Below are 72,089 nucleotides of genomic sequence, written 5' to 3' on the forward strand. Positions count from 1 at the left end.
TAACACACTTCTAAATAATGCATAGATCAAAGATATAATCAAAGGGGAAGTAGAAGGCAGCTTAAACTGAAGGTAAATGAAAGCAAAACATATCAAAGGCAGTAATAAATAGAGGCAATTTATAGTACTGAAAGCTTAAATTATAATACAAGAAAGGTACCAAACCCTATGCATAATATTCAACATTAACCTTAAGAAACTTGAAAAAGAAATTAAACCAAAAATAAGAAGTCGAAATAAACTAAAGAGAGCAGAAATCAATATATGGACAAGAGGAAAACAATGGAGAAAATGAATAAAATCAAAGAGAGTTATTTGAGAAGATCATTACAATTTATAGTATCCTAGTCAAATGAATCAGGAAAAATTAGACAAATGGCTCAAATTATCCATGGCAAGAATAAGAGAAATGGCATCACTATAGATTCTACAAATAGTAAAAAGTTAAAAGCAGACCATCGTGAACAATTTTATGTCAATAAATATGAAAATGTGAATTAAATGAGCAAATTTCTTAATAGAAACAACCATTAAAGCACTTTCAATAAGAAATAGATATTTTGAATAGTTAATATCCATTCAGTAATGTAATTTGTAGTTTAACATGCTCAATAAAACACCCAGTATTTGACAGTTTTACAAGCAAATTCAATCAGTCATTAAAAGGAAAATAATACCAATTCTAATTAAATTCTTCTGGAAACTTGAAGAGGAGGAAATACTTCTAGCCATATTCTGGTGCCAAAAGCAGGAAGTCATACTATAGGAAAAGAAAACTACAGACCAATATCCAAAGTGAACATAGATGTAAAAATTCTAGGCCAGGTACAGTTGCTCACGCCTGTAATCTTAGCACTTTGGGAGGACGAGACAAGCAGAGCACAAGGTCAGGAGTTCAAGACCAGCCTGGCCGACATAGTGAAACCCCGTGTCTACTAAAAATACAAAAAAAATTGCCCAGGTGTGGTGGTGGGTGCCTGTAGTCTCTGCTACATGGGAGGCTGAGGCAGGAGAATTGCTTGAACTCAGAAGGCAGAGGTTGCAGTGAGCCGAGATCACACAACTGCACTCTAGCTTAGGTGACACAGCAAGACTCTGTCTCAAAAAAAAAAAAAATTCTAAACTAAAGCCTAGAAAATCAAATTCAACAATTATACAAAGGATAATACATTGTGATCAAGTGGAGAAAACTTGGTATAATATTCAAAAAGTAATCAATAATTCCACATATTAACAAATTATTATAAAAACAAAACAAATGACAATCTCAAAAAAGAAGAAAAAGCCTGTTACAAAATGTAATGTAAGCTCCTATTAAAACTCTCAGGAAATTAGAGAAAGAATAGGAATCCCTCATTCTGGTAAAGTGCAGTCATGAACAATGATTGTGAATGACTGAATGCTCTTATCGTAAGATCAGAAACAGAAAAGCATCTCTGATTTCACTGTTTCTTTTCAAGATTGAACTCAAGGTTTTTAATCAGTACAATAAGACAAAGAAATAAAATTTATCCAAATTTTAAGGGAAGGAAGAAATTACCTTTCTGACCACATGTTTACATATGTGTGTGTGTGTGTGTGTGTGTGTATATATATATATATCTCAACATGGCACACATATTGTGATCAATGCTGAAACAATTCTCTAGACAGCATGTGTGTGTGTGCACGCGTATATATATACACACACACATATATATATATATAGAGAGAGAGAGAGAGAGAGAAAGAGAGAGAGAGAAAATGCAATGACCTCTACTAAAAGCTAAATAATAAGGAAGTTTAGCAACGTTGAAAAACATTTAAAAAGACAATTTGAAAATGAAATATAAAAATGATACTATTAGATAGCATAAAATATTAAATAGGGGTATACCCTACATGCTATTGAAAACCTTAAATCATTGCTGTTAGAATTTAAAGGAACATTGGGTAACAGCCTCAACATTGTTAAGATTGTTCTCTCTAAATTGATTTTTATATATTTTATGATGTATAAAAGACAAACCAACTAAAATCCCAGCAGAGTAAGGACTGAAGTGTTAACTATTGGTACAACATGATGAATCTCAAGATAATTAAACGGAGTGCAAGGAGTCAGGGAAAAAATACATAGTGTATGATTCCATTTACATAAGATTCTAGAATACACAAGCTTACTGATAGTGACAGAAAGAAAATCAGTAATAAACTTGAAATAGGAGTGTGTGAATGAGAACTTATGAGAGAGTTACAGAGAGATTGGGGAAACTTTCAGAGGTTATGGAAACATACTCTCTTATTTGAGATGATGATTTCATGGGTGTACACATATGTCAAAACTTTTTCATGTGTACTTGTAAAATATGTTCAGTATAGTCTACATTAAATACAGGATGAGTTGTTTTAAAAAAATCATTTCAAGTAAATATTCCTCTTTACCACTTTTCTCAAACAATATCTTCCCAAAGATAAACATGATTAATTGTTTGAGTCATATTCTTTCATATATTTTAATGAATTTACACATGTATTTTTGTATATGTATATGTTTTACATAGATTACATAGTATTTCATATTACTTCACAACTTTAAGAAGAATTAACTGCTGAAAATAGAAGAAAATTTCCATAGCCGGAAATATTTAGGCGGTATTGTAAAATTTATCAAGTCAGGCAAACTATCTATAAACAAACCCACACTGAGATTATTCTTCCTGAATTTCAGAAGAACAAACATATGCAAAAGAGCTAAAACTTTGGGAGGGGTTTTGGGTGAACAGGAAAAAGGGCTACTTACTAAGGAATGAAAATCAGATGGCTGTCAAGTCGCATTAGTAGTACTGGATGCTCGAAGACAATGAAGCAACAATTTTGAAGCCACGTGGATAAGTATTTTGAATATAAAAATTATGAATCTATCCAAACAAGTTTCAAGTGTGTCTTCTTGCTTAGCACCTACCAAGTATATGGTAACTTTAAAAAGAACATTCTTGGTAGCTGGTTAAAAGAGAAATCAGTTTGCAGGCAAGGGCAGATGCATCATGAAGCCACTGAAGCTTCATCAAAGACCTTCAATGTATGTCAGTCTCATGCCCTGCAAATCTGGATCCATGCCCGATTGCAGCAGGTTAAGCAGTAGGAATCAAATTTGGAAAAAAATAAATTGAGACACCTTTTTCAAGAAGGGGAAAAAAGAGGGACAGGTTGGTGGCAGCAGAGGGCCACAGAGGCAAGACTTGTTTGGAAGAGAACTGAAGTAAATACGTTGATAGGAAATGTGGTACGAGGGAGTAAGAAGGTGAACATGTATGGAACGTGGGAATAATTATGGGCCAAAGCATCAGAGAGAAAAAACGGAGCTGGTTAAAAACGAAAACTGTGGAATCTGTCTTGAACAAACATATGATATTTTTTCCCCTCCCCTTAGTACTATCACTCTGGAGAAAACATGGGAAAGACTGCCGATGTTCATTTCCTTGAGGGAGTAGAACTGAGGCCGGTCATGCCCTATGGCTTCATTTTACCATAAGGAATGAGAGAAATGGCATCTGCTACTATAGAGGCATTTCTCTAAAGGCAGATTCCCCGGTGCATAATTTATTTGTAACATCTTCAGGAATGAACAACTGTGTTGCAGAATCAACATGGCACACATATTGTGATCAGCACCAAAACAAACAATTCTCTAGGCGGCCTATTTTAATGTCCATTGATTTTACAGATAAATAGACTGACATGCTTCTTCACATACCTGTCTTTGTGTTCCTCATCATTACAATCACAGCAAGAGCGGTCGCCTGAGAGGCAAAAGATTCCCGTTCTTCCTGAGGGAATGCGTTCTCTTCCCGGGTCCACAAGGGGGTGTCGTTTCTAGGGCAGGAACTTCCCATCGACTTGCCCTACCTACCTTCCTGCACGTCTCTGTCCGGGAGACTTAACAGATTTTGTTTTAATTTTCATGTGCACAGCGTAAAAAAATCAACGATCAATCACTCCAGCAGAAGTTTAAAGAGACCCTTTTCATTGGCCACGGGGTCTGGAGGAGGTGGGAATTCCTCCCAGGTTAAAAGTCCCTGTCCCCCACATCCGGGTGGGTTTCCCCATCAGGGGTCCCCTTCCACTCAGCGTGGAAGCTGCTTTCCCTCTCCGGAATTCCGTATTTGGGTCCCCTTCCACAATCTTCGTGAAAGTTTTCTCTTTCTCATCTTTTTCTCTCTGGTTTTCTTTCTCTGCCTAAATAAATCACTTTCTGCAAAAGTCTTTAGGGTCGGATATTTACTTGCGTGCGAGCCACTGCACCAGGCGTGGCCCCCTCTGCCATTCTTGGGAGAGCAAGAGCCTGGAGCCCACCGGAGAGCAAGCTAGACCTCCCCTGCACCCGGAAACCTGGCAACACTCCCACTGTTTCTCTGGGCCTCAGCCTTCCCCTTCACATACTCTACATATTGGACTAAGGCCACCTTTGTTTCTAATATGTAATTGTCTTATTTTCTAATTTGTTTATTGTCTAAACAGAGTGAAGAAAGGAAGATATAACTGTAAACTGAAGTAATCAGAGCATCTTCAGGAAGATAAATGATTTAAGCTGAATTTTAAAGAATGAGTAAAATATTCTTAATAAAATCTAATACAATTTATAGTGTTTTGTAAGCTAAAATGGTTTTCACTAAACATAATACTTTATTCTTCCTGTCATAGCTGTATACTATATTGTAATTGTTATTTTCATTATAAAGAAAGAAAAGAAATAGGAAAAAAAAGACACTGAGGTTCAGATAGAATATAGAGGCCTAGTTTATTAATGTTCTATGTTCCAGTCATTGTAACCGATGCTGGAGATTTCAATATAAATGAGGTGTGGCTCTTATTCTAAAGAAGCTCACTAATTAACACAACAAGATGAAGAGATTAGAAAATGAAGACAGTATAATACAGTACCTAAAAGCCCATCAGAAGTTGTAGATATCTTTCTTCTGTTACCCAGATATTTCAACACAGATAAATCAAGATAAGAAAAAGATTCCTAATGTATTCTTTGCATCACTATATTATAATGCTTTATTATTTAAGTAGGACAAATATGTATAACACCAAAAGGTGATAATTTAAAACAAAGTGAAGGGATATACTTGCATCCCTAGCCAAATTATATTATACATATATAATTAGCTGGGAATCAATAATGTATCTGAAGTTACTAAGCACAATTTATGAAGAGTCAATAAAAGCCAGCCACACATAATATTATGAAAAAAACTGAAAGATAATCATTCAGCTCATTATGAGGAATAATATCACAATAGAAATAGAACTGTGACCTCTTTCTTAAATAATTAAATGAAACTTCCTGTAACACAGAAGTCATTTTGTAATTTAAATGACCGTCTTCTAACTCAAATTCTCATTTGTATTACTTCTTTGTAGTCTACTGCATTTTAAGCATATATAATGTGTTGACTTTCATTAATTATGAATAGTAACAATATATGTGCCTGTTTGTTTATACTTTGTATAAGAATGTTAGAAATTGAGTTACTCCTCTATACAAATAATATACATATAATAATTTTAAAATAAATTTTAAATGATGCAAACACAATATATTGAACTATTTTTAAAGGCATACATGTAAACCCTGGATCACATCACTTTAATGGAAAGGTGTTCAGAAGCATAACAGATATGCTGGCAAAGTTTCCTCGATAAAATTCAACTTATTTATTCCCAGACCCAATAGAGTTTATTCAGTGCTAATTTATATATACTCATCATTCCCAGCTATGCAGTTTTGCAGTATGTGGCTTTGAGCAGTGATGCCAGTATCATTAGTAGAAAAGTCTTATAACCAACTCAATCAAAAAAATGTGCATGATACAAAACTTTAATATTTTATGATCTAACAAAATTTATTTTATAAATTTTATTCTAGAGTATTCTAAACTTTTCAGTCAATTAAAGAGTTCTCTGTCTTTACTGAGGGTTTCCTATGAAAATACAAAGTATAAGTCATGGTCAAGGGATACATGGCCTAAGATCCTTATCTGTCCACATTGTTACCATTTGTATCATATATTCTACCACCTGATGCTGGTGGTCAGTTCATGAAATATTCTTATTTTTTAACCCCCAAAGCCTTTCCAATGTGTCTAAATTACCACTGTTCTCAGGTGTGTGGAAATATTTGTTGCTTCCCAAAGTGTTGATAAATGAAAAACACAGTTTAGATCCTTAAATCAGGATTCTTCTTTAGTCAATCCAAAAGGAAGTAAGTGTTTCAATGCCTGTTACATCCTCACCTTTCAGTCCCTTCCCACCTGAGAAAGCAAAGCAAAAGGAATCCATTAGGGGAAGTGATGGGAGTAAAATTTGGCAGAATGATTTAAAGTGACATTATTCCTAGAAACCCAATGAATTATTGTTGTGGTCAAATTAAACATACCCAGTCTGAGCTAAGACCCCATAATTGGATGTCTTAAATATTTTGAATGATGTCCACTTCCCACTTTTATCTGGAGTCCCAGCAGAAGGTCTAAGCACTGAAGTATCACATGTATGCTCACAAGGCACTCAGGGGATATGAAGACATGGACTGCATTCTTGGCACCTTGTGAATCTAGACCCCAAAGGTCTGGAAAAGCCTTATCTGGAGCCTAAATCTATTAGAACTAAGGCATTTCTGCTGCTCCTTAACTATCCTAGAGCAGAGAAATTCATTGCACTTTCCAAGATTCTCAGCACTGCTCCTCAAGGTAGCCAATGAATAAATAAAGCATCACTCATAAGGCAGCCAGTAATAGAGTTCACTTCATGTCAGACAGGAAATCAAAACTGCAATGATAAACCATCTAAAAAGTAATAAAAATGAGAACCAATTTTGAATTGGGTATCCAGGATCTGGGCTGGAGTCTTGAGCAAGGGAGACTCCTCAAAGACTCCATTTGCAAATTGGAACATCTCTCAAGGCTATAGCTATAGCTGTTTGAAAATCACCTGCCAAAATAGAACTCTAGAGCCTAGGATCTCCCTCAAATGAAAAGAACAGACAAGTGGAAAGAAAAGCAGAACAGCAGCCAGGAAGGGACATGATCAAGAATCAAATGTCCTACTGGGACCCCTCGCTAAGAGTAGCATGGCTGGCAGTGGTTAAGAAAATACTATGAAGGGAATGCAAGAGTCTGGGAAGGGAGAGATAATCACAGATTTCTCCAGTACCGGGACTTTCATTCACACTGAAAAATCCATCCAAATAGGCTTCTAAAGGGCCTTTTCCCTGCTGAAGTGAAGAGAAATGCTCTATAATCTCCAGCACTGCCCTGACTTTTGCATGTCTTACACCCCAGAGGCATGGCTGCAATTTGAGTTAGAGGACCTACTTATTATAAGCTGGTTACTCTTTTGCCTGTGAGTTTCAGTCTGCATCAAATGACACTGGTGCTCACCATGTCTTAGTAAATCCATTACCCAAAATTAATGTGTGTTCTCTGAGTGTGCATTCCAGTCATTTGGGAAATCTTTATAACATATATGACTGTCATACTGATGACATGAGTCAGGAGGTTCTCAGCCATGTATATTATTTTTGAGAATTCTGATGGGATGCCTCTACTCTCACCTCTAGGCAAAGCCCCATGAGAATAACCATGTAATGACTGGAAACGGTCACAAGCCTGCAACCGACTCCTTGTCCCGCTAGTTATCACTAGTTAGAAGCTATGTATCTTCTGGAATATTACTTAACTCTTCAACTTCGAGCTCCTCCAATTATATCCACACTTGGCACTAGTTCATCATGTTAGTTGATCAGATCAGCATGTTAACTAACTGCACTGGTTTTAGTGTGGAAAATAGTAGGTCTTCGGAAGCCAGATAAATACAAGAGGACCCTGGTTACTTGGAAGAAATTTGAACACAAAAAGGAGAGAGGAGATAGCATCAAAGCAGAATTTGCTACTCTGCAATTTAGCCTAGAACTAGCCTTTAGAAAAACTGATAGCTTAGACCACTTAATGGCTCGATCAGGCTCTGAACCTATTTCCTAAATATAATACACTTTGAGCTTGTCTAAATAAATGAATTTTGTGACGAGTCCACAGGAAAAGATGACTCAGAAAATTGGTTAAGATTGCCCTTCTCTTTGCTATGTTTCCTGTTTTCCTTAGAATTCATGTATTTTTGGCAGAGAGTCTTGTCTCGTTATAAATCGTCTTGGGCAGTTGTTGCATGATACCGTATTAAGTTGCTAAAAAGAGAATCCTGAGTTAGTGAATGACTAACCAGTGTTTTCATCCTGAATAATGATAGACCTAGAAGACAATTGTAACTGGATTTACCATTTCTTTCCTGACAACAGCGTAGGGCTAAGGGGTTGGCACTTCTTTAAATAGACAGATGCATAAACCATAAATGCTTTAGTCTTGCTTATTTTCTTTCCAGTGCTAATCTCTAGACAATGATACCATCTTTGGTCAGCTAATTGTTTTTATAGAAAACCTTAGCAGTAGAATTTTATAGCATTTCTTTTTTATCTTTTTCTTTTCCAAAATGTAAAGATTTTAGGCATGAACAATAATGGGTATATCTATCTTGCTGTTTTGAAACTTTGCTCTATTTAAGATGAGTAGCTTTCTCAAAAGAGAACCATACTGTGTCTCAGTTTGAAATATAATATTATCATTGACAAGAAAGAGACTTCAAAATGAGTTCATATCACATAGCAAAATGAATTTAAAGACAATAGAAAATCTCTTTGCTTCTCTCACGTAAAATAAGTGCTTCTATCTATTGATCTGAGAACTAAAGTGCCTGTTGCCATTCTACCAAAGGACCAAGAAAATACATTTCCAGTAAGTCTGAAAGCTTACTAAAAATGTGTGATTACTACAGTGTAAAATTAGTTCACCGTGTATTACTACTTGGTCTATGTGAATCTTACCTGCCTATAAATTTATATTTGCTAATTCAACTAAATATATACATTAAACATATTTTTTCCACAATACTCTTGCCTGTTTCTATTAACTGCTTAAATTGTTTTAAGAATATTTCATCAAGTTCTGCATGCTTCAGGAAGACAAATGGAATTTTACTACATAGACTTAAATCAAATTAGTGACTTTCAGATTGGTGTGGGCTGAGTGGAATTTGAAATAGGAAGTTAAAAATTTATAATTATTTACCTTTCTTTTCAACATATATTTTATTAGTTTCCAAAAGTGGCAGCATGGTACTTCAAATACCTCTTTGAACCACAATAAAATATTCTGTAATAACACTCTTCACTAAGGTTGATGACCTCACTTGTGGCAACATTTTATGTCTTATTGATACTAATTGAAAATAATGTTTTATTAATAATAATATGGTTTGTTTAGTGCTTATTCCTGATACTTAATCACTTTTTTCTACTATTTATATAAAATTTCCAAGTTGGAAAATAAAAAAAGACTTAAATCTCTTAATGGGGTTAATTTTGAATGTTGGAGAGCTTGTTTTCTTTGAATAAAAGTCAATTCAAATCAACTAAATTATTTTTTTCATAAAAGTTGAAACACAAAACATGGCAAAACAAACTAATAAACACAATCTCTCCACATGTGGATTCATAAGTAGTAAGAATTTGACCTGGTTTCAAATGTCAGGTCTGACAGTAACTAAAGTGTGTTAACTTAGAAAAGTAATTTAATCCTCTTTCGAGCTTCCATTTCCTCATCTGTAAAATAGATGCAATAATTTTTTATCTACATTTAGGATCAGTGTATTAATTGTGAAATCAAATGTGTGACAGAGACTCTAGTTTTGTCAAACTCATTCCCTTTTCCTCTGAGTGGGAGACAGACCCACATAAATATGATCTTTGACAAGCAATAAAGGAAATACAATGGCAAAAAATAGTCTTTTCAACAAATGATACTAGAACAATCAAACGTCCACATGCAAAAATGAATGTGGACACAGACATTATACACCCTTCACAAAAATTAACTTGAAAGAGGGCAAACACCCAAATGTGAAATGCATTGCTGTAAAATTACTGGAAGATACATAGGATGAAACCTAGATGAATTTGGTATGGTAATAACTTTTTAAAACACCAAACCCATGATCCATAAAAGAAATTATTGATAAGCTGGACTTTAGTAAAATTTAAAACTTCTCTGCAAAAGACAATGTTAAAAAATTACAAGAAAAATCACAGACTAAAAAAAATAGCTGCCAAAGACACATCTGAAAAAGGACTGCTATCCAAAACACATAAAATACCCTTAAAACTCAACAATAACAAAATGAACAACTCAATTAAAAATGGGCAAAGGACATCTCATCAAACAAGATATGCTGATGGTAAATAAGGATAAGAAAAGACTTAAACCTCATTATCCCTAGAAGACTGCAAATTAAACAACAATAAGATATACTCTATACTTATTAAAATAGCTAAAATTCAAAATGCTGACAACATCTTTTCTCTGCACATGTGGGCTTCTTTTCCCAGCCACCTCTGCAGTATGGAGTCAGCAGTATGTAAGCGCAGGTGATTATGCCTCTCCCAGTATAGGACTTTAACATTCCCTTGAATGATTCATTAATATCACTCTTTATCCACCTACTGAATGAAAAACGACTTTCAGTATCTAGATGATGGAAATCTCTCAGATGCAATTTGCCTGGGTTCCTGAATAACCTTATGGGAAACCATATGCTGAATAGGAACATCCACATTAGAGTTTGTGTAAAGAAGCATAAACTTTTATCTGAAAACCAATGAACTTTGGAGGTTTGTTTAGCACTGCTAATAACTGCTAGCATTGCTAACTCTTACTTATATAGAATATAAGCTCCCAATTAGACTGTGTTCTCCATGAAAGCAATGATTTCTTCCATCCATTGTTTTCACCATCCTATAAATGAGCACAGTGCCTAGTACATAGTATTTAAAATATGAATAAAAACATAAACAATTGAACAAATATAAAGTGTCCTGGATATATGCATTATGAATTACATCTACTTTAGTTATGTTATTTTATTATGTAGACAATGTTCATAATTGAAGAATTTATTTTCCTTCAGTGTTCACCATTTTTCTTATTTAAGCCCTTCTTCTTCTTCTTCTTTTTTTAAGGTGGGGTTTCACCATGATGGCCAGGCTGGTCTTGAACTCCTGACCTCAGGTGATCCACCCATCTCAGCCTTCCAAAGTGCTAGGATTACAGGGGTGAGCCACAGCACCCAGCCTCTTCTTGAAGATAATTACAGCTTCTGTCTTGCAGATCTTCTGGTCTCTGGCTTCCACACATGGAGAATTCAATTCTGGCTTTTTGTGGAGCATGGCTATTTTGTAAAGGCGTGATTATATTCTAAGATATTAATTTTCATGAGTTAAATTTTCAAATGAATTATCATTCAATTAGCATTTATAAAGTTCTTAGAACCACCACTGGCACATAAGAAGTGTGATATGATTTGGCTCTGTGTCCCCATCCAAATCTCATGTCAATTGCAATCCCCACGTGTCAGGGGAGGTGCCTGGTGGGAGGTCATTGGATCATGGGAGCAGGCTTCCCCTTTGCTGTTCTCATGATAGTGAGTGAGTTTTCATGACATCTGGTTGTTTGAAAGTGTGTATAACTTCCACCTTCATTCCCTTTCTGTCATGCTCCACCATGGTAAGCCATGCTTGCTTCCCATTTGCCTTCATCCATGATAGTAAGTTTCCTGAGGCTTACCATTCATGCTTTCTGTAAAGCTTGCAGAACTGTAAGTCAACTAAACCTTTTTTCTTCATAAATTACCAACTCTCAGGTAGTTCTTTATAGCAGTGTGAAAAGTGAAAACAGACGATTACAGAACATTCGTACCATGAGAGTGAGGCACTGCTATGACGCTACTTGAAAATGTAGAAGTAACTTTGGAACTGTGTAAGAGGCAGAGGATGGAACGGTTGGGTGACTTAGAAGAAAAAAGGAACATATGGGAAAGTTTAGAACTTCCTAGAGACTTGTTGAATGGTTTTGACCAAAATGGCTATAGTGACATGGTCAATGAGATGCTGACCGAGGCGGTCTCAGATGGAGATGAGGAACTTATTGGGAACTGAAGTAAAGGTCACTCTTACTATGCTTTAGCAGAGACTGGTGGTATTTTGACCCTGCCCTTGAGATCTGTGGAGCTTTGAACTTGAAAGAGATGATTTAGGGTACATAGCAGAAAAAACTTCTAAGCAGCAAAGCATTCAAGAGGTGATCTGGATGATACTGAAAGTGTTCAGTTTTATGCATTCACAAAGAGATGGTTCGAAACTGGAACTTCTATTTAAAAGGGAAGCAGATCATAAAAATTTGGAAAATGTGTAGCATGACCATGTGGCAGAAAAGAGAAACCCATTTTTCTGGGGAGAAATTCAAGCTCACTGTAGAAATTTGCATAAGCAAAGAGGGGCCAAATGTTAATCTCCAAGACAATGGGGAAAATGTCTCCAGGGCATATAAGAGACTTTAACCCACCCTGCATCACAAACTCAAAGGCCTGGGAAGAAAAAATGATTTTATGGCCATGCCCAGGGCCTTGCGGCTCTGTGTAACCTTGGAACAGAGCACCCTGAGTCCTAGCCACTCTACCTATAACCCTGGCTAAAATGGGCTAAGGTACAGCTTGGCCATGGCTTCAGAGGGTGCAAGGACCAAGCCTTGGCAGCTTCTATGTGATGCTGGGACTGTGGATGTGTGGAAGGCAGGAACTGAGATTTGGGAACCTTTGCATAGATTTCAGAGGATGTATGAAAACACGTAGATGTACAGACAGAATTCTGCTGTGCGGATGGAGCCCTCATGGAGAATCTGTACTAGGGAAGGGCAGAGAGGAAATGTGGAGTTGGAGCTCCCACCCAGAATCCTCACTAGGGCACTGCCTAGGGGAGCTGTGAGAAAATGGCCACAGTTGTCCAGACCCCAGAATGGTAGATTCACTGACAGATTATACTCTGTGTCTGGAAAAGCCACAGGCACTCGACACCAGCCTATAAAAGCAGCTGTGGGGGCAGTACCCTGCAGAACCACAGGAGTGGAAGTGTGTATGTCCTTGGGAGCTCAGGCCTTGCATCAGCGTGCCCTGAAAGTGAGACATGGGGTCAAAGAAGATTATCTTAGAGCTCTAAGATTTAATGATGGCCCAGTTGGGCTTTGGACTTGCATGGGGCCTATAGCCCCTTTGTCTTGGCCAATTTCTTTTATTGGGAATGAGAGCATTTACTCAATGCCTGTACCCCATTGTACCTTAGAAATACCTAACTTGTTTTTGATTTTACTGGCTCAGAGGCAGAAGGGACTTGACTTTTCTCAGGTGAGACTTTGGACTTGGACTTTTGGGTTAATGGTAGAATGAGTTAAGACTTTTGGGGACTGTTGAGAAGGCATGATTGTGTTTTGCAATGTGAGAAGGACATGAGATTTGGGAGGGGCTGGGGTGGAAGAGATAGTTTTTCTCTGCCTTGCCATCTAACTCTCATCTCAAATTATAATTCCAAGTATATTGGGAGGGGCCTGATGGGAGGTGACTGAATCATAGGGGTGGACTTCCTCCTTGCTGTTCTCTTGATAGTAAGTGAATTCTCACAAGATCTTGTTGAAAGCATATGGCACTTCCCCCTTAACTTTCTCTCTCTCTTGTTCTACTATGGTAAGACATGCTTGCTTCTGCTTCACCTTCTGCCATAGTTGTAAGTTTCCTGAGGCCTCACAGACTTCCTGTTAAATCTGTAGAACTACGATCAATTGAACTTCTTTTCTTCATAAATTACCCAGTCTCAGGTAGGTCTTTATAGCAGTGTCAAAATAGACTAATACAAAGTGCTATCTAGAAGTCTACCAAACAAACAATGTCATCCATGTATTTATGTTTTGCCTTCTCCTTCAAGTCTGAAACAAATCATATTTTCATATATTTTTCCTTTCTATATGAAACAGTTTTAACTTACACTTGATGTTATTTGTATATGCCGTTAAAGTTCTGTTTAATTTTTGGCACTAAGGTACTTCAGTTTCTGTTTAAGCCTTATCATGGACATAAAAATTGCTCTCTTTCAAATTGCAATACCACATCACTCATGCGGTTTATATTTAAGGATATAGCAGAGCCTTCACAAACTGGCTTGTAAGAGGTGATTTTTAGCATTTCTTATCAACTCAGTGTTCGGTGACATCATGTTTGTAGCTTACACCTAACCACCGTAGAAGTATTATACCATTCAAAATGGCAGATTCCACTAATCACGGCTTTCTCCGATTCTCCCTCTTGTGACGGTGCTCTCTTTTGTGCACTGTCTGTCTCACTCTCTCTCTCTCTTTTGTTTTTCTGGAGATCCAATTGTTAAATATTTACAAACACATCCCTGTTGGCCACAGTTTTCAAATCATTAAAAAGGGTTACTCTGTGAGAAAATTAAGATAAGACAGATAACAGGATACTATTTGTTATATAATAATGTAATACCAAAGAAAATACAGTAGTTTCAGGGTCTTGTCTTCCTCCAGAAATTTACATGCTACCTAACCAGTTTGAGTAACAAAGTACTTATTAAATAAATGATGTAATTTGAACAATGGATACTTTAGCTAGACTAATAATTGCTAACTTTTACTGAGCATTTACTGGATACCAGACACTATTTCAATTAATTGACCAAATTCTTGGGAAAAGTGGCATTAATTAAATATTAATGTCTTCATTCTACATACATAAAAATCGAGTAACAAATTTTTAGTTTGTTATGGACCAAATTTTTAATTAAAATTACTGAATAAATACTTCATTTATAATTCAATATACTTCAAGTGGAACTCAGATATCTGACTTTCCTTGAAAAACTGGAATATCTGGCTATATACAGCCCACTTTCTAGTATGGCAAATCCACCTGAAGCTTAGATGATTTACAGGACACATTCCTGTTTTGATGTATCAGCTCTTTAGTTTACCGCTTTCCTCCACTCCTGACTATAGTTTTATACCTGGTTAATTTATCTCACTTTTGTAAATTTTCTGGCCTCATAAATAGTTGAGATTGTGATTGCTGAAGCAATACTTAAACCCCATTCAAAGTATGTGCTCTCAACCAATATAATGTAGAAAAAGAAGGTATTTTACCTTTAATGTCTTTTTTTATAAAATATAAAGTTACTACTACAAATGATTGTAATTTGATACATATGATATTACATATGATATATATATGTATACATATGATATAGATATATGATAATATATATTTTACATATATATATATTTGGCTTTGTATATGTGTGTTAATCTGTAATTGTTCACACATAATTTTATAACTAACACATATGGACTAAAAAGTCCATAATTTTATAACTAACACAAATTGTGTCCAATAATGCTCTGAAATAGACTCAGAAGGCATTGATTTGATCAAATGTATTTCCATCCGGGCACCTGCCTCCTAATGAAGCAAGTAGCTTCTATTAAAATTCAGATTCCCAATTTATTCTCTCAGTCCAGGCTTCTTATGTCTGATGTAGCTATTCCATTTGCTGAATGAACTTACCTGCTCCAGCATAGATCAAATCAAATCCATATGTCTATCATGCGCATGAATATTAAATACTATGATAATGATATTGATGTTACTTGTTATGAAACAAATATTATACAGACAGCCAGCTCCATTTTCATTTCCAGCAAATATAGAAGGGAAGTTAAAATGATGTCATCAATATGAAGATTCTTAGCCAGGTTTTCCACAGGGTGGGGATGGAGGTCCTGAAAAAGAAAAGAACTCCTACACAATAGATACAGTGTCTTTGAGCTAAAATGCCTAGTGTAGCTTCTGACTTACACAGTTTTGTCTGCCCACCACCCAAAAGAAAATATTGTGGGCTGGGTATTTTGGAGGAGAAAAACCTCAGCATTTCTTCTACCCATGATGAATTTTCGAGGATACTCCTCAACTTTATCTTCTCATGGGAGGAACAAAAGGATCAGAAAAGAAATAAAGAAGAGGGTTGATGTGTACTTTCAATTCACCCAGAAAGATTGACTGTGTAGTCAGGCACAAAGAAAGTTTCTATGTATTTAAGCTTAAACTTAAAGAGAAGAAATTAAAAGGGTTTTTCTTACTGTAAGACATTTGTGTCGTATTGTAATATAGCAACTAGACTTTATCAGTGCCAAACATCACTAAACTGTAGTGACATCAGTATCAAGATTGGCCAATTTTGTGTCTTGGGGACATAAAACTTCCACTTTAATAACACTGGCCAAGCAGAACTAAGAGGTAAAGATGGAAGTTTGTTTTCATGCAGAAAAAGCACAAATTGCTCAAGTTTGCTGTGACTACAGAGACAAAATGGAATCATTCTCAGACATTGAGTAAATCATGGACATTAAAGTTATGTCCTGAGGCTAGGTTAAGAGAAAGGGTTTTAACAGAAGCATTAAAAAATATGTGAATTTCAATACCTTTTATTTTTAATTCCCTATTGTTCTCTATGTGTTTGAAAGCTGTACTTGGATTCAGAGCGTGTTATTTATAGACATGAGTCATCAGGGCCCTGAAACCGTTAACACTTATCCAACAGTGAGGAAGGCACCAGGGAGAATCTGATTTCCAAAGAATAATGACTCATTCTAAAATTCTTTTATAAATATATTAGCAAATAACAGGTTATAATAAGTGACATCTTCTTTATTCCTTCTCACCCACACACACACGCATTTACACATCAACTAGATAAAATAATAGCAATATAATTTTTATCCATTCCTTGTCTTAATATTTACCAGAACATCTAGATGTCACAAATGGCCAACATGAATGTCTATTTGCTTAAGAGGCTCCATCAAAGTTGAGTACTAGAAATACAAAGAAGTTCACAACATTTAGCAATGTAGCCTCCAGCAGAAGAGAAGCAGAGTGATTGAAGGGCATACTCTGTTTTGCTTATGAAGTAATATGATACATTTTACTCCTACCTAATTCTCTTTTCTCTCAATTACATGCCCTTACTTACACCCACCCATCTGAAATCTCTATTAGAAACTATTCTCAAGTTACTAAGTTACTAAAATCTTAATTTTTCCTTATTCTGTAAAATGCCATTTCATAATATTTAAGATAACTAAGTTAATCCTGATGTGACATGCTGATTAGTTATTTAAAGCCACAGAAAAAAATAAAAGCATAAACAGTAAAGCAATATTAATTATTAACAAAAAATGAGTCCTAATAAACTTTAAGTTTGTATCAGATTATTTTTTTAATAGCAGGATTACGAGTAGGGTATCAATAATTAAAAACCTATTTGTGTAAGAGTTAGGTATCCAGAAAACAAAGTAACAAAATACATTCACTATTGGGTGATTATTTACTATTATGTCAGTCTGCATGTGAAGGGCTGATATGACAATTGTCTTCCTCTTGGCATTTCTCTACTATTAATGATGGACTCATATGGTGTAGGTGGCCTGCTATTTCCTCATTCCCAACACTAACAGGATATAGGAAATAACAGAATGCAGAACAACAGAAAGAAAAACTAAGATCCTAGGAAAATGTTTCCGTGAGGGTAAAGAATAAAATAAAATTGAAAATATCACTCAATTTTTTTTCAGTTACAGGAGATAAATGCTTGCATGTAACTGTAGAATGAAAGAAAACAAAATAATGCAATAAGTGTCACTTTTTGCATTTGTTACCAGGAAGCATAATGGAAAAATGGGATTTTAATTACTATCAACTCACTGTATACTCACTACATATACCCTCTCAACCTCATTCACAGACATTCATTCACTGTATTCATCCTTTTTTGTTTTTCTATACAGCTAGTGCTCGACTTACGACCATGATGGGTTCCGACAGACTGGTCGTAACATGATTTGGTCGTAAGTTGAGTAGGCTATATGTACAGTACTGTGAAATGATGTTATAAAAATCTTTAAGTCATATTTTATCATAATTTTCTTTCATTATTGTTATATATCATAATTTTCTTTGTTCATTTTACGCCATTTGTATCATCTCTACACCATTTTGTTTCTTATTTTTACATTCGTCAGGTTTAAGTAAAACACTGCATTACCAGTACAACTGGTTTAATGTTTGCAAAACATACAAAATTACAAAATACAGGTGCATACAAAAATACAAAATACAGGTGTAAAAAATACCATAGGAAACATTTTCCCAATTGCAAAACATATCAAAATACTGTACTTTTTTCTTTTTCATGGCATTTTAATATCTATATCAACAACCAAAAAATGATTAAAGTGGTCAGGATACAAATAAAATAAGTGAACATTTCATTAATAAGAACATCAGTAAATACATATACATGTATTTACTGAAATGCATTGAAATGTATTGAAATACGTGTAAATTCGATACATATTGAACATATTAATGACAATAAAATAATAAATATTAACAGAGCATAAATTATATACCAGACATTGTTCTATAATACTTATACACATTAACTCACTCAATCCTTACAAAAATCCTATGTAATAAATACTGTTTTTGCTCCTGTTTTACAGATGAGGTAAGAGAGCAATTCACCTAGCTAGTAGATACTGAGAGCAGGACTTCAGTACAGTCTGACCCCAGGACCAGCTTTCTTAATCTCTCTGCTATGCTGCTTCATGATCTCAAAGGGGTTTATAAGCTGATTGCATTTTTACATACACAATGAAATTAAAACTTGTTTTCTCTTTTTATATATCTATATAGCTATATTAAAAGCAGTCCATTAAATTTACTAAATTAAGGACAAATCTCTTTTTCTTGAACCTGATAGCTTTTAATTTGGCAAATATCTTTAACAATCCAACGTAAGATTTAATTTGTTTTCAAGTGAATGAACAAAAGAGAAACAATCTGGAAATTAAGCATGATGACATGGAAAAAGATTGATAGACATATTTTGTTTTTACAAATGTCTTAAGTATTGTATAACTTTTGGTCATTTGGGACACATAGATTTTGTTAAAAAATGAACAACACAATTAAATTACTAAAACATAACCAAGTTATCAGCACCACCCTTAAATGTTTGTATCAGTTACAGGAAAATGTAGACACATCCACTTTTCAGAACAGAAAATTGGCATGCCCTCTAGCACCTTCCCAGGTAGTGCTTGGAATTGTCATACCTGGAGCCAGAAAGCTCTGTTGCATTATCTGTGAATCAAGTTACAGCCACAAGATGAGTGGAATTAATTAGTATGATAGGATTAAGGAGGATAATTAAAGGGCATACAAAATCAATACAATATGCACAGTGTTATATGGAAAAGGTCAGTATGGAAAAACTAAGAACCAGTGGAACAGAAACATCAACAAACAGGAGGCTGGGCAAAAGAATCAACAGAGAAAACAACCTAGAAAGAAAGGTGAAGGTATCAGAAGAAATTGTAAACATTGTATATCTGATTACAAAAATTCATTTCAGAGAGTAAGCATAAAATATTGCTTAATCTCATTGATAGATGCAGCCTTGAACTGTGAGGTCAGGAAGATTTTCATTGTGATTCCGATCATTATTTTGCAGCTCTCATTTGAATATAGAGCTGAGTGAGTCACATATCCTATGCTGCACAAACTTTCATCAGTTCCTTAGTCCACGTTTAAGGTGAACATATCAGTATCTAAAGAGACCATGTAGAACAATATGGCAAAAAGTTCTTGTTGTGGGTTATTAATAAGCCCCCTTTTAACTCTAGCTAATGGCATAAACACAGCATTAATGATAAGAAAACTATAATGTGATATGATGTATCACTAATATGATGGAAAATTATATTGTAAAATTTTTATATATCATTAATAGGATCTAATATAATGAGATTTTCATGCAAGATTAAGCAGTGTCCATAATGCCTCTGGATAAGAGCAGTGTGGCATTTTATGCTTATAAATAACATTGTAGATACATCACACATGATTCCTGCATGGGAACGTTTATAGCCTAAAAAGGAATATTCATTACCTCATATTACCATTATTAGAAAATATTGAAGGTGCAGGATATTTAGGGGTTTTGTATTTTTCTATTAGGAGTGTCATTAAGCTGAGCTTCAAATTAGAAATCCTCTATAGGTTTGGAGTAGAAACATGCACTATTATTTCATATTTACCTGTGTGTAATGTATGTATACATTTACATGTGTTTTATAATTGATGCTTTTTAAAATTTTGAATATTAAGACTCAATTAGTGAATGCATTTTAATATGATTATAAGCTAAATTTACTTTAGAGGTAAAATTAAAATTTATAATTAACAAAATAGTCTTAAAAATGAATAGATATTTTACATTAAGAAACATTAAATACATGAATTTATTTCATATATTTAAATTATCATTAAATAAATTTGTTTTGTGATGAATTGACACATTCTCTTTAAATGTAGCTTGATAATGTTTCTTCTTTCAAAAATTATCTTTTACTTTTTTCTTTCAAGTCTAGTAATGGCTCTCAGTTTTTCCTTCAGTGAAACCACAGGATTTTCCAAGTTACACCTTTATTTTATGTGCAATCTTTCATTGTCTTCTTCAAAGACAGCAATTTATGTAATCAAATAAAAATCCTTTAGTTAGTTCCTAGGATAGGTTACATGCCTGCTCTCCTGCACTGTACATTTATTTCGAGCTCTGGATACCACAAAACCTCACAGGAACATACTCCAACCCTTTAATTTACAAAATAAGTAGTTTATGCAAATCTAGGTTTTATGGATTCTGAGAGGCCATTGACAACTTTTTGCAATCATCTTGATTAGGTTATCAGCCCCACTGGACTTTCTTAGGAACACCAATAAACTTCTTTTGGACCTCTTGAGTTCCCTCTGATTCCTGAATTTTGTCAGGATTGCTTGATATGCCCAGTTAAAACCTGCTGTAATCACACGGATTTTATGGTACCTGTGAAGTGTCGTACTACTTACTGCAATTAATATGGCTGTTGAATTAACTGAAGAATCAATAGGATAACTTGTGTGGGCTGCTCTGAATTAAAATTTTGTCTCTACGGGGGCTATTCTCTACCAGTGGTGCCTGATTATTTAGTAATGAAGAAGTCACTGTGTTTCACAACAGTTTCATACCCTCAAGGGCAAATATAACTGTGGAATGGTAGAGTTGGGAATAAAAGTGAAATGTACTAACATGGGACTCTCTTTGGTAAGGGCATGCAGAGGCTACCAGCATTATAGACACAGAAGTCCGTTTTATCAACCTCTACTCCAGTTTTACCCCAGTCACACAATCAGACAGCTGTAGACCATTGGAATTTTTTATTCTTAAGAAGAAAGACATAGAGATTATGATTACATATCTGATTTTATCTATCATTGAGAAATATGGCTACCTACCCTACTCCAAGACCAACTCTTTTATGCAAGATTCATATAGTAAACCTGTAAAACTTTGTATTTATATGTACTTTAACCCTAACCTAGAGAGACTAGACAGTGGGTGCCTAATCCCACAAGGAGTAACATGCTACATGGCTATGGTTATATAGGAAAAAATAATTACACATAGACATCAGAGATTAATTTGATAGCCACTCCATCTATTAAAATTTAAATTTGTGAATGCCACTGAAACCCAAAAGGTATTCCAAGTTGGTCATAAAATTGTTTTACCATCAAACATTTTATTTTGTCATTTTGTTAGCACCAAGTAATAATGACAATATGAGTAGTAATTAAATAATAATGATGATATATATTAACATTTATTGAGGAATTAATATAAGGCAGATACCATGCTAAGCATTTTACCTGGATTACCTCTTTTTAACCTATTTTAACTCCTTTTCTGGCATGATAAGACCAAGTCTTAAAGAAACTTGCGGATCAAGACCAACGTGATATTTGAAGCCAGATAACCTTACTCTAAAATTTTGTACTTTTAACCATTATACCATACTCTTTCCCAGTTATTTTTTATATCCATTACATAATTGATTCACTTATATACATTAAAATTTTTAAACTGTATTTTTTTGTTATTTTCTTTTACTTTTTAAAAAAAAAAAAGAATTGGAACTTTTCAGTTGCTTGGCATGGCACAACATCTTAGCCCTGCTATACAAAAGGACCGTTTACAGGCACAAAATGTGTAGCCTTTGCATTATTTCTTCCAGGACAAGGGCGTAATTGACAAAATTCCTGTAAATCTTTTGCTTACTGTAATTCATGAGCATTTCTCTTCTTTGATGTCCACAATTCCCTTATATCAAAAATATCAGGCCCCAGAACCTTGCATATTTCCATCTCCAATGTCACAAACATTCACTGGAAAATTTCCTTTAAGATCCATTGTTTTTAAAATGTTTTTGAGTTCACATTAACTGCCAAGGCAAAGGGGAAATTATTCTATTTCTATATTTGAACATTTTTTAAAATCACTTAAAGAAAGGTATATTTTGTTTCTCCAAATCTTTGGTCACCTTATAAATTGACTCTTGGGGAGTTTAATACACAAAATCCTCATTTATATTAACTTTCTCAGACTGGAAATATCCACAATTTTTATGAGAAAAGAGATAAGATTTGAGGAAAAAAGAGATTATATAATTCCCTATAGGAATTTTCCAGATGGCAAGACATATCACATGCAAATTCTTTTTTAATATATACTCCTTCATGCTGTTTCTCAAGAAAATAAAGTAATGCTTTTGACAACTGTAAAAAAAAATAGTTTTACCCTTTATGTCTGTCTACGTTTGGCCATACTGTGTAGTGGCAGAAGCCAGGAAGCTGAGGTCCTTGGAAAAATTGGCCTACTTCATATCTTGCCTGGGCCATGAACCAGAGTCTGACCCTAACCTCCTCCATTCCACATACCGTTTACTTTTCCTGAACTATTTTCATGTTTCTTACATTTCTTACTTTCAAATTCCTAGTAACTAATACTTTCTCACCACTTTCCTTTCCCATAAATTGCTCTTTCATGTGACTTTAAGTTAATTTTCCTTTTTTTATTTTCTTATTGTTAAAATTTTTTTTGAGGAAATGTTGCTTCTCTGTATCAAAAGAATATTTGAACATCTGCAAGTTAAGTTGTGAATGGGTATTCCATATAAGCAGACACCCATATTTGCTTTCTGATAAGTCAAGTCACACATACTCAAAAACACTTACTGAAAATATTAATTGCTTTGAAATGAAATGAAAAATGCAGTTTGGGGTACTAGAAAGGTAGTTCTAATTCGTACCGGTCCATTTAAAGATCATGAAGAAATGAAATTTGAACTTGATTTTACAATTGGTTAAAAGGAATGACTCAGCTTTTATTTTTTTGAAAACCTTGAGCTGACACCCTCACCTAATTATCTGTGATTGTTTCATAGATTTAATGCAATATCATCATTAAAAGAATGTTAAAACATTTTAAATTCAGAACTTTATCTAATTGTGACATTTTAAAAATTCCTCTTTTCAGGTAAAGAAAATAGTTTCTTATTAAGTCATGTGGTTTTTATATGCGCAAATTAAAGGTTATTTTCTGGTCATTTCCTCTGTTTATTGCAAAAATTACAACAATATACACAAATTGAGAAGAGTATGATGAAACTCCATGTAGTCATATTTCAATGTTTACAATGTTCAATTCACGGTCAATTTTCTACATCTATAGCTCCCTAGGAAAGATTATTATGAAGGAAAGAACAGTCGTTGGAACATGATTATCTGTATATATTTCAGCAAATAATTCTACAAAATTAGGGGCCCTTTTTATAAAAATAACATTTAATGATTATCTCATCTAAGATTAATTAACACTAATTACTTTAGTGTCACCAGTTATCTAATTAATGTTCAAATGTTCTCAATTGTATCATAATTTTTATTAGAGTTTGTTTGATCAGAATTCATATAAGATCCATACACAGCAACAGAAGGATCTTAATCTTATTTAATTGCTAATTTCTCATTTCATCTATTTTTTATTTCAAGATTTTTTCTGTTCTTGTTTTAAAATAACAGATTATTGAGTTGATTTCTATACTTTTGATTTTATTTATTTCAGATGCATTTAAAAATACTAGGCAAATAAAATATATTTTTTGGAAAGACCTTAGTACAACACCTGTCACATGGTAAGTAATCCATAATTCTTAACTACTATGTATCCATGATGACCATTCAAAGTATATCCAGCTACAGTAATTCTAAACCAAAGGCAGATCCACAGCTGACCATCCCTCTCTGGATAGTGGCATTCATGGTAGTCATTGTAGAATAATTCACATTTTGAATTGTGTCCCTCCAACAGATATATTGAAGTCCTAACCTCTGGTATCTGTGAATGTGATCTTATTTGGGAAAACTGTCTTTGCAAATGTAATCAAGTTACATGAAGGTCATACCTGTTCAGGATGAGCTTTAGTCCAAGATGACTGGTGGCCTCATAAAAAGAGAAAACAGAGGAATAGACTGAGACACACAAGGAGAATGCCATATGATGTAAGAGGTAGAAATTAGAGTGATGTGTTTACCTGTCAAAGAGTGCCAAGCACTGCCAGCAACACTAGAACCTAAGAGAGAGCTACAAAATAGACTTTCCCTTAGAGCCTTCAGAGAACATGTCCTGCCAGCACCTGACTATTGACTTCTAACCTCCAGAACTGTGAGCGAATAAATGTTGTTTAAGCTACCCTGCTTGTAGTAGTTTCTTTCAGTAGCCTTAGGAAACTAATTCACGCTCCATCAGCAACCCATCTTGAGTTAGGAAAGAGCGAAGTCTCCTACTGAGAAAATAAAGGAAAGATTAATGTTAGAAGGAAGCTCATATGATGTCTTAAAAAGAAATAGGAGAGATTGATGATGACGGTAAGAAATAGACAACGAAAAGAAGATTGGTGCCAAGAGAAGGTTTTGTATGAATGCTCTGTTTAAAATCAGAGAATACAAAATATAGACTTTGGGCAAATGGAAGAAACCTTAAGACTTCTCCTCATTGCTACCACTGCAATAGGGCATTGACTCAATCCCTGAAATCCAATGAGATTCTGAAATTTCTGCCCACAAGTAAAGTTGAAAACTGCATAGATATATTTTCTATGGTGCAAGAAGGAGAAAATACTACAGATTTTGGTACGGTGTTAAGATACTCCTTTATTTTTCTAGTCTGATGAATGAATTAATAATTGTACTGGCCTAAAACCAAACGAAATCTCTATTTGTTTCTCATGGAGAAGACTGAAGGTGAACAGACCGGGGCTGATATGAGCATCTGTAATCATCAGAGAGCAGGCTACTCTTATCCTTTCTTCACCTTTCTAACTTGCGGTTATAACTTCATATCATCTTATGGACTAAAAAGGTTGAAGCATCAGCCATTACATTACAGGTCCAAGTGTAAAGGAGGAATTAAATGGACAGGTCAAAAAGTACTTTCTGCCTGAGAAACCAATTGTAAGTACTCTTCACACAGCCTTGCATTTTAAAATACATCTCATTGGCCAAAATTAGTCACTTGGTTACATTTAGTTAAAAGCTCATAAAATTTGGACAAAAATCATCCAGGATTTTTTGACTGGTATAGTATCATACAAAATAAATTTATTTCTGAAGGTGAATGTTTGTAACTAAATCGAATTACTCCCCATTAGGCTTATAATCCAGCCATCAAGAGAATGTTTAAGGCTTGCCTGTGACCAACTGGGTGAATTTGACTCAGCCATTACTTTGTTCCAAGTGTTACTTGAAATATCTATACTCTCCTCAGATGCCATTTTGCATTAGCTGAAATCAGTTTGTTTAGCCGTTTTTAAAATACCCATTTTTCTTCTCTCCACTTTCCCTCATCCCTGCCACTTTGGATAGGGGACTCTTTTGAATATTCATTTTTCCTTGTCTAGGACAAGGATCCACCAAATTTATAGTAGAAATTCTGTAAATATCTTCTTAATGAATTAATCATTTTAAAGAAAATAAATATGCTCACATTCAAACAGGAGCATAGATTATATATTTTTAGTTATAAAAATTGTGATATGAAGATGACAATTACTCTTTATGGGGATATATGTAACTGGTGTACTTAGTATCAAATTCTCAGAAATGAAGCTTTCTTTTCTAATTTGACTATAAAACAGAAATGGATTTATTTCCCCCACTCTCAGAGCAGCACACTATAAATCATACCTGGGTGTCCATCAAGGATTACTCACAATCTCCTGACAATACAGATGCCTTACAGTTAAGTCGCGGCTTACTTCATCAAAGTTTAGAATAATTATACAAGTGAATGCAAAATATAAAAGGGAATAGTACTTTATGAAATACATATATGAGATAAAACTGGAGAAAGAGAATTTCTCCCTACTCCTTATAAATTCATTCCAAAGCCTTATGCTAATTAATAAATCAAAAGTTTTCATGCTATTATGTGATTTTCTCCACTTCCTTCACTAATTAATCAGTTTTTAAAAAGTGTCCATCAAGCTATTACACTATATTCTTCACTTGCCTAGGAAGTTCTAGTTATATTCCATTTGCCAAATAGAGATTCCTCATTCTAGAAGTGTCAGCTAACATTATAGCAGAAAAAAGTTTATTGGTGAGCTGTTTGGTTTACTAACACTTCGAATGTAGACTAACATTAACATGTTGACTAATAAAAATGATATCTTATACTAAGTTAAAGATACTTGAGGTATGTGCATTGGACAACATATTTTCAAGGTGCTGCTCAAATTTACATGAATAAGATGTAAATTAGGACTCCATCCAGGCCTAGAACCTTAACCCCGTGAGATCATTATAGACAATGTGCTACCCCAACGTTCATATATTAAAACCTCATCTCCAAGGTGATGGTATTAAGATGAAGTTTTTTTTTTAAGATAATTAGGTCATAAGGGTAGAGCCCTCACTGATGCAATTAGTGATCTTATAAAAGAGGCCACAGAGAATTCCTTGGCTTCTTCCGCCGTGTGAGAACATAGTAAAAAGATGGCTATCTATGAAGCAGGAAGCTGGCCCTAACCAGACATGGAATTTTCCTGCACTTTGATCTTTTATTTCCCAGACTCCAGAACTGTGAGAAATAAATTTCTGTTATTCATAAGCTACCCAGTTTATGGCATGTTATTGTATCAGCTAAAACATACTAATACAGGGATGGTGGCCAAAGGATTTTTGCTACTCTCATGTTCAAACATTAGATTGGAGTATTCCTGGTTACTTTATGCTGACTACAAGGGTAACCTAAGGGTGCTTCTGTTATATTACCATAATTGACTAAATTCAACCCTTTATGCGAGGTATTGTCAGAACACATGCAGTTTCAAAGCAATAGACTTCATCAAGATTAAAGAACAGATTGTCTAGGCTCTTATAAATAGTTTTTTGTTAATATATGATTAGTAAATGACTGTATGTATAGTACAAAACTCACTATTAATAATAAGAACACAGAAAAACACACAAACTGTAACACTGCTACAATACTATAACTGTGGTGTGTAACCTACTCTTATCTTAAGTAGGAATACTAAATGATGATCCAAACCAAAATAGTAACTACAACAACATTTCAAGAAATATGCAGTACACAAAAATTTAAATAGAAATAATAAAAAGTTAAAAAGTAGGGAGACATTGAACTGGCTGCAGTGGCTCATGCCTTTAATCCCAGCACTGTAGGAGATCAAAGCAAGGGGATCTCTTGAGGTCAGGAGTTTGAGACCAACCTGGCCAACATGGTGAAACCCCATCTCTACTGAAAAATAGAAAAATAAATTTTTTTTAAAAAAAAGCAGGAAGATAAAGTTAAGGTGTATAGTTATTAGTTTTCTTTTTGCTTGTTAGTTTGCTTATCTGTCTATGCAAAGAATGTTAAATTATCATCAGTTTAAAATAAAGGGTTATAAGATAGTAATTGCAAGCTTCTTGGTAATCTCAAATAAAAAATCATACAACAGATACAAAAAATAAAAAGCAAGAAAGTTAATGATACCACTAAAGGAAATGACCTTCCCTAAATGGAAGACAGGTAGAAAGAAAAGAAGGAACAGAAAAACTACGAGCAACCAGAAAACAAATACCCAAGTGGCAGGAGTAAGTTTTTACTTATCAATAACAATGTGGAATGCCAACAGACTAAACTCTGCAATCAAATACATAGAGTGGCTGAATGGATTAAAAAAATAAAAAAGATCCAAGAATGTGTTGCCTATAAGAAATATACTTCACCTGTAAAGACACACATGAACTGAAAATAAAGGGATGGAAAAAAGATATTTCATGCCAATAGAAATCAAAAAAGAGCAAGAGTCACTAAAATTAGACAAAATAGATTGCAAGGCAAAAGTATAAAGAGTCAGAGAAGGGCACTATATCAGGTCGGTTCAGCAAGAGGATAAATAATTCTAAGTATATATTCACCCAATACTGGAATACCCAGATATATGAAGAAAATATTAGCACTAAAGAGAGAGGTGGACCACAATACAATAATAACTGGAGACATGAAGACCACACTTTCAACATTGGATACATCATCCAGACAGAAAATCAACAAAGAAACATTGGACTTAATCTGCACCATAGACCAAATGGACCTAATAGTTATTTGCAGAACATTTCATCCAACAGCTGCAGAATACACATTCTTTTTCTCAGCACATGGATCATTCTCAAGAATAGACTAAATATTAGGTCAGGAAACAAATCTTAAAACATTCAGAAAACTGAAATAACATTAAGCATCTGCTCGGACAATAATGAATAAAAAACTAGATATCAATAACAAGAGGAATTTTGAAAACTATACCAATACATAGAAATTAAACAATTTGTTCCTGAATGACCAGTAGGTCATTGAAGAAATTAAGAAGGAAACTGAAAAGTTTCTTCAAACTAATGGTAACAGAAGCACAGCATGTCAAAACCTATGGGCCAGAGCAAAGCAGCACTACAGGGAAAGTTTATATCTATAAGTGCCTACATCAAAAAGGAAGAAAAAGTTCAAATGAACAACCTAACAATGTATGTTAAAGAATTAGAAAAGTAAGAGCAAACCAAACCTATACTTAGTAGATGAAAAGTCATAATGAAAATCAGAAGAGAAATAAATGAATTAGAAACAAAGCAATATAAAAGATCAATGAAATAAAAAGTTGTTTTTCTGAAAAGATAGACAAAATTGATAAGCCTCTATCTAGACTAAGAAAGAAAGACACAAATAAATAAGATCAGAGACAAAAAAGAGGAGATATTATAACTGATGCCACAGAGATTCAAAGAATAATTAGTGGCTGTTATGAGCAACTACATGCCAATAGATTTAAAAATATAAAATGAAATGTATACATTCCTAGACACATATAACCTACTGAGATTGAACCATGAAGAAATCCAAAGCCTGAACTGACTGAAAACAAGTAACAAGATCAAAGTTGTAATAAAAAGTCCTTCTGGAAATGAAAGCCCTGGACACAATGGCTTCACTGCTGAATTCTACTAAACATTTAAAGAACTAATACTAATGCCGCCCAAACTATTCTGAAAAATAGAAGAGGAAGGAATACTTCTAAATTCATTCTACAAGCTCAGTATCACTCTGATAGGAAAATTAGGCAAAGACACATCACAAAAGAAAACTATAGCCCAATATCATTTTTGAATATTGATGCAAAAATCCTGAATATTAGTAAATCAAACAACACATGAAAACGCTGGCCCATTATGGCCAAGTGGAATTTATCCCTAAGAAGCAAGGATGGTTTAATATATGCAAATAAATCAATGTGACACGTTATATCAACAGAATGAAGGACAAAAACCATTTTATTATTTCAATTGATGCTGAAAAAGCAGTTGATAAATTTCAACATCCTTTCATAATAAAAATCCTCAAAAACTAGATATAATAGGGACGTACTTCAACCTAATAGCCATATGTAAAAGAAGCACAGCTAGTGTCTTACTGCAGGTGGAAACACTGAAACCCTTTTCTCATAGATGGGGAAAATGACAAGTGTGTCCACTTTTACCATTGTTACTCAATATAATGCTTGAATTCCTAGCCAGAACAGTCACAACAGAAAGGAAGAAAAGGATTCCAAATTGGAAAGGAAAAAGTAAAATTATCTTTTGATATGGTTTGGCTGTATCCCCACCCAAATATCATCTTGAATTCCCATGTGATGTGGGAGAGACCTGGTGGGAGGTAATTTAATCATGGGGGCAGGTCTTTCCTGTGCTGTTCTTGTGATCATGAATAAGTCTCATGAGATCTGATTATATAAGGGGACATTTCCCTGCACAAGCTCTACTCCCTTGTCTGCCTCCATGTGAGACATGATATTTACCTTACACCACGATTGTGAGGCCTCCCCAGCTATGTGGAACTATAAATCCATTAAACCTTTCTCTTCTGTAAATTGTCCAGTCTCATACATGTCTTTATCGGCAGTGTGAAAACGGACTAATACATCCCTCTTTGCAGATAATATGATTTTATATTTGGAAAAATCTAAACATGTGACAAGAAAACTATTTGAATGATATATAAGTTCAATCAAGTGGTAGAAATATGAACATAGAAAAATTAGCAGCATTACTATATGCTAACAATGAGCAATTTGAAAAAGAAATTAAGAAAGGAAGCTCATCATCATAGCTACAAGTAAAACAAAATACTTAGGAATTAACCATCCAAGTGAAAGATCTCTGTAATGAAAACTATAAAACATTGATGTAAGAAATTGAACATTACACAAAATATGAAAAACTATTCTATATTTATGAATTGAAAGAATCAATATTGTTAAAATGTCTATATTACCCAAAACAATCCACAAATTTAATGCAATCTCTGTCAAAATAACAATGATATTCTTCATAAAATACAAAAAGTAATCCTAAAATTTATATGAAACCACTAAAGGCCCAGAATAGCCAAAGATATCCTGAGCAAACAAAAACAAAACTGGAGGAATCACATTACCTGACTTTATGCTACAGAACTGAACACAAATGGCATGGAACTTGTGAGAGAGGAGACCATCTCTCTCTCTCTCTTGTCTGTCTTTTGTTAGAAAAGTGGGGAGGGGAGATAAAATAGCACAAAGTTGGAGTCAGTAGTCAGATGAGATGCTGGTCTACCGGCTCCACTGCAGCAGGGTCCAAGGACTGAGAAAATAACCCCCCTTTCTGTAACTGGTGCCTATGTTATCTGTAAGCCTTGGAAATGTTGCAAATGTTTTTCTTGCTGCCCAAGGACCTTCCCTGAGTCATGTACTCCCGACCTGCACCAACCAGACCTGCCCCCTCTGAGACACCACTGCCGCTAAGCGATTTATTGACTTCATTCAACTTCTGTAACTCTTTCTCTCCCATGCACACCACCTGTAAATTAGCAAATCAATGAAAGCCAAAGGCTGTAAGGTCAGATGTCCTGCCAATGAGCAACGACGTAGTTTTACCTCTGCTTCCTTTTGGGCTTTATGTCTTTAAGAAGGGGGGAAACAACTGCTTTTCAGGGAGCTCAGCTTTTTGGACACTAGTCAACTGATGCTCCACAGCTAGCTGAATAAAAGTTTCTTTTTTCCTCACTCCAGTGTCTGAGGGGTTCTATCAGCAGCTCGTCCTGCAACACTTGCATGAAAGAAGACACATAGATCAATGAAACAGAATAGAGAATCCAGAGATAAATCTATTCATCTACAGTGAACATATTTTTGACAAAGGTGCCATGAACATATACTGGGGAAAGGATAATCTCTTCAATAAATGATGTTCGGAAACTGGATATCCATATGCAAAAGAATGAAGCTAGACCCTTATCTTTCACCATATATTAAAATCAAATAAAAATGGATTAAAGACTTATGTCTAAGTCCTCAAATCTGCAAAAGGAAAACATTGCAGAAAACTTCCAGGATGTTGGACTGGGCAAAGATTTCTTGAGTAATACCTCACAAGCATAAGCAACCAAAGAAAATATAGACAAATAGGATCACATCGATTTAAAAGTCTTCAGCTCTCCAAAGGAAACAATCAACAAAGTGAAGAGACGATGTAAAGAATGAAAGAAAATATTTGCAAACTACCCATCTGACAAGGGATTAATAATCAGAATATATAATGAACTCAAATGGCACTATAGGAAAACATATAATAATTGAATTCAAAATGGACAAAAAGCCTGGATAGCTATTTCTCAAAATAATATAGATAAAAGGCAAACAGATATATGGAAAGGTGCTCAACATCATTGATCATCAGAGAAATGCAAATCAAAACTACAATGATATATCATCTCACCTTATTTAGTAAGACTTTTATCCAAAAGTCAGCAATAACAGATGTTGGCGAGGATATGAAGAAAAGGGAAGCCCTGTACACTGTTGGTGAATAAAACTTAGTGTAACAACTGTGGAGGAGAGTTTGGGGTTCCTTAAAAAAAATAAAATACAGCTACCATACAGTCCAGAAATCTCACTCCTAGGTATATACCCAAATGAAAGGAAATCCGTATATTGAAGAGATATCTGCACTCTTATATTTGCTGCAGCACTGTTTACAATATGCACGATTTGGAGGAAATCTAAGTGTCCATCAACTGATGAATGGATAAAGAAAAAGTGGTACATATTCACAATGGGGCACTATACAGCCATAAAATAAGAATGAGATCTTGTCATTTGCAACAACATGGATGGAACATTAGGTTAAGGATGGTCATTACGTTAAGTGAAATAAGCCAGGAACCCGAAAGAAATTTCACATGGTTTTACCTATTTGTGGTAGCTAAAAATGAAAACAACTGAACTCATGGTGACAGATAAAGAGCAGAAGGATGGTTACCAGAGGCAATGGGGGAGAAGTGGGAAAGGTTAATAGGTACAAAATATAGAAAGAATGAATGAGACCTGCTAGCACAACAGTAGGACTTTCGTCAAACGTAATTTCATTGTACATTTTTAAATAACTGAAAGCATATAATTGGATTGTTTGTAACACAAAGGATAAATGCTTGAGGTGATAGATACCCCATTTACCCTGATGCGATTATTAGACATTGCATGCCTAGATCCAAATATTTCATGTAACCCATAAATATTTACTCCTACTGTATACCCATAAAGGATCAAAAGAAGAAAAAGAAAAGAAGCAGAAGGAATCTATTGCATCACATTTACGGTATGAAAAATACTTAAGAAAGTCATTCAGGAGCAAGAAACATAATATCAAATTGAAATATGTATTTATAAAAATGAATAAGGAGCACTAGAAATGGCTAACATAAGAATAAAAGTGAATTTTCTTTTCTTTTCTTTTTTAAATAACTTCTCAGGCGTCAGAAACAAGTTACAACAAACTTGGTGCTCAAAACAACAGAAATTTGTTATTTTACATAGCTGGAGATTACAAGTCTGAATCAGAGTGTTGGCTGAGCCATGCTTTCTCTAAAGTGTCTAGAGGATTATCCTTCCTGGCCTCTTCTGGGTTCTAATGTTCCCTGGTAATCCTTGGTGTTCCTTGGCCGGTGTACACATCACTCCAGTCTGTACTTTAATCTTCACATAGAATGTCTCCCACGTGTCTGTGTTCAAACTCCCTTCCTCTTATAAGGTACCCAGTAATTGGTTTAACGTCTATCCTAATTCAATATAAACATAATCTTAACATGATTATATATGTGAAGACTCTATTTCCAAATAAGGTTATAGTCACAGGTCTGCATGTGAGCACTTCAACATATCTTTTTAGGAGGATATAATTCAACCCAGAATTGCCAGCTTTCTGGCCCTCTGGCATATTCATGTGCTTCTTATATGCAAAATACAGTCACCCCATCCCAATATCCCCAAAAGTATTAATCCATTTCAGCATCTACTGTAAATCCAAGATGGTATCTAAATAGTATTAATTCAAAAAATGCCAAAATTCATGTATTGGATCATTGAGGTCAGCAACAGGAGAGACCCTGTATACAGTCCACCTTGGGACAAAATTCTCCTCCATCTTCTATATCTAGCAAAAATAAAAGGTTCATCCGCTTCAAACATGCACTGGTGGGAAAAGCATAGAATAGACATTCCAATTCCAAAAGTGAGAAGTTATGAGAAAATAAAGAGTCACAAACAAGTCTGAAATAAAGCACGTTCTATTAGATTTCAAAGCCTGAGAATAATCCCTGTGGCTAGCTATTCCTGAACCAAACAGGAAGATGGCCCCACCTCCTCATCCTATGAGGGCAAGGGTTCCACTCACTTAGCCATGAGAGCAGGGGTCCCATCAACCTCTCTTTCAGACCAAAAACTGAATAGACGGGCATGAGTAACTGCTAATGGGTACGGGCTTTCTTTTTGGAGTGATAAAATTTTCTGGAACTAGATAATGGTGCTGGTAGTACAACCTTGTAAACTGAATCGTAACCCATTAGAGCTGAGATATTCATGGTATGTGCATTATATCTCAAGTAGGAAAATAGCTGGAAAACTCATGCTGTACTATTTTAAGGCTTATTTTAAAACTATATTAATTACAACTGTGATATCTGTATAACAATAAACATACAGAGCAACAAAAGAATAGTATTTCTAGAATGAGGGCCACATATATAGGATTGAGTGATTTTTAACAAAGTTGCTAAGGTAATTTAATGGGAAAATATAATAATTTCAACAAATATTGCTGAAGTATTTGGATATCCATTATTGGTAACAAATAAATGAGAAGTAAATATAAATAATAAACCTATCTTAACCTCACAATACATTATATAAAAATTAATTAAAATTGATTCAAGATCATAATGAAAATATTAAAATTCTAAAAATATCTAGTAGCAGACATAGAATAAAATATCTAACAATATTTTAGATAGAAAAAACATGAAAGACAAATTTTGATAATTCTGACTTCATCAAAATTAAAATCTTATCTTACAAGGATGTTACAAAGGAAATGAAAACAACCAGCAACTTGGAAGTGTATTCACAAAGGATATATGTGATCAATGATTTAAAACAGAATATAAAAATAATTCTTACAACTCAATAGTAAGAAGACAAACAGCTTGATAAAAATTGAGTGAAATGTTTTCAGACACTTCACAAAAGAATAGACACAACTGGCAAATAAGCACACAAAAATGTCCAACATTATTAGTCACTGGGGAAATTTAAATTAAAGCCACAATAAGACACCAGAAACAAACATACTAGAATGGCTAAAATTAACAAACAAACAAACCACATAAAATGCAAATTGCCAGTAAAGATGGAAAATAATGAGTACATTTATGTCTTGCTTGTGAGTATGCTAACGGGGGCAACAATTTTGGAAAATAGTACTGTGGTTTCTCATAAAATTAACTGTATACTTCCCATATGACTGAGATATTCAAGCCAAGAAGATTTTTAAAAATTAAAATGCCACATAAAGACCTATATCTGAATGTTTATGAAGTTTAATTTAGAATAGCTAAAAACAGAAAAATCTAAATGTCCACTGATAAATGAATGGATAAAAAATTATGGTATATTAATACAATGAATTACCGTTAAGCAATAAAATGGAATGATGTACTGATTTATGCGACTATATGGATGAATCTCAAAATAATTGTGTTCAGTGAAAAAAGCCAGACTCAAGGGACTATATATGTAGAATTTTATTTCCATAATATTCTGGCAAAGACAAAATCACAGGACATAAAACAAAGCAGTAGTTACCAGGCACTGGCATTACAGGGAGGTTTGACAACCTAGAGGCTCAGGGGGACTACTTTGGAGTGATAAAACTATTGTATATCATAATTGTAGTATGTATTTCATTTGTGTATAGGTAAAAAAAGTGAATGTGACTCTATCTAAATTACATATCACAAATAGGTCATGGATTGAACTGTGTTCCTCCAAAACTTACATGCTGAAGTCCTAACACCCATACCCCAGAATGTGACTTTATTTGAAGATAGAGTTTTTTCAGGGGTCAGTAAGATCAAATAAAGTCTTTAAGGTGGATCCTAATCCAACATGACTAGGGTGCTTACAATAACGGGAATTTTGTACACAAAGACATGCACAGAAGGAAGATGCCATAAGAAGGCACAGGGAGAAGATGGCCATTTACAAGCCAGGGACTGAGATCTGGACCAGATCCTTTGTTCAAAGGCCTCAAAAAGATCCACCCTTGATTGTGGACTTGCTGCCTTCAGATTGTAAGACAATTAATTTCCGTTAAGTCACTCAGTTTGTGGTACTTTGCTGCAGCAACCCTCGCAAACTAACATACCTGACTCTAAAGATATGGTTTTAAACATTTTTATTTTCATAATTTGAAAATTAAAATAATGACCATCATAATACAGTCATTCCAATGAAAGCAATGAACTTAATTGCAGTGTTTGTGTATACATAAACTATGAAAGAAAAGGTATTCAAGTATCTCCTTTATTAGTTTTAATACATTTGAATAGATTGTCTCTGCAGCATCATAAAAATGTCCTTTAGTAAGATGGTCTTCAGGTGTGCCTTTGTTGTTTTGTCCAAATCTCTGCATTTATGCATTACTTAAATTTTAAAACATTGCTTTGTTATTGCTCTGTGTTATGCAAGTAACCAGATGTGTCTCATTTTACATCTTTCTTTTTTTTTAAAGAGATCAGCTCTATCACATGCATGCTTAGTGTTTCACAAATATTGCCAAACCCTATTAAAAGAAAGATTCGGGAAATACATTGGAAGAAGATTGTGATAGAAACGGTCATGATTTCCTTTCTATGTATGTAAGTGCAAATCAGGCTCTTTAGAGAAACAGGTTCCTAAAGATTCTCCTCAAATGTACTGTGTGTATGAACTTTAAATGAGAAAATGGCATGCTACATTTCTCACTTGGGAATTGGCTGTTGTACATGGCAGTGACTTTCCAAAAATGTTGATTACGTGATGAGGTAAAATATGTGTTGCACAAATATGGAAGTAAAATCTCATGGTAATTAAAAAAGTGCTAAATCATATCCAAGTTTTGGTATAGCTATATCACTACAAAAGGCCTTTAGGATGCACTCAGAGAAAAAAAAAGTTTCTAACTTTTGAAACAGACAAGTTCAAGCACATCAGTCATGAATCGCCGTCTTGGAGCCAGGCCCAGAGGAGGAGGTCAGTGAATAGCTGAACATAATTATCTATCAACATAACAACCTTTAAATGAATTTCTGCAGGCATGTTAAAGAAGTTTGTTGCGTGTCCAGTGCTTATAATCATTATAATTGCACTAGAGGACTTTTTTTTTTTTGCTAATGTAACCCTATTTAATACAATCCTTTACATTGCTGTTGCTCTCTGTAATCACCTTAATGAATGAATATTTAATTATATTACTCCTTTATCAATTTTATATTGAGTACATCTGGAGGTCATGTGCTAGAACCCGTAATGTATAATTTCATTTTGGAAAACATATTAAAATAAATAATTTAAATGAAGCTGATTTTCGTATATTCTAATATAATTTCATAAATAATTATAGACAGAAACTTGTATGGCTTAGCAGATTGGTAATGCAATGTAGGGTCTTTTAGCTCACATATTCAAATCAGCTTGATGTTATAAATCAAGAAAAAGTATGGAAATTAAACTTCATATTGTGAGTTAGTTTTGTTTGCATGTATCTACTAAAAACATTAAAGTATGAAGAAATGAAAATCTTTTCAAGTCTTAGAAAAATTTCCCCAAAAGTAGTACTATAATCTAAAATCCCTGGAGAGAGAGGAGAAAAGAGAGAGAGAGAGAGAGACAGAAAGAGAGAGGGAGAGAGAGAGAGACAGAAAGGGGTGGGGAGAGAGAGAGAGAGAGAGAGAATTGGTATTTATACATGATAAATACCTATGAATACTCATGAATTAGTAAACTTGTATGCATTTTCCCTTGCAGACATTAAAGATATAAAATGAGAATAAAAATCCTTTTAGTGATTTTGAAAAACACATCTTTCTCAATGTTATTTAACATCCTTCCTGGTGGGTCTTTTTTGTACACACCAAATATGCTACCTTACAATTTTCTGTAAACCCAGATGCCGCTCCTACTTTTGTACAGTATGAAATTGTTGTGGTGACCAGATACTTGTTTTCTTCTCCAGGAACCTTTTAAAAACAAACGTGAGATATCAATCAAAAGGTATATATTCTTCTTCCTTTCATTTTCAGGAAAATCTGCTTCTGAATTACCCTTGGCTACTTACCGAATGGATGCTTACCATGTGCCTACACTGGGTCTCTATAGATCTTTCCCTTATGGATTTTATAATCTAGGAAAATTTTATAAAGATTTAAGCTAAAGTATTGGAGTAGCCAATGTCAACAATCCAGAAATCTGAAGTTAGATTCCCAGGGGTAGGTTTATCACATGAGGGTCACAGAAAGCTGTTGAGTGCTAAAACAGTAGCTATATGACAGAGTGGAATAGTGCAAATAATCCTATCAAATGCAGAAAGAAGAAAGGCTAGATGGAGACAATGTAGTGGGCTTGAATCAATATTAATACCTGGGAATGACAGCAGTGGAGGAGCTATTCTAGTGTGAAACAATTAAGGTTGACAGGGCTCAGTTTGAACAATGTGTTGCACCGGTCATAAAGCTAAGAGACAGATCTGCAAACAGTGACAAGCCCCATGTACAGCAACCACCATCATTATTGACTGAGTGATCAGGAGGTTTAATTGGTGACCTAGGAATCACTAATTGGGCATTAATCTTTCAATCAGTCATGTTTGCTTATAGAAATGACTCTTTGATAAGTTTCATTTTCTTTCTATTATCACACAGCCAGGGAAGCTTTGCCTTGTACATTAGAAGACAAGTTTACTTTAGTAGTTGATCTGGCTTTCGAAAGGACAAAGCCACTGATTCCACAATTAGAAAGGCTTAAAATGTCAAGTAACCTAGTAAAGTAATATCTTTCTTTAAATTGACAGTGAGAGATGAACAAGTAAGACTGAACCCTTTGCTGAGAGCAAATTTAATTGGCAGGGGTCAGGGAATTTCACAATGATATAGAGTTCCTTAAGGATGCAAAAAAAAAAAAAAGTATTCTGAAGAGGAAGGAAAAAACTGCCTAAAGTGGGTCTGGTGATGTCAATGTCAATCTTCTCCATCACAATCTTGCCTGGGGCTGGTTCTGCCAAGACCAAAGAAACAATGACATCTGTATGGCATATTCATAGTACTGTATCATTTTATTGTACACCTTGGTAAAAATAAAGAAATTTTTGGCTTCTTAAGAAAACGATGAGGGAAAAATTAAATGCATATTGCTCTACATTCAGCAAGTGCAAAATAAGTGCTCATTAACTGAAATCTATACTAAAATGTTTAAGCAATTTTCAAAGGTGGAAAAAAAATTTGCCTTTAGACTCAGTAGTTGAAGTTCCAGCAGTTCTTAAGTAGCCTAAAATAGTTTTGCTCTTAATAACAGAGCTCTAGGGTTTAACAAATATGCTTATTTGCTAGGAAAAAGTTTTCAATACCTGTGTTTTGGGAAAGGGTATATTGGTTTTATATGTATCTTTAAATTTTTCTCTTTAGAATATATTTCCAAAGCAGTATTTGTATTGTGAACTGTATCATGTATGGACTGTTTCTAGATTATGTGAAAATGCACTAAAATAAAACATTCTAATCTATACAAAATCGATGTCTTGAAACTGATTCCTGTTCTAAAATATTACACATGTGACTGGTAAACATGATTATTTATATCATCATATTTTCCACAATAATCTGAATTAGCCGCAAAGATATTAATAGAGTCAATCTTGGAAAACTATGCAGATTTCAGTTTAAAGAGCTGTGCTACTTAACAAAGACATGCAGTTCTTTATATACCATACATGCTAAAGATCACAGGTACTGAAAACTTTTCCCCATCAAGAAGTATGCATTCTAAAATGCTCATTAGCTGAAATCTACTCCAATTTATCAAACTAATTCTTAAATGCAGAAAATGTAAAAAATGTGCTCTCATCAAATATTTTTCATTGTGTATTTCAACACACAATTAGGTTAGCAATTGTTTCCTTTGTATTGAAAACCTAGAATTTGAAACCAGTGACTTGTATACAGAGTTCTTTTTCAGGCTTTTGTGTCTTTGTTGATCCAGTCTTTTAAGTCATTCACCCTCGATTTCTGTAAAGCTATTCACAAAAGCTTTACTGCAAGTTTGTTTGTTGCTAAGATTCATCCATGTTACAATGCATTATTAAAGTTCACTTATTTTGCCTACTTTATAGAACATGAGAATGACACACTGTTTATTCATTTAGTTTGCCACAGTGGGTGTTCAAATTATTTCCAGGTGTCTGATGTTATGATATTTTTTCACTCAGGTCTCCGGTGGTACCATGTTTAAGAATTTCACTTGGGTGCATATCTCAGTGTAGAATTCTGGGATATAGAGGATACATCTATATATATATGTTCTATTTTAGAAGAAAATGGGCAGCAGTAACTTTCTTCATTGGTTCTTTCACCAAGTTAAACCTCTACTTTTTCAAAACTAATCATGTCACAACTAATTAAACCCATTATTCTTTTCACCGTTAGGCACTTTGCTTAAGCCAATAGTCTCAGAATCGTTAGGGAATACAAAAATGCTGTAACATCTTTGACAATGCAGTTTTTCTAATAAAATATTTTTATTTTTTCATGTACTTTAAACTGTTTGTTTAGTTAAACCAGAGAGTTTCCTAATTTAGATGTTGTTAGGGACTTGTCTGAAATCCTGACTTCCAAATTAATGCCTGTTCTCACTAGCATCCCAGTTAGTCAAATCAGACAATTTGTATAAGAAAAAGTTTCACTTTATATTTTTCAAATCAAATGCACTTGTTAATATGCACTTGAGGAATATAAAAAAGAGGAATACATTCTAGAACTCATGTAGTAAAATAAATTATTAAAATTAGTTTAGTGAACTTAATTAATTTTAAGTTGGGTAAATTTTATGTCCTATCTCATTCCTTAGTATGAAATAATTTAATGTAACATAAAGCAAAAATCATAGACTAAAAATAAAAGCATATGATAATATATAAATCTTTCAGAAAACATATTTATGCATGTGTTCAACTCTGACATTCAGTTTCTGGAAAAACTTGAGAATATCCCTCTTACTTTAATTAGACATAATGATTTTAAAAATTGTATATTTACAGGAAGAAATGGGACATGCTACTGTAAAATAATTAATCCAACATTTACCATTAAAATTGCATTTGTTGACAGGAAGTAGAATATATTTTAACACATAATTATAATGAGTTAAGATGATTTCCTATAATTAATAAATACTTCAAGATAGCATTTGACAAAATAAGACTTACCTACAATATCAAATAAAGGCATATCACACCTAAAATAAATAATTGTTCATCTGCAACTTTTGTACATCATAATTCAAAAAATATCATGTACTAAACAGCACTCCAGCTACTTAAAAAAATGTTAGAGTAAATAATCTGTGTTATGCTAGAAATTTGTAGATTCTTTTGTTTCCTCCTAATGATGCATTTAAGGAAAAGGAATTGAAAATACCATTTAAAATTGCTTACATTAAATATGTAAATAAAAGCCATTTTAAAAAGTTTATTATTTCTCAAAGCTCACTGCATTATTCTAACTACACTGTTTTTCTTTATTTTTTTTTTAAACTGAGACAGAGTCTCTCTCTGTTGCCCAGGCTGGAGTGCAATGGTGGAATCTCGGCTCACTGCAACCACTGCCTCCAGGGTTCAAGCAATTCTTCCACCTCAGCCTCCCAAGTAGCTTGGATCACAGGCGCGTGCCACCATGCCTGGCTAATTTTTGTATTTTTAGTGGAGACAGGGTTTTGCTATGTTGGCCAGGCTGGTCTTGAACTCCTGGCCTCAAGTGATCTGCCTGCCTAGGCCTCCCAAAGTGCTAGGATTATAGGCATGAGCCACTGCACCCAGGCTGCTAACTGTAGATTTATAGTTAGCAATTCATTCTCAAAAGCAATTCATCCTTTGAAAATAGTAGTTTGGCACACACAGAGGAGGCCATAAAATGAGAATTGCCATCAATTCCACCACCAATAATCTACCATGTATCTGATTTAAGAACAGTCTACAAGGACAGAAATACACTATTTTTTATTCCCTGCTTCTTTCTAAACAGAAACATGTATAAGACAGGCAAAGACACAAATTTCCAGAGTGGTATTAAGGGATTTTAATGAAGGCAACAAGAGTAATTTGAAATATCTGATGAGATGAATGAGTGATTTTTTTTTTTTGTAAGTAGCTATTATATTAGGAAAGGGGAGAAAGGGGCTTAAACAAACAAACAAGCAATGCCATGCTAAAAAACAGTAACTGTGGTCGGTGAAGAACTTTAATTAAATCTGTTAAAATTGTCTGTACTTGGAAATAATCTCAATTTGAAGACCACTGTTCAATGACTCCACTAGGCGAAAATCTTCTCCCCATTAAAAGTGAAGTAGACATACTTCCAGTCAAGCCTGAATCAAGGCTTTCTACAGACATTTAAAAAGACAGATTATGGAAAATTACATTAGAAATCAGCTGGAATAAAGACAGTGTTATTCACGGGCTCAGGTTGTGTCTATCCAGGATGCCCTGATGCTCTGGTTTGCTTTCCCTGGCAGGCTCTGGTGCACCTCTTGTCCCAGCATCCGGGCAGCTTTTCTTTACTTTTATTTTTCGTTCCAGGCAAAAGTATCCAAATTTAGATAATAGATTATACATCACATACTTCTACCCCAATCCTCTCCCGTTTATATGACTTTTTGAGAATCTATGGTTCAAGGTTGATCAATAATTATGTAGAAATGCCCAGAGCCACAGAGTTCTAACATAAAGGGAGAATGTTCTCACCCCTAATTCCAGTATTATAGAACCTGAGGCTGTGTGCTTTCTGACTGTGGCTTTATTCCCAGGTCTAAAATAATGAGCTATAAAAATGATCAACCTAGGATTGTCTTTCAATGGGGAAAAAGGCAGGGAAACTGGATATTGAATTTACAATATTAAAACTGGTCTTTAGCTTCATAAAAGATTAGCAGTCTGTCGAATCCTTACATTGATGTTTCTTAAGGGAATAAGATGGAGTGAAAATGTTTGAGCCTTTTATTTCTCAATTTAGCATAGAGTATGTGAATGAGTTACATTCATTTTCATTCAACATTCATTCGGCAATCATTCATTAAGTATTTAAGGCACCCCAAATGCCTGTCTTCAAGGACTTTAAAGTTAAGTAGGGGAGACAGACAAGCAAAGAATGCAATATAAGGTGGTAGGTGCTGCAAAAACATAAAGTGGGAAAACAAAGGAAAAACTTCCAGCATGTCAAAAGGTATTAGGAAACCCTTTTGATCCTTCTTGACTTAGAGGAGTAGAGATCTGTATTTTTGGTAATGAACGGACTTCCTTAATTCTAACAACGTGAATACACAAGTCCCCCTCCCTGACAAATGTCTAAATCTTAAAGCTGAATGTAATTGGTGTCTATTTTTGAACTTTTATAAACTGTTTATGAAGAAATGTTTTGCTTCTTGATGCAAAGCCATGGGCAACTGCAATTCACCACAACTTTTCTCCTGCTGCCTGAATTCTCTGAATAAGGCATTGTGTGAAATTCCGACCTCATTAAATCTGCTGTTTAGCTGTGCTCTGTGCAGCCACTGCGAATCTGCTCTGGGTCAACCCTCCTGCTTGTGAAACCATTTAAGGCAAACAAGATGCCTGAACCATGAGGTGTAACATAATACCAAAGTCAGACAGCCACATTCTTTACTGCGTAAGTAAATTTCTACATTCTTAGCTGATCAAACTAAATTCTTTTTCCGTTTTCATTTGGTAGAATCACTCAGACAAAATGTTGCTTCTTCCAAATATTAAATTGCACTGGAGGACCACATAGTTAAAAAGCCGAGAAGCTTATTGCACTTAACCATAGTCAACAAAGGGATAAAAATCCGAGTTGGAAAGAGTCCCCCTGGTAATTTAATTCTAGAAGAGAAATTGCCGATGACACAACTTGGACAAATTAAGCAAAATATTTTCTATTCTGCACTATAATTTCAGAGCACAAGATTCATTCCAGAATAATTTTACTCTGCTCTAAAGCAACCCAAAAAGTCATTAAGTGTGTGTGCACTCACGTGCATGCATGTGTTAGGTAGATGGGAAAAATGTCTACTAGAATTGAGACCATATTCTCATTTCACATGATTTGACAGCTCTTATGAGCTGTTTTTCTACCTACCTTGGTGACAGTCTCAAATCAATCAGTGACCTAGATGGAAAAGATTTTATAGCCCATTACCCAAGCCTTCAGTCATCCCACTGGTATTGTGACCGAACTGATTTTCAACTCCAAAAATAGACTCTGCTACTGAAGGTATGAGATTTTCCGGATTGAGACAACAATGTGATGGGTTTGGAGTAGACATACAGGTTTCTTCAAAAGTATTTGTAATATATTTTTATAACTTCAGTTATTCACAATGCCTCAAATAAGCACCCTTGTTAAGTTTAAAATGCTATATATTGGATGTATTAGGATGACATTAGTACTCAATGTGGAAACACATAATAAATTCTTTAAAAAGAATTTTTTTAAGCTTCTTGAAGTATGTGCTTTTCTTTTTTTATTTTAATTTTTTTTCTCATGATCTATTTAAATAGCAACAATCTTTAATAGTTGCTTTAAGCTTGCTAAAGAGAACATTTGTGTATATTCATAATTTAATTTTTGGAATATCATTATTTTTTATGATTATTTTTTGAAAAATGTATGGGTACATAGTAGGTATATACATTGATGGGGTACATGAGATGTTTTGATAGAGGAATGCAATGTGAAATAAGCACATCATGGAGAATGGAGTATCCATTCCCTCAGGCATTTATCCCTTGAGTAATAATCCAATTACCTTCATTAAGTTATTTTAAATTATACAGTTAAGTTATTATTGACTATAGTCACCCTATTGTGCTATCAAATAGTAGGTCTCATTTATTCCTTCTGCATTTTTTGTACCCATTAACTGTCTGCATCTTCCCCACCAACCCCTAGCTACCCTTTGCAGCCTCTGGTAATCATTGTTCTACTCTCTTATGTCCACAAATTCAATTTATTTGATTTTTAAATCACACAAATAAGTGAGAATGTGATATTTGTCTTTCTGTGCCTAGCTTATTTCACTTACCAGAAAAATCTCCAGTTCCCTCCATGTTGTTGAACATGACAGGATCTCATTCTTCTTTATGGCTGATTAGCACTTCATTGAGTATATGTACAACATTTTCTTTATCCATTCATCTGTCGATGGACAGTTAGGTAGTTTCCAAACCTTAGCTATTGTTAACAGTGCTGCAACAAACATAAGAGTACAAATATTTCTCTGATATACCGATTTATTTTCACTGTATACTCAGCTTGGCTTGCTGGATCATATGGTAGCTCAATTTTCAGTTTTTTTGAGGAAACCCCAAACTGTTCTCCATAGTAGTTGTACTAATTTACATTTCCACCAACAGCATACAAGAGTTCCCTTTTTTCCACATCCTTGTCAGCATTTGTTATTGCCTGTCTTTGGATATAAGCCATTTTAATGAAGATGAGATGATATCTCACTGCAATTTTGCTTTCCATTTCTCTGATGATCAATGATGTTGAGCAACTTTTTATAGATCTGTTTGCCTTTTGTTTGTCTTCTTTTGAGAAATACTTATTTGAATCTTTTGCCCATTTTTGAATAGGATTATCATGGTTTTTTTTTCCTGTGGAGTTGTATGAGCTCCTTATACATACTGGCTATTAATCTTTTGTCAGAGGATAGATCACAAGTATTTTCTCCCATTCTGTGGATTGTTTCTTCACTTGGTTGGTTGTATCCTTTGATGTGCAGAAGCTTTTAAACTTTATGTGATTTTGTTTTTCCATGTTTGGTGGTTTTGCCTGTGCTTGTGAAGTATTGTTCAAGTCTTTGCCCACACCACTGTCCTGCAGATTTTTTCCAGTGTTTGCAGTAGTTTCATAGTTTGAGGTCTCAGAGTTAAGTCCTAAATCCATTTTAATTTGATTATTGGTGAGAGATAGGGGTCTAGTTTAATTATCTTGCATATGAATATCCAGTTTTCCCAGCACCATTTCTTGAAGAGACTATCTATTCCCCAGTGTATGTTCTTGGAAACTTTGTCAAAAATGAGTTCACTGCAGGTTTTTTCTGGGTCCTCTATTCTGTTCCATTGGTCTATGTGTCTGTTTTTATGCCCATACCATGCTGTTTCTGTCACTGTAGCTCTATAGTACAATTTAAAGTCAGGTAATATGATTCCTCTAGTTTTGTTCCTTTTGCTTAGGATAGATTTCACTATTCTTGGCCTTTTGTGGTTCCATATAAATTTTAGAATTGTTTTTTCTACTTCTGGGAAGAATGTCATTGTTATTTTGACAGGGATTTCACTTAATCTGTGGATTGCTTTGGGTAGTATTGTCATCTTAACAATACTGATTATTTCAATCCATGAACATGGAATTTTTTTTAATTTTTTGGTGTCCTCTTCAATTTCTTTCATCAGTGTTTTATGGTTTTCATTATAGAGAATTTTCACTTCTTTGGATAATTCTTAGATCTTTAATTTTATGGATAGCTATTATAAATGTGATTACATTTTAAATTTGTTTTTAACATTGTTCACTATTGGCATATAGAAATGTTACTGATTTTTCTATGTTGACTTTGCATTCCACAACATTGCTTAGTTTGTTTACCAGTTCAAATAGGTTTGTGTGTATGTATGTGGAGTCCATAGGTTTTTCTAAATATAAGATCATATCATCAGCAAATGAGGATAATTTGAATTCTTCTTTTCCAATTTGGATCTCTTTTTAGCTTTCTCTTGTCTAATTGTTTTAGCTAGGACTTCCAGTATTATGCTGAATAACAGTGGTGACAGTTAGCATTTATGTCATGTTCCAGATCTTTGAGAAAATGCTTTCAGTTTTTTTTCCAATCAGTGTGATACTAGCTGTGGTTTTTTCATATATGGCTTTTATTACGTTGGGGTATGTTCCTTCTATACCAAGTTTTTTGAGGGTTTTTTCATGAAGAGGTGTAGAATTTTATCAAATGCCTTTTCAGCATCAATTGAAATGTTCATATGGTTTTTGTCCTTCATTCTGTTGATATGATGTATCAAACTGATTGATTTGCATATGTTGAACCATCCTTGCATCCCAGAATAAATCCCACTTGGTCATGATGAATGATCTTTCTAATGTGTTGTTGAATTTGGCTCGAGAGTATTTTGTTGAGGATTTTTACATCACTATTCACTGGAGATACTGGCCTGTAGTTTTCTTTTCTTTCTTCTTTTCTGTTCTTTTTTTTTTTTTTCTGTGTTTGTCTGGCTTTGGTATCAGGGTAACACTGACCTTGTAGAATGTGTTTGAAATTATTTTCCCTCTTCTATTTTTTGAATTAGTTTAAGTAGTATTAGTATTATTTCTTTAAATGTTCAGTAGAATTTAGCAGTGAAGCCATTGTGTTCCAGGCTTTTCTTTACTGGAAGACTTTTTTGTGATGGCTTTGATCTCATTACTTACTGGTATATTCAGGTTTTGGATTTCTCCCTGGTTCTATCTTGGTAGGCTGTATGTACCTAGGAATTCATCCATTTTTTTCTTGATTTTCCAATTTATTGGCATATGGTTGCTCAGAGTAACTACTAAGGATCCTTTGAATTTCTGTGGAATGTGTTGTAATGTCTCCTTTTTCAGTTTTGATTTTACTTATTTCCAATATTTCACTTTATTTTCTTAGTCTGGATAGCGGTTTGTCAATTCTGCTTCACTTTTCAAAAAAAAATAACATTTTGTTTCATTGATATTTTGTATTTTTTCATTTTAGTTGTATGTATTTCTGCTCTGATCTTTATTATTTCTCTTATCCTACTAATATTGGCTTTGCTTTGCTTTTGCTTTACTAGTTCTTTAAGATTCATCATTAGATTGTACATTTGGAGTTTTTCCCTTTTTTGATGACCACAGTTTTAAATATATACATCCTCTGAGTACTGATTTTGCTGTATTTGATAGGTTTGGTTTATGCTGTGTTTCCATTATCATTTGTTTTAAGAAATTGTTCAGTTTTATTCTTTTTTTTTTTTGAGACAGAGTTTCACTCTTGTTACCCAGGCTGGAGTGCAATGGCGCAATCTCGGCTCACCGCAACCTCTGCCTCCTGGGTTCAGGCAATTCTCCTGCCTCAACCTCCTCAGTAGCTGGGATTACAGGCATGCGCCACCATGCTCAGCTAATGTTTTTGTATTTTTAGTAGAGACGGGGTTTCACCATGTTGACCAGGACGGTCTCGATCTCTTGACCTCGTGATCCACCCGCCTCGGCCTCCCAAAGTGCTGGGATTACAGGCTTGAGCCACCGCCCCCCAGTTTTATTCTTAATGTCTTCATTGACCTACTTGTCATTTTTTGTTAATCAGGAGCATATTGTTTAATGTTCATGTATTTTTAAAGTTTCCAAAATTTCTCCTGTTATATTTTCCAGTTTTATTCCTTTGTGGTCAGAGAAGATGCTTGATGTTATTTCAGTTTTTGAATGTTTAAAACTTGTTTTGTGATCTATGATTTATCTTTGGGAATAATCCATGTGCAAAGAAAAATAATGTGTATTCTGCAGCTGTTGGATGAAATGTCCTGGAAATATCTCTTAGATCCATATGGTTTGTAGTATAGATTAAGTATAATGTTTCTTTGTTTATTTTCTTTCTGGAAGATCGTCTAATGTTGAAAGTGGGGTGCTGAAGTCTCCAGCTATTATTGTATTGGGGCCTATCTCTATATTTAGCTCTAATAATATTTCCTTTACATATCTGGGTATGCCAGTATTGGGTGCACATATATTTACAACTATTATATCCTCTTGCTGATTGATGTCTTTATCATTATATAGTGAGCTTCTTTGTCTCTTTTTATAGTTTCTGTCTTGAAATCTATTTTTTTTTTCTGATATATGACTCCTGCTCTTTTTTGGTTTCCATTGGCATGGAATATCTTTTTCCGTCCTTTTAGTTTTTGTTTATATGTGTCTTTGTAGGTGAAGTGTGTTTCTTGTAGGTAACAGATTATTGGGTCTTTTTTTCTTTTTTAATCCATTCAGCCCATCTATGTCTTTTGATTGGAGAATTTAGTCAGTTTATATTCAATGTTATTATTGATAAACAAATACTTGCTCCTGACGTTTTGTTATATGTTTTCTGGTTGTTTTTTTGTGGTCCTTTTTTCTGTCTTTCCTTCCCTTTTTCCTCTAGTGAAGGTGGTTTTCTCTGGTGAATTAATTTAGTTTCTTGCTGTTTATTTTTTGTATCCATTGTATGTTTTACGGTTTGAGGTTACCATTATGTTCGAAAATACTATGTTATAATCCATTATTTTAACCCTCAAACCCAGAATGGGTCTATAAGTGCTGTCTGGGATTCAGAGGCTAGAGTCAAATATCTGAGTGGTCTGCCTGGTGTTCTATTGTTGCTAAGCTGGCACTCAAAGCACATGATGCCATCCTTCCCACTTTTCCCTCCCCTTTCCAAAGGCAGAGGAGCTTCACCTTGTAGTCACTGCAATCTAGGCCACAAAGGGTACTACCAGACTACCACTGGTGTTCCCTTAAGGCCCAGGGTCTCTTAAGTTAGCTTGTCATTAATTCTGCCTGTGAGACTCAGCCTTTGGGACAGTGGGCTCCCCCCTAGTCCCAGGCAGGTCCAGAAATGTCATCCAAGTGTCATGTCCTGAAATCAGAGACCCCAACAGCAAGCTTGGTGCTCTATCCCACTGTGGTCATGCTGATAACTAAGGTGCAAGACAAAGTCCCCTTTACTTTTCCCTCTGCTTTTCTCAACCAGAAAAAAATTTGCCCTATATCCACAATAGCTGGTTATGTGCTGAGTGTCACCTGAAGGCAGTAAGTCTCAGAGCTTCACCCAAGGCTCTCAATGTGGTAGCTGGGTGTCACTTTTGGTTATTCAGGGACCAAGGGCTCTTCAGTTAGCAGGTAATGAATTCTGTCAGAATGAAGTTCTTCTCTTTAAGGCAGTTGGTTCTCTTCTGGACCAGTGGGTGTCTAGAAATGTCCTTTGGGAGCTAGGGCCTGAAATGGGGGCCTCATGACTGACCACTGCTTGATTCTGCTGTGGCTGGGCTGTTAAGTCAAATGCAAGAGAAAGTCCTTCCCATTCTTTTCTTTTTTCTCCTCAAGCAGAAGGAAGGGATCTCTTGGAGCCAAGAGCTGTGCAACCTGGGATTAGGGGAGGGGTGATCCCAGCACTCCCTTGGCTGCCCCAGTTGGTGTCTCAGTATGTCACATGCCCCACCAAGATCACTGTCTCTGGGCCTAATTTAGCACCAGGACTTGCCTAAGTGCTCTAATCTGAAAAGCCCAGACTGCTTTTCAAGTTTACTGGAGATATAGAGTGTAGTACCCTGCACTGGTAAGGTTTTTGGGAACTGAAGTTTAGACCTCTGGGATTGGCGATTCCCCTATGGCTAGGGCTTGTTAAATGCTCCCTCCATGGCAGGCATCAGCTGAGTTTGGTCCGGTTTTCCCTTCTGCTCTAACAGGATAACACCGAGTTCAACGCCTCATAATTGCTGTGATCTCCCTCCCCCAATTTCCAGAGATACTCTCTGTATCACTGAAGAGGCTCCCTTCAGTGTCTATTTCAGTGATACAAAATGAAAACAAGGTACTATGTGTACTCACCTGATTTTTGGTTCTTATGAAGGTGTTTTTTCTTAATTTGGTGTCCTTGCAGGGGAGATAATTGATCGAGCTTTCTATTCTGCCATCTTGCTCAGCCTTCAATACAGGGAGTTTTAAAAAAGCTAAATGTCCCAATATTTTGGAAGGTTTAGTAGCATAACTGGAATAACAGATGTGTGCATTTTTGCTTATTTATATTATCACACAAAAGCCATTGCAAATTAGAATGTATCAAAAGAAAAAAAGTGAATAAATCAGTATGTCCACATACACTCATCTTAATACATTATAATGTGTTATTAAAAATGTCATTGTAAAATATGTCATTACATAGGTGATAATAAAATATATAAGATGTTTTTATATGCAAAACAGGGGAAACATGATTAGGAAAATTAATAAATCTTAAAAGATATTTTAATTTTATGCCAATTTAGAATGAGGAAATATTTCCCCACATTTTTGTTTTCAATAAGTTCTCAGTAACTTTGTCTTCTTTTTTTTTTTCTTGAGATGGAATCTCACTCTATTGCCCAGGCTGGAGTGCAATGGCACGATCTCGGCTCACTGCAACCTTCACCTCCTGCATTCAAGCAATTCTCCTGCCTCAGCCTCCTGAGTAGCTGGAACTACAGGTGCCTGCCACCACATCCAGCCAATTTTCGTATTTTAGTAGAGATGGGTTTTCACCATATTGGCCAGGCTGGTCTCAAACTCCTGACCTCATGATCCACGGGCTCCAACCTCCCAAAGTGCTGGGATTACAGGTGTCAGCCACCACACCCAGCCCTCTGTATTTTTATATTGGTTAAATCTAAATTTTAGAACATTTTACAAGCTTGAAATAATAGTAAATAAGAAACTACATAGATACTACATAAGGAAAAATTTAAAATATAGTAAACTTGAATTAGGTTTTCTGAGTGATGAAGATAACTCCATGCAATATAGAATCCATGAGTTGGTAAAGATGTTAAGGAACTTGATATAACCATAGGAAAAGGGAAATATATAATGTTTATGAATAGATACCCATTATTAAGAAAACATTCTACAAATGTCATTTCTGGAAAATACTGAATGAGATTTGAATGGCATTGTTTTAACTATATGATAATATTTTTCTACCTTCAAAACATATGTAGGAATTAAGACATTTTAAGGAATTACCTTATCTTCCTTTTTTGTCATTTCAGGAAAAGCTGAAGACTAGTCAGCCAATATTTTATTAAAAAACAAACAAACAAAAAAGTGTGGTTAGTTTTGACTACTTTTCTCTTACAATTAAAATCAGACTAATCACACACACAGAAATAATATTTAACAAACATTAACTTAATATCTATTCTATCTAGGTACTATATAATACCTATCCCCAGTACTAGCAATAAAAGGTAATTACAACTTTGTCACTATCTGCCAGTGGCTCATGATCTAGTTTAGGATTCTTTTACTTTTTTGGGATGGAGTCTCATCTGTCGCCCAGGCTGGAGTGCCGTGGTGCTATCTCAGCTCACTACAACCTCCACCTCCAGAGTTCAAGCGATTTTCCTGCCTCAGCCTTTCAAGTAACTGAGATTACACGTGCGTGCCACCACGCCCAGCTACTTTTTTGTGTTTTTAGTAGAGATGGGGTTTCACTGTGTTAGCCAGGATGATCTCCATCTCCTGACCTCGTGATCCGTGTGCCTCAGCCTCCCAAAGTGCCAGGATTACAGGCGTGAGCCACTGTGTTCTGCCAGGATTTTTAAAAGAAAATAAGTAGTCATCACACATGTAAGTCAGTAAACAACAGACTTGCACTTGATACAATGGTTGTAAAGAAGATAAAGGTATCAAGTTTATGCAGGAAAAACAGAAAATAACATATAAAGGAAGTTCCTGAGAAGATGAAATAAGAGACACCTAGAAGTTCGTATGAAAATGTCAAGACTGGTAATTTAGGGAAGGATGAAAAACAGGTTGTTATTATATTCCGTTTTCTTCCAGTGTCAACCCCGTAAAGATCAGCTATCAATTTCAGAATGCCTAAGGTGACAAGACACAAAGATGGAACCCTACCTTCTAGAAAATAACAGAAAATATCTTTATATTCAGAAAGACAAATAGTACATGATCTCATTTATATGTGGAACCTAAAAAGAAATCAAACTGATAGAGAGTAGAGTAGAATGCTGGCTACTAGGGACTGAGTGAAGCAGTGGGGAATGGTGAGACATTGGTAAAGGGTACAAACTTTCAGTTATCAGCTGAAAAATTCTGGAGACTACATGTAGGGCATGGTGACTTCAGTTAATAATAACATATTGTATAGTTGACATTTGCTGAGAGAGTAGATCTCAAGTGCTCTCACCGCAGGAAAAAAAAAAAAAGTAACTATGCAGTGAGGTGAGTCATATGTTAATTAGCTTGATTGCTATCATTTCACAATGTATGCATATACCAAAACACCACACTGAACAACTTCAGTATGTACATTTTGATTTACTTGATTTACCTCCATATACTTGAAAACTTAAATCACAGATGGTAGGTATCTTCATAAGACGTTAAATATGATCCGTTTTTAATAACTAAACTTCAATTCCGGAATAGATGATATTAAGAAAAACTAACTAGAAAGATGTTATACTGATCGATAGATACATACACAGGAAAATGGATAGCTTACTTTCAAGCTCAGAGTTCAAAAGTTTTAAGCTGCCTCAACAAGATTCATAATGACTACATTTTATTAACAAAGAGAACTAATAAGAGGTTTGGCATTAGCTTGAACTTTCTCCTGCCATTGAGTGATTTTCTTTGCCATATACTTAGCTCTTGCTATGACCCAATTATACGTAATTCTTTTAAAATAGTATCATTACAACTGTGCTTATGACAAGCTCAACAACTGTTTAAAAATATTCACCAAAAATGTTCATGTGGCTAAGTAGGAATATGGAGTCTGCACCCAATTTTTATAATCACAGAAGAAATGTTAGAATAAAAATATTTTTTAAAAACAGTATTTTGGTTTACCCTAGACTGAACCAAGACTGACACACAAAACACTGCATTTTTCAGATATTTAAAGAAAAATAAATAGTTGACTTTTAAGACATTATGCTTAGAAATTGTGTGATCTATACGATGCAGGGAATCATTCAAGACAGAACAATAATTTCATTGGGTTCTTAGCCTCATTAAATATACCTCAGGAGATGGAAAGGTCTACAGTGAACAAGTAGCCTCCTCCACATGGGTTTCAGAGACTCTCTCTTAGCTTAGCAATGAAAGAATCATTATGAGAGCCTGAAAAATAAGCACTTGCTGATTTGATAAGTTAAGGATTGTCCATTTTAGTACCTAGGCTAGCTGTATGATAGTATTGCTAGGTCAATATGTTAAGGAAATAAGCTGAATGATAAGGAAAACTGTTCAACAACTATAGCATATAGAACGTCAAGTAGAGTCAACCATTTCACAAGTGTATGCAATTGGATATTAGAGGGCATCTCATGAAAATCATAGGATAAGTGATTCTGATGATCACTAAAGATTAGTGAATGAATGAATGATACTTTTATCATTTATTTTATTTTAGAGATAGGATCCTTATACAAAACCAAGTGTCATACCTATCTCACAGCAATATTAAGTTCTGTCAATGCAAAACCTTTGGCACTTGTAAAAGGTAGAAAGAGTCATGTTTTATCTGTGTAGTACTTATTTTCAGATTTACTTCATTTCCATTTCTGATTTAATTTTGAAGTTGTGATGAATGGTAGAGCTTAATGTTAACATCTAAAGATGATGAGCTAAAACTGAAGATACTATAGTGTTTGAGAAATCAACATATTTGACTTCCTTGGCTCATGAATGTGTATAAAAATTTCATAAAGGAAAAATAAATCTGTGTTAGAGAGTGAAACTGAGCATTAGGGTAATTTTCTACATTATTAGGTTCGAAGAAGTTTTCACACAGAATTCACAGCTCAGTAGTTTTCAAATATTTTGAGCACAGAAGTCCTCCTTTTAATAAAATATAGTATAAATAAAAATTGATAGCATAGTGAATATGCTTATATGATCAAATTAAAATGTTTTTATTTTCTCAATTAATTAATGGAAATTTAAGTTGAAGATATATGACAGAACATATCAGTTGATGTCCTTCCCTTCTACAACACTAACTTCAATGATCAGAAAACAAACTTTTTAAAGGCCTCAACCTGTAAGCCTAAAAAGTTAGGGGAAGTGAGGATAAAAACAAATTTTGAAAGTAGAATTAAGTAAAAAGGAAAATTATAGCTGATATTACCAGATCTGTGAAAGGACCAACAACACTGGAGAAATCAAGAAGAAACTCAGTTTCAATCATAAAACCCCTCCAAACATGCTAAGAAATTGGCAATCCCAGTTACCTGTGTATATAGGAATTTGACTGAGGATCAAAGGTGGTCTGATTACGGCTGTGTAAGAGCTTACATGTGCTGGTTTTCTATGACATGCCTGCCACAACAATACATCAATAGCAAATTGATTGTCTCCCAGTTCTAAGGGCTAGGAACCTGAAACTGAAGTATAGATGCGGTAGGTTTCTCTGCAGACTGTGAGGAAGAATCTCTCATGCCTCTCTCCCAGCTTCAGGTGCTTTGCTGGCAATCTTAGGCACTCCTTGGCTTGCAGACATATCACCCTGATTGCTGCCTTCATCATCACGTGGTGTTCTCCCTGTGTGTTGCCCATTTTTAAATTTCATCTTTTTGTAAAAACACCAGTAATATTGAACTGGGGTGCAGCTCCAATGACATCATTTTAACTTGATTATCTCTGGAAAGATCCTCTAAGCAGGATCACATTTTTAGATACTGGGGATTATAACTTCAACATATAAATTTTGTGGGGACACAATTTAACCCATAACATCTTGAAGTCTGTGTTCCCTCTTCATCTTCATGCAGATGAGATACTATCTCTTCTCACTTCAGCAACAAAGAAAGGTAGAAATAAAGACAACTTACATAAACAGATCTTTGTTTTTTGGACGGCAGATGAGTTTACAATATCTGAAAAATCGTTCTGAGACAAATAAGTCTCAATGGTGACTGGTGTTGCAACTTTGTAATAATTTTCAATGAGAGATAACAAGAATTTTTATTATTAGCACCAAAATTGTGTTTTGATTGATGCAAAGTATTAAAATTTGGCATGGAACAACCTGTGCGTCAATAATGTGTTATTTCAGCTTTTAAGTTAGTTACAAATAAATATCAAAAGTAAAATTCAAAGTAAACCACTAAAATATCGTATCAGTAAAAGCATAGGAATTCACAGGAAAAGATTTAAAAACCCCAGTCTATAAAATCTTACAGCCATTTTTATTTATTTCAATTAATATACTTTATTAATACCTAAGAAATTATATTGCCCAATACCTTTTTGCTTGTTTGTTTGTTTGGTTCATAGACCTATTTGAGAATCTTGTAAAACTATGGTCCCTCTCTCCAAAAAAAATGCAAGTATACCTTTTAACCATAAATATTTAAATTGTCACAGTCTTCAAGAAATTGAAGTACAGAAATAATTGAATTTCCTGATGTTTTGAATTAAAATAGAGCTGAATTGGAATCTACAGTCAGTTATTTAGAAGCAGTTTGATGGCTTAATCTCTGGGTTTCAGCTTTGTATATGTACAAAATTAGAAAATTATGCCTATAATTTTTTGTGATAACATGATGAAATTTATGTAATGTTGAAAACATATAGTTGCTGTCTCTATATGTTTGGGAGAGTGTTCTTTTAGCCTTAATGCTGTGATCAACTCACTATTTTTCTTAGGTTCTATATTAATAATTCATTCATGACTCTTTTTATGTCACCTTCAGCTTGAGACATTCTCATTTTAAAACTGACAGTAGGTGTAAATATCAAAATGATGAAACTAATATGTTCCTAACCCTTCACATACGAGGTAATGAAGCTTTGCACCTAGAATGACTGTGTAAATGGAGATTTTTCTAGAAGGTATTAGAAAATTATTTTAGTCCCAAAGATCTCGAATAAGAATATACATCCTGTGTGGTAACTGGTATTCTTCCCTTTAGGAACATTGTTTCCCTATCTTTATCTTATATTTAAACAACTTCAACATTATCCTACTAGGAATTCATTCAGCTTTTCTATTCATTAAGATAGAAACTCCTTGTCTTCAGAAGTGGACCATTTACATAAATATAAATCTAAGCAAAGTCAGAGAGACTGAGAGATTTGGGGATTAGGCAGTGTGTCACACTTGAGAAGACTGGATGTTAGCACTGGGCAAATTTAAGATTAAAGCATTAGAAAAAAATTAAAGCATTAATAACTATCCCAACACTTATTTATGAAAATGAATGAGATTGTGTAGGTAAAGTAACTACCAAAGACGATGCCTTCACATATTTAGTTTTCAAATAAAATTGTCTTTTATTAAATCCAAATCTCTCTTCAAACCATTCAAAAACATTAGACAGTTTTCATGTCAGCAGGAATTTCTAACAGAAATATACTTAATCATTCCCTCAACATTTCATATTAGAGATCTCAAATACATAATTAATGGGCATTTCATACTCGATTATTTCTTCAACATTCTTCGTATCATAGGGCACCTCATCTCTTTTAACATAAATTAGTTCTCCTAAATATATTTTTTTCATCAATTTATTTCTTACTTTATGTTTTACTTAACAAAAAAAAAAATTAGATAAGTGTTAACCAATACAAATTCTAGAAACTAAATTACTATTGGTAACCTTTGTATTAGTTTGTTTTCATAGTTCTGAAAGACATAACCGAGACTGAGTGACTTATTAAGAAAAATAGTTTTAATAGACTCACAATTCCATGTGGCTGGAGAGGCCTCACAATCATGGTGGAAGGAAAAAGGCTGGGCTGGGTGCGGTGGCTCACACTGGTAATCCCAGCACTTTGGGAGGCTGAGGCAGGCAGATCACGAGGTCAAGAGATTGAGACCATCCTGGCCAACATGGTGAAACCCTGTCTCTACTAAAATACAAAAATTAGCTGGACATGATGGCTTGTGCCTGTAGTCTCAGCTACTTGGGAGGCTGAGACAGGAGATTTGCTTGAACCTGGAAGGTGGAGGTTGCAGTGAGCCGAGATTGCGCCACTGCGCTCCAGCCTGGTACCTGGTGACAGAGCGAGATTCTGTCTCAAAAAAAAAAACAAAAAAAAAAAAAAGAAGGAAGGCAAAGGGCACATTTTACATGTCAGAAGCAAAGAGAAAAAAATGAGAACCAGGCAAAAGTGGTTTCCCTTATAAAACCATCAGATATCATGAGATTTATTCATTATGACAAGAACAGTATGGAGGAATCTGCCCCCATGGTTCAATTATCTCCCACCAGGTCCCTCCCACAACACGTGGGACTTATGGAAGCTACAATTCAAGATGAGATTTTGAGGCAGACACAGCAAAATCATACTTTTGATTTCCATTTAGTTTATTGTTACTTAAAAACAGGTCTTCTCAGAACCTCGCTGATCACTGATCAATCATATGCAGAAAAATCAACATAATTCACATAAATATAATTTTTCAGAAACATTTAAAAATTGTGTTATAGGGATTTTCTTTTAAGAATAATATATTTGCATTCATTTGATCCTCTCTAATTCAGTCTTTCTTCAATAGCAACTTGCTTTCCTAAGAGAGCTAAATAATGGTAACTGTTTTATATCCATAGAGTACAACAAAGCTAACTTAATTTTGTAACAATATCAGCAAACAAATGCAAAATGCTTTATATTAAAAGGCTATCAAAAAGCTTCAACAGAGCTATTTCCCTGAAAGAACTTGTTCAATGCCTTCTGTTGTGAACTGAATGTTTGTGTATCCTCAAAATTTATATGTTGAGCCCAGAGCCTCAGTACATCTGTATTTGGAGACAAGGCCTCTAAGAAAGTAATTAAGGTTACATAGGGTACCATTACCTTAGGGGGCAGGCTCTGATCTGAGAGCATTAATGTTCTTATAAGAAGAGACACCAGAGCACCAGAGATCCCCGCCTCTCTCCTTCTCTCTCTCTCTGTCTTCTTTATGTGTGCCCACACATAAAAAAGAAAAGCATGTGACCACACCTTGAGAAGGTGGCCATCTGTAAGCTAGGAAGAGAGCCCTCACAAGAAGCTAAGTACATTTTCACTGTGATCACAGACTTCTTGCCTCCTTAACTGTGAGAAAATAAATTTGTCATTGAAGCTATTCAGCCTGTGATGTTTTATTATGGCAGCCCAAGTAAACTAATGTGCCTTCTAATACTAATTTATTTTTTATGCCAGAGTTTGAGAATATATGCCTGTGTACCAAATAACTTTTGAGAAAAACACATATAAATTTTGAGTCAACAAATTAAGAAGGTTTATATTACAAATAGATTGATATCTGCTACAATAAAAACAACTGGGTAAAAAATATAAATGTCCAAGGAATGAAAGACATTATTGTGTTATATCAAAAAATTAAAGGGCAACCAAAATTTGAGTAATCTTTTGGAAATTGAGTTCTAACCTTTTCAAGATATATGGATTTTTAAATTCTATTAAACATACCTACTCAAAAGAGAATCTAACAAGCAAATTCAGACCCCCATGTCTTAATAGAAATAATATATGAATGAGATGAATGAGTTACTGGAGGTTTTGATTTTCTTTTTAACAAAATGCAAAGAAAATTCTTGAAAGAACATTAAAATTTTTTTAATTTCCTTTTTTTTTTTTTTTTTTTTTTTGAGATGGTGCCTTGCTCTCTCACCCAGGCTGGAGTGCAGTAGTGCAAACTCAGCTCACAGCAACCTTTGCCTCCCAAGCTCAAGTGATTCTTCTGCTGCATCCTCCTGAGTATACAGGTGTATACCACCACACCCAGCTATTTTTCATAGCTTTAGTAGAGATGGGGTTTCGCCACGTTGGCCAGACTGGTCTCAAACTCCTGGCCTCTTGTGATCCACCTGCCTCGGCCTCCCAAAGTGCTGGGTTTACAGGCATTAGGCACAGCGCCAGGCCAATTTCTTAAATTTTTGAATGTGTTACTGATCTATTTGAATCAAAAAAAATTGTACTTATTTGACATGCTATGTGTTTCTCACCCCAGTTTCTTTTAAATAAAATCAACTGGATCGATGTCCACATTTCCAAATTACATTAATACTTGCTGCTGTGGATTGAATTGTATCACCCAACCCAAAAAAGATACGTGGAAGTACTAATCCTTAATACCTCAAAAATGTGGTTCTACTTGGAAATACGGTCTTTATGGAGATAATGAAGTTAAAATAACATTAGGTGGGCCCTAGTCCAATGTAACTGTTGTACTTTTTTTTTTTTTTTTTTTTTTTTTGAGACGGAGTTTCGCTCTTGTTACCCAGGCTGGAGTGCAATGGCGCTATCTCGGCTCACCGCAACCTCCGCCTCCTGGGTTCAGGCAATTCTCCTGCCTCAGCCTCCTGAGTAGCTGGGATTACAGGCACGTACCACCATGCCCAGCTAATGTTTTGTATTTTTAGTAGAGACGGGGTTTCACCATGTTGACCAGGATGGTCTCGATCTCTTGACCTCGTGATCCACCCGCCTCGGCCTCCCAAAGTGCTGGGATTACAGGCTTGAGCCACCGCGCCCGGCCGTGTTGTACTTTTAAGAAAGATAAATTTTGGCAGAGACAGACATACACAGAGGAAAGACAATGAGAAGATACACAAAAAGATGCCATCGGAAAGCAGAGGAGCATGCTAACGCAGCTGTAAGCCAAGGAATGCTAATGGTTGCCTGCAGCCACCAGAAGCAAGGAAAATGCAAGAAACAATTTATTCAGAGTCTCAGAGGGTACCCTACAGATTTCAAACTCCTATTTTCCAGAAGTGGGAGGTAATTCATATCTACTATCTTCAGCCACTTCAACCACAACTGTGTGTACTTTGTTACTGCAGTCCCAGGGAACTAATAAAATGATATTATAAAATAACACCAATGTATAAAGTTAGAGCATACCTTCCAGCTCTCAAATTGAATCAAATTCTATCAACAACAAAAACATAAATTAACTAATGGAAAAAACCGCATCGATAATTAGAAATGTGTGGCATAAAGTAAATAGATTGTGTAAATTGTTTTTTTTTTGTATTAGGAGAGTATTAATGAAATATAGCTCATCTGAAAGCATTTTTAGTAAAAACACATTTCATATTTTTAATTAGTAACATGTTTGTGCGTCATTGAACCCATACACTTTATTTTGGAAGGCAAATATTATTTGATATCAAATTAGAAGGTGGCTGAAAATTAAGCGGTTCTCTTTTTAAGATAAACCACAATAACATGCTTAAACAGGATTTGTGTTGCTACATTGTGCACAATCCATAGCTAAATTTTTTGAAATAAAGATTCTTAATGTATGCTATGTTAAAAGGGTCTGCAGATCATTTACAAGAGACTAGAAAGTCTCCTTTCTAAGAGTCCTTTGATCTAGATAATATCAGACTCCCCACGTTTTGTGTAGAGAATTGTTAGTATGCATATAATACTTCTCTACTAATTTAAACTCTTTAAGATAACCCTGAGGCTCTGATGAAAGCTACATAGCTCGACTTTTAAGGTATATTGGCACTTCTTAATCTTTCATTTTAAAATGGAGCCATTTCAACCTTAGAAATTGTCATCCTCACTTACGTTTACAGGCAATCAGTGGTACCGGAGCTTCGTAACAAAGGAGTTTCGTAACAAAGTTTCATTTCAACCACAGCAAGAACTTGTATATAAAAGAAAGTGGGAGAGGCATCATAGACTATGTCTTAGCCACTCCAGCTTGTCAGGTATAAATAAACTCCTGTACACATGAGCACTGTGGCAAAAAGAGGAGAACGGTATTAAGTTTCCTTGTTCATTTTTCACTGAAATCATTTTAGTACTGAAGTTCAATTTTGTACCTAACTGTTCTTTATTTCAACATAGCATCCCCTTGCATTAACACAAAGATACACTATGTGTTTTTATGCTTTTTCACGTTTCCATAGTAGCAAAAAGACAAATCTTCTGCTACACAATAAAGAAAAACAGTGTCAATAATTGGCAGTCACCTAGGCTTTATTATGTGCCAGGCACTATTCTAAGCTCCTTACTTGTATTAAATCAATTAATCTTCATAATAACCCTGAGAGCATATGAAATACAAAGCTGAGAACCAGCCATCCGATCTAACATTGGTGTGCTTCCTTATCTAAGCATATTTCATATTCATTCATGTGCTGACAGAGCAATTCAGAGAAAAACACAGACACATAGAAAATATATAATTCCTTTATCAGTAAGGAAATCTGCAGCTGGAGATGTTTTCTACCATTGCCAAAGAAACACTGCATCAATGTAGAAATGAAGAATGTATAAATAACCCAATATATTCAGATGCACTGTGTTGCTTTCTACATAGACACTGATGATGAAAGAGCAATATGTTGGAAATTTGGATACCTGAATTTCAACCTTGATGCTACATCTCTCTAGTTATGTATAAGCATAAAGGAAACATCACAACACTTTGGCTAGACCTTGATTTCCCCACTTTAGAAGTAAGGATGAACGCTGATATTCCTCTGATTTCTAAATGCAATAAATTTGCTCATTTGATACTTAATATGTGCAAACTGTGATAGATGCTTGAAGTACACAGATGAATGAAATATTTTCATGGTGATTATATTCTTAGTTCTAATAATTTTATTAAATATGACTGATATATTCCTAATGGCACATATTTAACATACAAAAATTTGGTAAGTTTGAACAAATGCATTGAAGAAATTTAGAAAACATCACTCTAAAAAATGCCACTCTCATATATTGATTCTTTTGAGTTAAAGGCACTTAACAAACAGCAGATATAAGAAGGACACTGTCATCTCCCTTTGTGTCTTAAAATCAAGAGATGAAACTCCCATGTGAGAGCTGCCCTTTTTTTGCCAAGAGAAAAAAGTCAAAAAACATTCTTATCATTGTCATTAAGGACAGGAAACTGAGACAGAGAATTCTATGCAAACAGACTTTAAAATAATTCCTATCTTCCTTTAGCCTCATATGTTTTAGCTGCTTTTCAACTGTTGCCTCTTTTTTCAATCAGTATTAGTCCATTTTTATAAAGTCCACACTGTTCATAAAGACATACCCAAGACTAGGCAACTTAAAAGAAAGAGGTTCAGTGGACTTACAGGCCCATGTGGCTGAAAAGGCCTCACAATGACAGAAGGTGAAAGGCATGTCTCACAAGGCAGCAGATGAGAGGAGAGCTTGTGCTGGGGGAAATCTTCTTTTAAAAAAAACCTTCAGATCTCATGAGACTAATCCACCATCACGAGAACAGCACAGGAAAGATCTGCCCCCACAATTCAATCACCTCCCATTAGGTTCCTCCCACAACCCATGGGAATTCAAGATGAGATTTGGGTGGGGACACAGCCAAACCATATTACAATCAAACATAAAAGTGTGTAGGGTTTGCCAGTTCTTTTGGTCTTCATTTCCTTATAAGGGCTCCTGTGTCACATAAAACTTCCATTATATAAATATGTATTCTTTTCTCCTGTTGATCTGCCATATGGCAAATTAATCTGTAGGCCCATTCTGATACCTTAAATGGGTAGACGCAAGGTTTTGCTTTTCTTACAACATACATCTGTAAAACTATCACCATGGTCAAACTAACAGACATATCTAACACCTCCATATGTTTCCTTGTGTCCCTTGGTTTTTGTATATTTGTTTATCTATTTGTGTTAAGAATACTTAATGAGATCTACTGTCTTAAGAAAATTTTAGGTGCATAATGCAATATTGTTTACTATAGGCAACATGTTGTACAGAAGGTCTTTAGAATTTGCCTATCAGTCATAAGTGAAACTTTCGATCTATTGAACTACAGCTTCCCATTTCCCCTCTTCTCAGCCCCTGGCAACCACCATACTATCTGCTTCTGTGAGTTTGACTATTTTAAATACTTTATGTAACTGAAATTATGTAGTATTTGTCATTTTGTGACCAGCCCAGTTCACAGAATAAAAAGGCAAACTTTGGAATGGGAAAAATATTTGCAAACCATATGTCTGATAAAAGGTTAATACCCAAACTATACAGGAAACTCCTATAACTTAACAGCAAAAACATAAATAACCTGATTTTTTAAAAGGCAAAGAACTTGCAGAGACATGTCTCCAAAGAAGACATACAAAAGGCTAATAGAAAATGAAAAGATCTTCAACATCACCAATTACTGGAAAACTACAAATCAAAATCACAATGAGACGTCACCTCAAACCTGTAAAATTTGCTATTTTTTTTAAAAAAAAGACGTGTTGGCAAGAATATGGAGAAATTAAAATCTTTGTACACTGTTGATATGAATGTAAAAGGGTGCAACTATTATAGAAAACTGTATGGAGGATCCCCCAAAATAAAAAATAGATCTACCATTTGATTCAGCTACCCACAGGATTATAAATCATTCTATTATAAAGACATACACATACATATGTTTATTGCAGCACTGTTCACAATAGCAAAGACTTGGAACCAACCCAAATGCCCATCAATGATAGACTGGATAAACAAAATGTGGCACAGCTACACCATGGAACATTATGCAGCCAAAAAAATGATGAGTTCATGTCCTTTGCAAGGACATGGATAAAGCTGGAAGTCATCATTCTCAGCAAACTAACACAGGAACAGAAAACCAAACACCACATGTTCTCACTTATAAGTGGGAGTTTAACAATATGAATGCAAGGACACAGGGAGGGGAACATCACACACTGTGGCCTATCAGAGCGTGGGGGCCTACGGGAGGGACAGCATTAGAAGAAATACCTAATGTAGATGACGGGGTGATGGGTGCAGTAAACCACCACGGCACATGGATACCTACGTAACAAACCTGCATGTTCTGCACATGTACCCCACAACTTAAAGTATAATAACAAAAAAAAAAATTCTAAAGAATTAAAATCAGGATGTCAAAGAGATATCTGCACTTCCGTTTTCATTGCAGCAAATTCACAATAGCCAATATATGAAAGCAACCTAAATGTTTAGGTAGATGAATGAAGAAAATGTACTAGACACATTAATGAAGTATTATTCTGTATTTAAAAAAGAACATCCTACCACATGCAAAATCATGGAGGGACCCTGAGGACATTATACTAAGCAAAATGAGCTAGTCATGCAATGGTATTCATATTCCAATTTTCAACTCAGTATTGCAAGTACTGGGATACAGTGAGGTCAGTTTACTGTGAGAAGCAAAAGGAGAACATTTAATCCAGACTAGGTAATTATAACAGTTTTTCTAAAGGGACTGACAATAATTTGAGTCTTCAAACTACTCAGAGCTTAAGTATGTTATACACAGAAAAATATTTCAGGCAGAAGAATCATTGCATTATAAGCTAGGGAGAAATGAAAGAGCTGGACTTATGTGTTGAAGAGCCCACATAATCTAGCGAGGTTTACATATAGGAAATAAGCTGGAAATAGAGAAAACAGAAGTTGAGAAAACTGGTAGGAGAAAGGTCATAAAGAGCATAAGTTGTGCCAAAAACTTTTGCACATAGATTAATATTTGCCGGTATACAATATATTACATTTTTATAGGGAAAATACAAAATGGTATTTTAATGGCTTACACATTATGAAGTAATTGAACTTATTAAATGTTAAGACATTTCCCAAATTTGTTTCCAAATCTATTTGATCATGAAATTTGTTCATCAGATTTTATTGCAAATTACCATGCAGACAAAACATTTCACTAATTACAGATATACATTTTGATGAACTGTGTAGGCCAAAAAGGTGAGAGAGAGGGAGAAAGAGAGAGAGAGAGCCAACAAAATCCTAGAAGCTCCCTTTTTGTTTCTTCATAATTATTACCAAGCCTTACTCCAAAATGATTACTCCTATTCTATTTGAACTGCCACATAAATTTTTTTCTTTTTAGAAAATTTATGTAAATGTAATTTTACAATCAACTTATTTGTGGCTTGTTCCCTTTTACTCAAAATATATTTTATTCATGCTGCTGTGGGTAGAGATAGTTAATTCATTTTCATTACTGGAGAGTATTCATTGTATGACTCTACTACAATTTAGACGTTCAACTCTGGCTGCTAGTTTGGAGGTATCATAAGTAATTCTACAATTTCTATTTTTGCAAAGGTGTTCTGTTGCATGTGTTTACTCAGTCCTGTTGGGTATAAACATTGGAGTCAAAGTGCTGCATTAAATAACATAAAATACCCAGGATTAGTAAATACTGCCAATTATGTTTTTTCGAGTAGTTTTCCAATTTATACTCCCACCAGGAACATGTTAAGAGTTGATATTGCTGCACATATCTGCCAACAAACGATATTGCGTGTGTGTGTGTGTGTGTGTGTGTGTGTGTGTGTGTGTGTGTTGAGGCAGAGTCTTGTTCTGTTGCCTGGGCCCACTATAACCTTCATCTCCCAGATTCAAGCAATTCTCTTGCCTCAGCCTCCCAAGTAGCTGGGACTACAGGAGTCCACCACCATGCCCAGCTGATTTTTTTTTAAACAGAGTCTTGCTCTGTTACCCAGGATGCAGTGCAATGACACCATCTTGGCTCACTGCAACCTCCGCCTTCTGGGTTCAAGCAAGTCTCCTACCTCAGCCTCCCAAGTAGCTGGAATTACAGGCATGTGCTGCAATACCTTGCTAATTTGTTTGCATTTTTAGTAGAGGCAGGGTTTCAGCATGTCAACCAGGTTGTCTCAAACTTCTGACCTCAGGCGATCCGCCTGCCTTGGCCTCCCAAAGTGCTGGGATTACAAGTGTGAGTCCAGCCTTGTTTAAGCCATTCATGTGTCTTGTTTGTGGTATCTCAAAGTGTTTAATTTGTATTTTTCCTTTCTTTTTTTTCTGAAATGGAGGCTTGCTCTATTGCCCAGGCTGTAGTGCAGTGGTGTGATCTCAGCTCACTGCAACCTCTGCCTCCTAGGTTCAAGGGATTCTCCTGCCTCAGCCTGCCAAGTAGCTGGGTTACAAGGCACATGCTACCCCGCCTGGCTAATTTTTGTATTTTTAGTGGAGACGGGGTTTCGGCATTTTGGCCAGGCTGGTCAACTCCTAACCTCGTCATCCACCTGTCTCAGCCTCCCAAAGTGCTGGGATTACAGTCATGAGCCACTGTGCCTGGCCTAATTTGTATTTTTCCTAACTAATAATGAGGTTAAGCATGATGCCATATAATTTGGCAATTTGGATATTTTCTTTTGAAAATGCATTTTCATATTTTTATCTATGTTATTATTGATTTGATGATCTTTGATTGGTTGGTTGACTGTTACTTTTTCCTGTCTTCTTATTGATTTGTAGGCATTGTTTAAATATTCTAAAGACTAGCACTATGTCAGTTACATGAATTATAAGTATTATTGTTATGTATGTTGCTTAGCATTACATTCTCAATGTCACTTCATAACTAGAAATCTGTATGTTATTAGAGGGTGAGGTAGGTGTCAAGATGTGTTTTTAGTTTTTATTTTCAATTTTCATTTTTTGAAACAGGGTCGCACTCTGTCGCCCAGGCTAGAGTGCAATGGTACCATCCTAGCTCATTACAGATTCTACCTGTGATCAAGTGATTCTCCTGCCTCAGTCTCCTGAAGAGCTGGGACTAAAGGCACACCACCATGTCTAGCTAAAGGATATGTCTTTAATATGTATAGCCAATTAATTTAGCATCATTTGAATAAAACAATTATTTTCTTTTTTCTGTGTAATACAATTTTGTTATAAAACGACTGTACATGTACGTAGACTTTGTTTCTGGATGACCCATTCTCCTTTCTTATTCATTTTGTCTCTGTGCCAACACCACCATACTGTTCTGATTTCTGTTTAAATAACTACACCAAGTATATTAAATTTGCATTTGTGTATATATCTAATAAAACTTAGAGTAAATAAATTCAAAATTAGTAAGAAAAAATATGGCAAAATTTATTTAATTTCTAGAAAGTAAATGCAAAATTACATTTTAGAGAATTATTTACATATAAATAATTCAAACAACAAAAAAATTATTGAATCTTTTAATATAACAGAGCATCAAAGTGTTGTGTCTAATGTAAATCTAAGTTACACAAAACAATGCATTTTCTATGTGAATGTCTCAGTGAGGTGTCATTTTGAGATAAGTTTCTGGGCACGAGTTTTCTAAAATAACTTTTGATATCCATAAAAATAAGTCTTTCCTCTGATTCTTGAAGATCAGCTTAGCTATGTGTGGTTCCTTATATTACACAAACCCACTACACAAAGTTTTATTGGAATCTGATTAAGACGACATGTAATGTAGAGAATATTTTGAAATATGTTGACATATTTACAACATCATATCCTTAAATCCATGAAAGTATTTCTCTTCTTTTTATTCTACTAACATTTTATGAATTTTTTTGTTGAGGTGTCGTGCATCTTTTTCAGATTGATAGTATTTATTTGATGTATTCAATATCATTGTAAGTCACATAGTTTTATTTTTTTATTATTTTATTTTTATCATTTTTTATTTCAATAGGTTTTTAGGGAACAGGTGGCATTTGTGTACATGGAATTAAGTTACATAATTTCAAATATCTTTTTTCTGCCTTTTGATTTTGTTATATGGAAACGTAAACTTTTGTATATTGACTTTGTAGCCAATGATTTTGCTAAATGAATTAACTAATTCTCATAATGTACGTGCTGTTTTTTGGAGGTTATATATCAGAATCACATAATCTGTGAATGAGAAGACTTTTATGTCTTCCTTTTAATCTTTATACATTTTCTATTGCCTTATATCACTATATAAGTCTTTAATAAAATGTCTAAAAGAAGGGATGATAGGTATTGTCATTTTTTATTCTCAGACAGATATTTTCAAAATATCACAATTAAACATGTTTGTGATCAAACTATTTTAGATTTTTAATCAAATTAAGAAATTTTCTTCCTATATTTAGTCATCTAAGTGTTGTTATCATGAATGTATATTGTATTAAATGTTTATTCTAAATTTTATTGTGATAATCGTATTATTTTTGTTAGTGTTGTGGGTTATATGCATTGATTAAAGCAGCCTCCAGTTACAAAAGTAAATTAAACTTGGTTGTTATATATATTTAATATTACCAGATATTTCTGGTTTGTATTTAAGGGACATTTTTCTCCACTTGTCATTTTTAATGACTATAAAAATATTTACTTCTAAAACTTTTATAGTTTCACATCTTGCATTTAATGTCATGGTTACAGTACTTAGGGTCACAGAGTTAGGCTCATCAAGACTGTGGTCTACTGGCATAGGACTAGACAATTAGATCAATGGAACAGTAGGGAGTGCAGAAATAGACCCACATGTAGATGATCAATTGAGTTTCAATGAAAGTACGAAAGCAATTCACTAGGAAAATAATAGTGTGATTCAACAAATATTCCAGAAAAATTGGCAGTTCATGTGCAAAACTTAATAAAAATTAAAAACTAACAATTGAAAAAAAAGTTACAAATTATAAATATCAGAAATAAAAAAGGATATTTCTATAAATTTAGATATCAAAAGAATAATAGGGAACTATTACAAACATCTCCACACACATAAATTTAACAAATTAGATTAAATTGATCTCTTCCTCTAAAACACTAACTACCACAACTAACCAAATATAAAACAGATGATTTGAATAGCTCTATAATAATCAAGGAAATTAGTCATAATTAAATACTCCCAAAAATAAATCTCCAGGTCCAGATGATTTCAGGAGATAATTCTACTTAAAATTTAAATACTTGATACCAATTCAAATCAAACTCTTCCAGAAAACAGGAGACACACTTTTCAATTCGTTTGATAAAGGTAATATTATCTTAATATCAAAATGAGAAGAATGTATTTTTTTAAAAATTACAGACAAATGGCCTTCATAAATACAGACAAAAATATTTTTAGTTTTTTTTTTTGAGACAGAGTCTCGCTCTGTTTCTAGGTGCCAGGCTGGAGTGCAATGGCATGATCTCGGCTCACTGCAACCTCCGCCTCCCGGGTTGAAGCACTTCTCCTGCCTCAGCCTCCTGAGTAGCTAGGACTACAGCTGGGCATCACCCTGCCCAGCTAATGTTTGTATTTTTAGTAGAGACAAATCTTTAATAAAATATTAGCCAATCCAGCAATATATAAAAATAATTATACATCACATCTATGTAAAGTCATTAAATAGATACTAGGCTGTCTTAGTCTGGTTCAGACTGTAATAATAGAATACCATTGACTGACTAGCTTGTCAACAAAAGAAATTTATATCTTATAGTTCTAGAGGCTGAGAAATCAAGATCATGACAGATACACAGCTCTGTTAGAGTTTGTTTTCTGGTTTATAGATGGTGTCTCTCACTGTGCTCTGACAGTGGAAAAAGCAAGGCATCTCTCTGGTGCCTCTTTTATGAAGACACTAATACTATGCATAAGAACTCTATCCTCATGACGCAAATGTCTCCAGCTCCCAATTATCATTGTCTTGGGAGTTAGAATTTCAATGTATAAATTTCAGGATGACACAAATATTCTGACCATAGCAAAGGGTGGTTTAATGCATGAAAATCAATAAATATAATCTACCACATCAAGAAGCTAAAAAGAAAAAAAAATGTGACCATATCAGTTGATGCAGAAAAAGAGTTTGACAAAATCTAACACTAGTTTTTTATTAAAACTCTCAGCAAGTTAGGAATACAGAAGAATTATTTTAACTTGATAAAGAAAACCCACCAATATTCTGTAGCTAACATTACACTTAATAGTGAAAGACAGAATTTCTGCTTTCATTTCTCTTATTTTTTTTTCTTATACTTTTCCATTTATTATAAGGATAAATTACAAAGGATACAGATGAATAGCCAGAGGGAAGAGATGCATAAGGCAAAATATGGGTAAAAGAGGCACAGGGCTTCCATGCTGTCTCTGGATACACTACCCTGCAGGAACTTCTACAAGTTCTGCTATCTGGAAGATTCCAAAGCTCAGTCCTTATGTTTTTTTATGGAAACTGCCTTACGTAGGCATGATTGATTATATCATCGGCTGTTGGTGATCAACTCAATATCAGCCTTTCTATCCTCCCTGGATGTGAGAGAGGTTGTTGAGGTATAGTGAAGTAGGAGGTGGGCTGAAAGTTTCAACCTTCCCTCTTGGGAGGATAGAAAACAGTGAACAGTCCCCACCTGAGGCTATTGAGGGGCTCCAGTCATCTCATTAGCATACAAGGGACACTCATCACTCCGGAGATCCTGAGGATTTTAGGAGCTATGCATCAGGAAACCAGAAGACCAAATATACATTTCACAATATCACAGGAAGAAGCATGATTAAGAACTTTCCAAACTAATTACAAATGTCAAAAATCTGAAACATAACTTAAATGTCACAAAATTGAAAAAAAAATTATCAATTTTCACAGGCAATTCTAAAACACTTTTTCTTACCTATTTTGGTTGTACCCTCTTTGATCATCTCCTCAAAACACAATTTTGCAATACCATTTTCTATAGAGAGAATAGAAAGATAATTCAGATCTTTTTCTAGTGTGTTTGATTAAAATTTATTTTTGAAGATTTAGAGCATTGTTTTTTCTTTCTGTTTTCAATTCAAGATTGGTCACATTATATAAAATTCAATATTGTCTAGATTTGGGGAAACACTTGTTATATATGTACTGTAAGATTTGAGAAATAAAATTTTAAGCCTCCACCCAGCGGAATAGATCTCCTCTTGGCCAAGGGGACCCTGGAGAGACCTTAAAAACTGAGTTCCTGGCCATGAGAGGAGGGAAGGTCAGCCACCCTTGTTATACGGCTGCCCTTGCTGACTGCCATTGGCTTTCTATTTAAGGGTTACATAGAAACTATCCCTTTGGAAAGACTCGCTCTATCTCTGATACCAACCAAACCTCATGTGCCCCTCCCCTACGGTTTTGACACAGGACTGACCAGCATTCCTTCCTGATGAGAGACCACTGACCACAGAGTGGCTCTGGCCAGTCTATGGACGCTGAACACAGAGGGCCTCCATGTCAGCTGCTTAGTTACATCAATGAAAATAGTATAAACCTCACAAAAGTCTGTTCTAGGAAATCATTAACCAAACTAGCTAATGCAGGTCATCAGTTCAATGAATATGCTTAGTCACTGTACAAGAAAA

This window comes from Sapajus apella, unplaced genomic scaffold (assembly GCF_009761245.1).
Source record: "Sapajus apella isolate SASKATOON/1434 unplaced genomic scaffold, GSC_monkey_1.0 scaffold6, whole genome shotgun sequence".
Classification (NCBI taxonomy): Eukaryota; Metazoa; Chordata; class Mammalia; order Primates; family Cebidae; genus Sapajus; species Sapajus apella.